The sequence below is a fragment of the Peromyscus leucopus genome, chromosome 2 (genome assembly GCF_004664715.2).
Source record: "Peromyscus leucopus breed LL Stock chromosome 2, UCI_PerLeu_2.1, whole genome shotgun sequence".
NCBI lineage: Eukaryota > Metazoa > Chordata > Mammalia > Rodentia > Cricetidae > Peromyscus > Peromyscus leucopus.
Genome location: NC_051064.1, coordinates 14626992 through 14699080, shown reverse-complemented (window position 1 = coordinate 14699080; position 72089 = coordinate 14626992).

The following is a 72089-nucleotide window of genomic DNA, read 5'->3' as shown; positions in this document are numbered from 1 at the left end:
TGATTTGCATTTCTCTGATGACTAATGATAGTGAGCCTTTTTCTACATACATGAAGGCAATTTGTACATCTTGTTTTGAGAAATCTGTTTAGTTCTCTTTTGTTAATTTAATAAATGATAGTTTTTTTCTCTTTATTTTTTGTGTTTCTTATGTATTTTGAAATTTAACCTCTTTTCAGATGCATAGTATTTTCTCTATAGGCTTGATATAATTCTGCTTATTTATTTTTGCTCTTGTTGTCTGTGTTTTTGAGTACTTAACTCAAACATCCTTGACTTGACGACCTTTCTCTAGTAGTATTAGCTCTCAGATCTTACACTTAAACTGGTAATCCAATTTTGTTGATTTTTATATATAGTGAGGAATAAGTTTCACTTGATTCTTCTATATGAATATACTCTTGTTTCTAAGCATCTTTTACTGGACAAATCTTTCCTTTAGTGTAGGTTTTAGGGACCTTTGTCTAAGATAAGTTGCTTGTTTATGGAATTATTTTTATTTTCTCTATTCTGTTTTTTAATGGCAGTTGTATATTCTTGTAGTTCCTATAGTTTTTATTGTATCATTTGAAGCTTGGTAGTGAGATACCTCTAGCTTTCATTTTATTGTTTTATCTAGTGTTTACAGTTGAGTTTAATCTACAATAGACAAAAATAATTCTCCTCTGTGGCATTCTCCCACATCCACTGTTTTAGTAATTTAAGACTTATGAAATACCTTCCAATTTATAGCCTTTTCTCTCTTTCCTGGAGAAAACTATTAAGGAAGTCAGATTGAATTGAATATTGTGAAAAAAATGGAGTCACTGACCTTGGACAAACTAGGTGCCCCACCAAATGGAGTGGGTGACTCTGGAAACTATGTTACACATGAGGTCTGTTATGCACCATTTAAAAAAAATAACTAAATAGGGGTTGGGGATGTAGCTCAGTGGTAGAGTGCTTGCCTAGCAAGCACAAGGCCCTGGGTTCGGTCCTCAGCTCCAGAAAAAAAAATTAACTAAATAATTATACATCCTGGCTGTAGTTGGGCTTTTCTTTGGCCCTCCATCTCTCTCTCTCTCTCTCTCTCTCTCTCTCTCTCTCTCTCTCTCTCTCTCTCTCTCACACACACACACACACACACACACACAAAACAATATTGAAATTTATTATTAATCATGAAAGCTTGGCTGATAGCTTAGGCGTGTTTCTAACTATCTCTTATAACTTAAATTAACCCAATTCTATATAATTTTCTTTCTTTCTGCCTTAAAGTTTTATTACCTCATCTCCGTACTGCCCATTCTGATTGCTCTGCACCTCCTGGCATCTCCACTGTTCTTCTTTCCATCATCCTCTGTGCCTGGAAATTCTGCCTAGCTATTGGCCATTCAGCTTTTTATTAAACCAATCAGAGTGACACATCTTCACAGTGTATAAAAAGATTACTGGACAGCTGGCCACCATTTCCCTCCCTCCTATCCTCCCAGTCTATCCCGGCCACCTTCCCTCTACCCCTCCCCCCATCAACTCCTCCTCATTTTTATTCAGAAAAAGACAAGCCTCCCATGGATATCAATAAAACATGGCAAACCAAGTTTCAGGAAGACTAAGAAACTCCCCTTGTATTAAATTTGGGCAAGGCAACCCTTTATGAGAAATAGGGTCCCAAAAGCCAGGAAAAGAATCAGAGACAGCCCCTGATTCCACCACTGTTAGTAGTCCCACAAGAAGACCAAGCTACACAACTGTCATATATAATATATGTAGAGTGACTAGGTCAATCCCATGCAGGTTCCCTAGTTGTTGGTTCAGTCCCTGTGAGCCCCTGTCAGCTAAGGTTAGTTGATTCTATGAGTTTTCTTGTGGTGTCCTTGACTCTTCTGGCTCCTACAATCCTTTCTCTTGCTCTTCTACATGATTCCCTAAACTCCACCTAATGTCTCACTTTGAGTCTGCATCTGTTTCCATCAGTTGGTGGATAAAGCCTCTCTGATGACATTTGGGCTAGCTACCAATCTAGTTACAGGAGTTGGCCAGTTCAGGCTATATATTCACTATTGCTAGGAGTCCTAGCTGGAGTCATCCTTGTAGATTCTTGGGAGATTCTCTAGGACCAGGTTTTTATCTGACCCCAAAATGCCCTCCCCCTTTCCAGTCATCTCTTTCAGTATTCTTCCCTTCAACCCCCCAACCTGGTACCTCATCTTCCCATCTCCACCCTTAGTCCACTCACAAAATCTCTTCTATTATTCCTTCCCAGGGTGATCCAGGCATCCCCGTATGAACCCTCCTTATTGTCTAGTCTCTCAGGGTCTGTGGATTGTAGCATAGTTAACCTTTATTTTACAGCTAATATCCACTTAAGAGTTTGTACATATTATATTTGTCTTCCTTGGTCTGGGTTACCTCACTTGAGATGAATTTTTCTAGTTCCATACATTTGCCTTTAAATTTCCTGGTGTCCTTGATTTTAACAGCTGAGTATTACTCCAGTGCATAAATGTACCACATTTTCTTTATCCATTCCTTTGTTGAGGGGCATCTAGGTTGTTTCCAGATTATATCTATTAGAAATAAAGCTGCTGTGAACATAGTTGAGCAAATGTCCTTGTGGTATAGTTGAGCATACTTTGGGTATGTGCCCAAGAGTGGTATAGCTGGGTCTTGTGGTAGATTGATTCCCATTATTTTGAGAAATCACCACACTGACTTTCAAAGTTATTGTACAAGTTTGCACTCCCACTATCAATGGAGCAGTGTTCTCCTTGCTCCATATTCTCTCCAGCATGAGTTGTTGCTTGTGCTTCTGACCTGTGCCATTCTGACAGGTGTAAGATGGAATTTCAGAGTCATTTTGATTTGCATTTCCTTGATGGCTAAGGATGGTGAACCTTTCTAGAAGTGTTTCTTGGCCATTTGAGAGTCTTCTGTTGAGAATTCTATGTTTAGATCTGTACTTCATTTGTTAATTGGATTATTTGATTTGTTGATATCTAATTTCTTGAGAAAATTACACCTACAAATGGGCTCCACTGTTGGGCAACATAGATCCACATAAAATCTGAGGAATCTTAAAAGAAGGTTCTAAACACACAAAAATAGAGTAAAAATGGCTTCTTGGTAACTGCCTTTTCTTGGGTAGGCTGAATGCTAGTGACAAACATGGGTGTGGCTCTTTTTAAGAGGCCCTGCTACCTAACACTTAAATGCCGTTTATGAGCAGCAGGTGGTATGCTACTGGATGGCAGTATGGACCCAAAAACTCCCCCTACTTGTGGCTCTCCAGTATCTCTGCCATGAGACTAAGCAGGGGAGGAGTCATCTGTCAGTAGGCCATGAGCTAAGTTGTACAGCAGTTCAAGTTTGGCTCATGCAGACAAAAAAGATTATAGATACACAGTAAAGACAGATCCAGATGAAAGCACCCCTAAATAGGTTATAGTGTGTTTAAAGATACACGTAGGCTTGGGAAAGAAAAGAGAAAAGATATATACAGTCATAGATTAAAAATAATTAAAAAATAATAAGGTAAATTACTTAAAAAAGAATAAAGTAAAATAAATAAGCCACAAAGATGAGAAATACACAGAAAGTCTACATCCTGTATGTTATTGTGTTATCTTTGAATTTTTTGACTATTGATGAAGGAGCAGCAGCTGCTAAGAGACATTGAATCATAAAATCTGCTAGATTAAACCAACCTATATATTTTAAAAGTATCTTGACTTCAAAACAGAAGTCAAAATGTATGTTACTTGGGGGAGAGGTTATGCTTTTATTTCCACTATGGATTCATTCCAGGTTGATATAGACCAGGTTTGATTGTGGATTGCTGGCAGGGTTTAAGAGTGTTAGTGGACAGTGGGAGGTGTCTTACCAGTTATGCACCATTTTTGAAGTCAATACATTGCAGCAGTAAATAGCAAAATGAGGCAGGGTGGGGATTCCTGGTAGAAAGTTAAACTAAGGTCCTGAAGCTGGAAGCATCCTGCAAAGGGGTTCCTGGGCAGCTTGTTTCCACAACTCCCCCCTTTTCTATCCCTCATCTCTGGCACCCACAAGTTCAGTAACACTGGCCCATTCATGAACGAGGAAAGGAAGACCTTTGTGTCTTTAGTGGAACACAGCTGGGCTTGAGAGCCTGTCCATTCTTTCAGACCTGCCCCCTGGTTTCTGCCCCCTTCTTTAGTCACTTGGTCTGGTAGGAGTGGGCACTGGGAAAGCCAGGCCTACTTCTGCCAGATCACCTTATGACTCATTAATTTATAATACTGTATATTCCTAGTTATAGCAAATGTTTCCATAGGTTGGGGAATGTGGGATGTGCTAATTTTACTAGAACTATAAGCCAAAATGTTATAAAACTTAGGGAATAATGTTTGAGATATATATATCCCTGTGAGATTCATGAACAAAAATGTCCATCTGATCAACAATAGTGTCCAAAGTGTTATACAAACAAGAACAAGGCTAGTCCATGAAAAAAAATGTATGAATTCTTTAATTTTCAATTCAGTTTTGTCTCCTGATAATCAGTTCTGGTAATTTAATGGAAGAATATTTTACTTTCAGGCTTGGATTTGATCTTCTTTGAGCAACTTTAGACTGACTTTTGCTTTAGATGTATATGTGGACTCCATTCTAGATGATAGTTGTAGGAGAAATAGAGCCATGTAATTACTTGCAGATACTTGGAAGAAAAATACAAAACTGAAGCATAGACTTAGAGAGTTGGCCTAATTAAAAAACATAATTATTGTTTCATAGATTTATCAAATATGCTCTATTTTTGAAAAACATATCTTTCTCTCATCTAAGTCAATATCAGTGTGACAGCTCAAGTCCTTTATGGTTTATCAGTGGTTTGGGTTTGACCTTACCTGTGGAATGTCATCTGTTCCCCTTTAATGTCTTGGGACATATTTCTTTTTAAATTGACACTAAGTTTCTCTGTGCTACTGTATTTTACTGGCTCAGACTCTAATGGATAAGGGAGAGATCTGCCATTCTACAGTAAATGTCTATTATATCTAACTTGTAGGGAAAATCTAAGATGCAATTATTCCTACTATCAAGGGAATAGATCAGTCCAGTCAAGCAGATAAAAGTTCCCTATGTATTCCAGAGATAGAGGTGCTAGTAGAGAATTTGGGATCTATTCAGTCTTTGGAAGGGTTGGAAAATGAAGGATATGAAGTTACCATTTAATTACTCAAAGAAGGGCTCATCTGGAAGTCACTGCAAACATAAGCTTCCGTAGAAAGCTCCCACCAACTGTTCCCTGAGCAGCACTGAAGTAAGAAATTTGCAAGGACTTCTCAGAAGCCACTGTCACTCAAAGATGTTCCAGTTCACATGCTGCCTCTGTAAGTTAAGACCTTAGCACAGTTATGGCAGTTATTTTATAAAAATGAGATGGCTCCCTTGCCTAAAATTTGATTTTAATATCAAGACGGATGATACCTTTGCACATATCATAAAGGCATAAAATGGTTTACTTCTATATTGGGGCATTCTTGGGTTATCAGACCAGCTTCCCGACCATATATGGAGATTGGAGAGATCATGGAACAGAACCTGGCTTTTACTGAGGTTAGGAGATAGGGGTGTCAAGATTTCTGTACATTTAGATGAGTGTTTGAAGAGCTACAATTTCCACTGATGTTAAAGGAAGGGCTATCCAGGCTGTCTTAGCTTCCCAATATGTGGGTAACAGGGGAAATGGAAGTAATTGGACTTGAAAATTATTCATTGTCAAATATTAAAACTGTGCTTAGATTCTTTATTACAACACTATCCTGAACCATGCAGAAAAGGGACTGGGGTGATCTTTAAAGGGATAGAACGATGTTGAGTTAAAAGTCAAAATGTTATAAACTACATATGATTGCAGACTTGCTTTATGTCATTCTATACAGGCAAACAGGGAGCCATGTTTCTCTTACCACTATTTTCTATAAATAAAACCATCATTTTGAAATATTGCCTATTTAAAGAATAAAGATAACAATTATAAAGTATTTAAATATATAATACAAAACAAACAGTGAGAGAAATCATAAATCAGTGAGTCATTAATCAAATAAATTTGAGAAAAGTTTTCCCACAGAAAAGACAATTGGCATGTAAATAAATTGTGTATGTGACCACTGTTTTTTAATTAAAATACATCACTTAATTTTTTCTTTGTGCATATTCACTATATACAGTACTGTATTACAAAGGCATGTTTTCAGAGAAGCATATATCATTGAACATATCTTCCCTCTACTTACTACATTCTTCTTTCTTATCTCTCCTGTCTCATCAATCCTTTTATTTATGTAGATAATTTTTCATCTACCCTCATGTTAAATATACAAAAATGATCTTACTTACCAGTGCTCTAATTCACTTACCTTACCTTGAATCCTTGATATTCTGTTCCATTGTCAATCCATTGTATTGAAGAATCTTTCAAACTTTTGATAATTTACTTACTTGACTTTTCTTTTCTAGTAGTGAGGTATTTTTTTTCTGTATTCTCTTTATTCAGTTCCACTTTGATATCCTGTGTTGACTTCTTTCTTTCAACTCTTTTGTTCTCTAGTAATTCATTTAATAGTTTATTGTGTCTATTTGCACATACTTATAATCATTTTTTGAATTCTTTGTCTAGGATGTTATCTATTTCACTCCTTTGTTATGGAGTCTGTAATATTTGGAGTAGTGTTGCCATGGGTTTTTCATATTTCTTATGTTTTACTATAGGAATTTACACTTTTGGGATAAATCATTGCTTGGATTTTTAAAAGTCGCTTTAATTTTTTTATATATATACATATATATTTATATATATACATTTATATTTTACATATGTTCACTTATTGTGTGTACCTGTGCTCATATGTGTGCTGTAACACACATGTGAAGGCTGAAAGACAATTTTTCTCAGTCAGTTCTTTTTTTCTATCTACCACGTGGATCCTGGGAGTTCAATTTGTTTGCCAGGCTTCATGGCAAACACCATTATCCACTGAGGAATATTACCAGTTTCCACCAATCTCCTTTTAGTGGAAATGTTTGCAGTGTTCAAAAGTGACTGGTTGTAGTAGGTTTGAGATGCCATTTTCCTCTGCTAGGCTGGTGTTTGGTGCACCAAACTTAGGTACAGTACTTCCCTAAGAGCAGAATACTGTCTGTAAAATAAATAACTATAAAGGGTAGGTCCACTATGAACACAAAAGTAGTAGTCAAATAAAAAACAGTTATTCTCTAAATACCATTTTAAGGAAAAATAAATACTGATAGTATTGTGTACATTATTGTGTTATTTACTGTGGGTATGAATGCAAAGGAAAAAAAGAAGAGTTAAACTAGAAATTAGTATTGGGTTAATGGAGAAAATGCTGATGGAAAAGCAATTAAAGGGAGTGAGCAATAGGGACTAAGGAGAGTAGATGAAGTTTTGGCTAGAGGTAGAATTAATGAGGTAAGAAATGAAGTGAGATAACTGAAAACAGTCTCAGTTGTCAAAAGACTGAGAAATGAAGAGCCCAACCACAAAGCAAGACAACAACTTATAAAAAATGAAAAAAGAAAGAATCAAGAAAAAGGAAGATAAAAAGAGAAACAGAGAGAAGACAGGAACAAAATAGGGTAGAGCTGGTTTGTTCAACTAACATTGCATATAAAGTGAAGAGGAAACATGTTAAGGGGAGAGGTGGATGGGTATAGCATCTGAATGCAGCCTTATGTACTTGCTGGTTCTGGTCTCTTGGCATTCCTTCTGGGGCTCCCAAGTGTCTGTCACATTTCCAGGCATTTTTTTTAGTGAAGTTGAATCAAATTCTTCAAGGATTTGTTTACAGATGATGGTCATACCTCTCAGTGGTCCTTAAGACCTGCCCCTTGGATTGCCCTTTGCAAGGCCAGTGCACGGATGCTGCTCATATATTCACTGTCTCTGCTGCAAACTGGCCCTGCTCCTGAGCAGTACATTGCAATGCTCAGTGCCCTTCATGGGACTCAAATATATTTTACCATGAAGACTCTGGCTCTGACTCAGTTTCCACCTCACAGAATACCGTGAGGTTCTGCCACACCCCACCCTAATGGTGTCAGACTTGACAGATTTGAATGTATACTCCCTATTCCCATGACAGTTGAGTTTCCCTTGAGTGCAGTTCACAGAGAGTCTCAGTCTCCAAGCCACTCACTCAATGGGAGTCTTTTTAGAATGTCTTTCAAGAGTACTCTGAGGGGAATGTTCCTTGGTATCACTCCTCTCTCTGCCCGTGCCCCTCCCATGCACCCCTTGTCCCCTTGTCTGGCTTCTCATTTTTTTTTTTTTTTTTTTTTTTTTTTTTACTGCTCTTTGAATGATTCTTATTTAATGTTCAGTATGGATCTTTCTAGCTCCTGTGCCTTTAGCTATGGTTTCTGCCCTTGGCTCCCGCTGTCTGCAAGGCTCTCTCTCACCCAAACAGAGCCTTCATCACTGGCAGGGACCCTGTACTTTGTCTCCTGCTTTGTAAATTTCCCTATTTTCCTTTGCTATTAAGATTGGAAGTGTTCAGGCATCATCCAAACCTTCTGGCAGTTGGTATGCAGCCTTCCATAGTTTAGGCCCTGGAGTTTCTGCCTGGCTTCATCTGGGCTTCTTCCATCATTTCAGATCTTGAAAATACATTGGTTTTAGTGAGAGATTGCACAACAGTGGAAAATCTAATTCTTGAAATACTTTGGTTCAAATATGAAAAAATAGCATATTCAAGAAAATCAGATTACTTGGGGGTAGGTTGTCTTAGTTATTAATGCCAAGGACTTCCTAAAAATCCCTGGTTATGCAAGGAAGTATCGGAGGAAACCTGTTGATGTGACATGTGCAGCATAGATGTTAGAAATGTAAAGTTGAATAAGCTGTGTTTTGTCTTTAAAGACTTTACAGTCTATCCATATAAGTCTTAGATTTAAGGATTTGAAGAATAATATTCTTCTGCTATTAAAGTCAATGACAATTCGTCTACTTGTCAGTCATGCCTATAAAACATAACTGCTCAGTGTTTAAAAAGCATCAATGAAAAACAAGTATAAACTCAGTATTGCTTCCTTAAATAATTCCTATAAAATAAAAAAAAAACACTACTAGGTAAGAACAAACTCTAATTTGGTCCTGATGTTGTGTAGGAAAGACTGATGACAACTGACAGTGTTGTCCACTGTTCTTAATGTAATACTGGTTTCCATTTGAAATAGAACACAGTGGCTTGCTGCTTGCTGAAGTAGGGCAACTCTGTAAGCTGCTTGACTGTGCATTCTGAGGCACATCTTTTCAGGTAATGCGGTGTGAGAATGACTGATAAGCACACTGGATGTGGAAGAGCACAAAATAATAAAACGAGCAGGTTTACCTAAGTAATGATTGCAAATAACAAATAAGCAAAACTTTACTAAAAACATCTGATATGGAGACTTGAAAAATTTTGAAGTCACCACTCTATAAAAAAACCCAAAAGTCTAGAATTACAAGTGAATTTAATTCTCTGACCATCCTGCTGTAATTATTGAACAACTTTTAACATGTATCATGAATATAAATGTGTAACTTGTATAATTTAATATGTAACTCATTGCTTTTGTATATGGACCTACGAAACTCTATGCATTTTCCTGTTCAACTTCTTCAGAGGGAGAGTTTTGTGAGGGCAGGAGGAAATTAGTTTAATGGGATAATACTACTTTAAAATAATCCTCTGATCTACATTATTTCGCTTGACACAAACAAAATATTTTTACATCTATTGTATAAATCGAAAAATTGAAATTTGGCCTGGGAAGATAATGGACTATTTGACTAGCATGAACAGAATATTGAGCTTGATTCCCCACATGGTATAAAATGGGTGTGGCTGGCAATGTATACCTGCAATCCCAGCATTTGAGAAGTGAAGATGGAAAGAGCAGAAGGTCAAGGTAATTCCAGCTACTCAGCAAGTCGGAGGCCAGCCTGAGTTATGTGAAACTCTGTCCATTATTCCTATCTTGGTCAACGTGCTTTTGCTGTGAAAAGGCACCATGACCATGGAAACTCTTACAAAGGAAAACATTTAATTGGGGCTGGCTTACAGTTTCGGGGTTCAGTCCATTATCAATATGGAGGGAAGCATGACAACTCGCAGGCAGACCTGGCATTGTAGAAGGATATGAGAGTTCCACATCCAGGTCCTCAGGCAGCAGGAAAAGAGAGACCCTAGGCTTGGAATGGTCTTTTTGAAACCTCAAAGCCCACTCCCAATGACATACTTCCTCCAACAAGGCCACACCTCCTAATCCTTTCAGATAGTGCCACTCCCTGGTGACCAAGTATTCAAATCTATGAGCCTATGGGGCCATTTTCATGAAAAAAGAAACAATTAATTCACTGGGTTGTTGTATAGACTAGCATGTGTTGACTCTTTGTCCTTCTGAGAACAACTTCTCACCCAAACTTAATTTAGAAGGAGGATGAAGAACTTTGTTACCTTTTCTGAAATACACATCTATTTTTGTCATTTTAAGTGTTTTCAAAATCACTAAAAAGTAAGAGAGAGAGAGAAAGAGAGAGAGAGAGAGAGAGAGAGAGAGAGAGAGAGAGAGAGAGAGAGAGAGAGAGGGAGAGAAGGGTATAGTGTATCCACTTGTGGGACATTTTCCTGTGGGTTTTGTGGAGCTCTTTAATTTCAGCAGTTTATGGGAGGGCTTTTGGACAATAGAATTTGACATGCTCTTAACTCACAGGTTAGCTTTATTTGGGCTTTGGATATTTTAATGACAACAATATGTGTATTAGTTATACATTTCAATAGACTTTACTTTTCAGAATTCTAGTTTTATAGTAAATACATTAGGCTTTTTACTTATGCATTCATTCTTGTATTACACAATGCAAATGAAAATAATTTCATAAAACATGGAAGGAAAATAACATAACTAAATATCAAATATATGTCTCACTGAGAGATGAATTATTTCTATGAAGAAGAGTTTGTCTTGATTGTAAATGCACATCTTTAGCTCTTGATTAGAATATGTGAAAACTTTTAAGGGTAATTTTTTAAAAATTAAGTTGAAGATAAGTAATTTATTATAGAAGTCTTAATGTGACTTTGTAAGTCAAATTTTAAAAGTTATCTTCTTTTTGGGATTATAATATAATTGCTCCATTTCTCTCTCCCCTTCCATTCCCCCATACCCTTCCATGTACCTCTCCTTGTTCTCTTTCAAATTCATGCCCCCCCCCCCCCGGCCCTTTTGGTTTTTTTTTTTGTGACAGGGTTTCTCTGTGTAGCTTTGCGCCTTTCCTGGAACTCACTCTGTAGACCAGGCTGGCCTCGACCTCTCAGAGATCCGCCTGCCTCTGCCTCCCGAGTGCTGGGATTAAAGACGTGTGCCACCACGGCCCAGCTTGGTCCCCCTTTTCATTGATTGTTGTTCTAGACATATATTAATCTGTATATGTATATGCGCATACATCCCTAAATCTCTAAACACAACCTGCTCACCCTATATAACGTTACTCGTCTGTATGTTTTGAGGGCTGACTATCCCCTACTGGATAACCAGCTGGTGTGCTTTTCCCTGGAGAGTTTCTCTAGCTTTTAGCATTCCACAGTTGCCTGTTGTTCTTTGTGTAGGTTGAGGGTTTGTGTCTCTTCTCCTGTCCAGTTTCATGTGCCATATGAAAAGGGGGTGTTTTACATGGAAAACACATGGTTTGAGCTTTATTTTCCATCCCTCTATTTTCTTTTTTCTTTTTTTTTTTTTTTTTTTGGTTTTTCGAGACAGGGTTTCTCTTGTGTAGCTTTGTGCCTTTCCTGGGACTCACTTGGTAGCCCAGGCTGGTCTCGAACTCACAGAGATCCGCCTGCCTCTGCCTCCCGAGTGCTGGGATTAAAGGCGTGCGCCACCACCGCCCGACCCATCCCTCTATTTTCTAATTGTGTGAATTTGCTATTCCTTCTCCACAGAATCCTCTTATCCAGGACTTTACATCCATGGTTCCTCATCACCTTCATGATACAGATCTCTGCTCAGGCATTATATCTTCAAAGACACCTTTCCTAACATGCACCTCTGCCCCATGGAGTCCTGCTCTCTGCCAAGTCCTTCTTCACACCGCCCTGTTTTCCTTTGTCCTGGAACTTTGTCCCAGTATTTCTTTTATTGTGTGTCCCCTTTTGTAAAGTACACTCTTGTGTCACTTATGCCATTTACTACCCAGAACACAGTAGGTCAGCTATGTTATCCCCACTTGTTGAATGAAAGAATGAATGGATTATTGGAGTAGGTAGTTTCCTGAACTATAACACAGACTATTTATATTTGGCCTGTAAGCCTGTGAGAATAAAAATACAGCATTTAAAAAATACTGTAATGCATTGGTAATTAATACTGTGTCCACAGTCAGATACATAGGTTGATATCTGCTTGGAGACTGATGGTCTTGAGAACTTTAAGTTTTTACTAGATGAATATCAATGAGGTCATCTTTGCATTTTTCTTGTTAGTTTCCATGGGCATTATAAAATAGTCATTTCTGAACTCAGCTATTTTACAATCTCATCTTGGTTTATACTTTTCTTTCTAGATAGCTATACCATAAAAACTATACATGATAAGAGACATTACCTAAAGCAATAACTAACATGGACCAATAAAATAAAAAATTTAAAGCAGGAAATGCCAGAGTCTTGACATCACACCTGTTTTAAAAATTAGAACATTTTATGTTCCTCTGAGGGCAGAAGTTTGGTAGGCTTTATTTCCCACTGGGGTCTCAGTAATTGACATTTTCCACTGGTTTGTATAGGTTTATTTAAGGTCTTATATACTGGTAGAGTTAAAAATCAAAGTTTACTTCCACATCACCTTTCAAAAAGTAAGTTATGAACTGATTGTGATGCCACACACCTGTAATTGCAGCATCTGGAAGGCTAGGGAAGAAGAATTTTGAGTTCAAGGTCAGCCTGGCCAAACCAAACAGATAAAAATAAAATAACTTATGTGGGGTCTGTAGGAACAATATAAAGGTGGACACCACAATTTTGGATAATAGCTACATGATCAAAAAGGAATTTTATGACTGCTGTAACCAGGGCTTGTTTCAAAGTCCTGAGAGATGGACAGGAGAGCTGTCTGCTCTGCTCATGTGAGGTCTTTCTTTCTTTTTTTACCTTTCTCCTATTGTACTTTGCCAAATACAATAATGTCCAAAATCCAGATGACAAGGTGTTGAAGTTTGCTTAATGTTTTGGCAGTGCATTGTATCATTTTGACTGGTTCACATCTCAGTGTTTCCCCAGCCATTTCCTTGACAGCGGACTGTGCCGTGACCTTATGCAGAGCCTGTTGTCGGCTGCAGTCCTGCCAGGATGGTTTCCACACGGAGTTTTGCAGAATTGTGGGTCAGCTTGACATGTGCACGTGTTTTACTCACTCTCTTCTGCAGGCAGTTAGAGGATAAACGTGTAATCTTACTCTTCGAGAGACTACAGACTGACATTATATGGTAGAAAAGGGAACAAAAGATTTCTCTCAGGATGTATTTTTTATGGTACATTTTCTGAGATGTAGTTGCTTTGTTCTGGCCAGATTTGGCTTAAATTCGGCTGTCAGAAATATTCAACACTGTGATCTCTCTAGTGGAAAGAGCCTAAGTATTGCAGAGGCATAAAGCTGATTGTACTATATCCTCCTTACATCATCTGGAAAGGAGCAGAGTCACATAAAATTTATGTGCCCACTGAGTTCTGATTTTCACTCCTAAGCGTTAACTGATATTATGGTCTTTGTTGAGTGACATGCTTGCAGATGTTTCCATTATTTTTCCTCATTCCTTTGCAAACTCAGCAACTACATATTTGCAAACTAAGCTCCTGTCTCAAATTTGCTTAAGGGGTGGCAGGAATGGAATTAGCTCTAGTCTCTGGACGGAATCATGGTGGAGACGTAGATAGTTTTTGCTAATCAGGTGGCATTTGGTTTATTTTCCCATCATTTTGGTGACTCCTGTTTTCTGATGACACTGCACACAACAGCCAAAGTTTGTTCTTACTCTTTCCTATCATCTCCTTATGACTTATTTAGGGCCGGGCATAGTCTCAGAAGGAGATTTGGTAACACCAGATGTGAACCTTGTAAGATATATGGGTGGTCCCTGGAGTGATCGGTTTACAGTTTTAGGCTGCCCCGAGTTCAGAGCCAAAACAAACCTTATGAAACAGAAGAAAAATCACTGCACATTATCCAGCTCACTTTTAGTTCATTTTGTGAATATCAGCAAAAACAATCTACTTCACAAAGATAAAAGCCTGCTGTCCTATAAATATTACCTTTATCAAGAAAATGGCAAAAAGATAAGTTATACCAAATGAAAACTTCAAATTTTAGGCACGGTACAGTGACACATAAGCCTTAGACTTGCTGCCAATGACACTCCATTCATTTTTTAACACAGATAATACCTGCTGTGTTAGTTTTCACTATCCCCAGGCACAACTGATCACCACCTCATTGGCATCAACAGCATTACAAAATTCCAGTGTTATTACACTTTCTGTGGTATCATTTTTCTTTATTTTCCGTTGGGATCATTGTACATTTATTCACTGGAGCAGAATAGTTAAGACACTGGAATCTGGAAGCTGCTGGAACTGTAGCCCTGGACTTGCCAATTTCAGGCTGTGTTCCTCTGGACAAATTGCTTAATATGTCTTGAGTTTCCTCATTCACAAAATGATCGGGGCTATAGCACATACTTCCTAGTATTATGAAGAATATGCAAATTAATATCTATTAAGGACTTAGAGGATTATGATTAGTATGCTTTATTTAGTGAGCACATACAAGACCTTTCTATATGACGGAATGTGTCCACAGATGTGGGAGAATTTCTTGGGAAATGGCTATACTGGCTATCTATGCTTAAGAGGCCCAGACACATTGCTAGTAAAAGATAACTAGTTATTTATCCTATGAGTATTTACTAAATACCATTTTTAATTTCAGGTATTGACCTACATGCTAGGATCATAATTGTGAATGAGAAAAAATATGTCTTATTCAGTTCCTGGGTCTGGTACCTGTAATGCCTCTCATGGACATTTGCAAAATCTGTCACAGAAGTTGAGTTAAACCTCTAATTTAGCCTGGGATGAGGTTAAGAATAAGAGAGAGCTTCCTGAACAAAAAGATGCTCAGACTAAATTGTCCATCACATACAAGATCTAGGCAGGCAGAGGAGAAAAGCGGCTGGGTCAGCACAGAAGCAAAGAAGCTACTGGGGAAACTGAGGGATTTAAAAAGTGTACTTGGCAGTCAGGGCCTTTGTCATGAAAATAGTGTTATGTTGCTTTAGGCACTGTTTCTGCCAAACCAGCTCCACTATTGTGATGAGGCACTGGAGGATGCTCAACTCAAGCAGATGCCTCTGTTACACAGCCCTCTGGTCTCCAGAGTGCTGAGTGCCCACAATCACCATACAAGCAATCCATTAGAAAATCTTCCAAAGGCTCATCCATTTCCTAATTCACTTAGTCCTTTATTTTCTGAAAATACCAATCCATGAAATAGAACAATATACTGTCCTCCCTCCTTCCACCCCCAGTCCTCTCCCCCAACCCACCCTATTGGAGAAATTATTTTGGCCACTCCACGTAGTTAAAAGGATATTTATTTAATGGCGCAACTCACAAATTAAGTAATGGGTAGGTCGCAGGGTCTGGGGAAGGTGTAATGAGTCCAGCGGTGTTCTCCGGAGCTCTGCACAGTCAATCTGCACCGGTCAGCGTTCCGGCACCGAGCGAGCGCCCAGCGCGAGCGCTGGCCCATCCAGCTCTCCCTGTCCCCAGGCGCCTCCCCTCGCCCCGCCTCGTAGGCGTGACAGTTGCCAGAGTCTCAATGGGGGTTGGAACTTCCAGAACCAAGTTGGAATGGCTACCCACTACATCTCCCCTTTTTGTCTAAATAAGAAGGTTCTAAACTAATACAAGACTATATACAAAGGAATGGTTATCAAATATTGTCCAGAAATAATGAGAGATAATGACCTAGATAAGATGTAACTACAACCAATGCAAACAATATCAAGCAAGAAACACATACTAAAATCCAGAGAAGTATAGAGCATAGGTAAACAGCATGTTATAAAGATCATTCAAAGGTGTCCTATCCTAAAGAACCTGAACCTAATACTTAATATGTTCTATCTAAGATATTATATATACTAAGTTGTAACTATAACTGCTAGTCTTCAATCCCATCAAAGACCTGAGAAGGAACATAATGGTCCCTAAGAAATGGTAGATGGATGCAAGCAACTTTCGGGAATCTTGCAAGAGTAGACCAAGACAGCTGGCAGCCTGGACAGTCACCTAATATTTCTCAGCATTGTTGGTGCATTCAAATTGGCTACAGGCCTAGAGTATCTGACAGACCATTTTCAGAAGCAGGATTTCTGAAAGACCATCTTACCCTGTCTTGGCAGAGTACAGTGGTCGCTTTCCTTGTGTCCCGCTTGTCCAGAAAGGAGAGCATTGCATTTGTACTGTCAGCCATCAAGGCAAGGGCAGTTCTTTGCCCAGTAGGCCATTTTGTGCCAAAAGACAAACTTCCAAATGGAAATGTCTTAGAAGCCCAACATTCTCTCGGGATCAATTGGTGCAGCCAGGAGCAATTGTGTCTCACGTCAACAGAATTCTAAGTTATTTAAATGCCATATTCTCCAGGTCTATGAAGTGTTTGAAGATTACCTGCCCATCTGACCTATGTATCTGTAAATCTGGATAACCTAACTAACGTAACTATAGAGATGACAGGCATAGGCGACTATAAATCTATAAATCTTATCTATCGAAATAATCTAAGGACTAAGACTTCACATAAATAAGGTAAACAGTCTATAAGAAAATGTATGGTGAAGAACGATGACTTCAAAATTGTGACAATACACAAGATATTTATAACAGAGGTAGGAATATATAGTGCGATATGCAATATGACAATAATATTAAATATATACCAATATACCGAATATCCTAAACAGAAGTAGAGCATAAATAAAGTATGACAGATATAAATTTACATTTGTATCAATATAAAAATGTTTCAAATAAGAGTAGAAATATATGTACATTATAACAAATATAGTTCTGCATTTGTATCAATATACAAATTATCTTAAACAGGAGTATAAAAATAGTTTACATTTGTATCAATATATAAGAATCTATAACAGTACAAATTACAGTGCAAATTATCTAAGGTTGCTATTTTACTAAGTTTGTTTACTAGTATATACAATGATTTACCATCATATCTTATACCTATCTGTTCCATTTCTTCTCCCCCACCCCCGTTTTTTTTTTTTTTTTTTTTTTTTTTTTTTTTTTTTTTTTTTACAATCCCAAGTTAATATTTTCTTCCACCCCCAACCCTATAACCGTCATCCATAACCCTGAGAATTATGAAACCTAAGGGAGAAGGGGCGTCGTTTTCTTAGAATTGCTTCCTGCCGTTTAGGGGGTGATGTTATCTCTGTTGGGTACTGTGAGAAAGCTCAGATAGTTAAATCTCAGTTAGACTAACTGTAGGTTCTGCAGCAAGTTTTAGAGTAATGGGTAAGATTGTCTGAAATTCTGGCAAGAAGTGTAGTATGATGATGATTACCATGGCATCATTCTGGATTGGGTAGAGTTGTTGTTGTTGGGGCCCCATCTTCCTTCTGGTGACTTCTGAGATTGCTATTGGAAGAACTTATTTGTTATCAAAAATGGGAGGTTTGGATTTAAAGAGGACATAGCATGTAAGAAAGGATTCTGAGAAATCAAGAGTAAGCATGGAGAGAATTAGAATTTAGAAGACAATGGTCCCTTTTTATTGGTTTCCTTCTGTCTCACACCAGAGGGCTCTTCTGATATGGGACTGAAGAATCTCTTAAACTTTTCTTTTAGCAATATGCTTGGGTTTAGAGAAGGAGTGAGCCAATTCCATCTCCAAAGCCAGCTTGGCTATAATTGAATTGGAACCACAACTTTTCTAGATTGATAGAGAGGAAGATGTTAGACAGTGAGATTTTACCATGTGTAGATTGGTACCAATAGATTCTTCCTTTCTGCTGTAAACATCCGGATATCCAAGGTCTTATGAGTTTTGGAAGATGGGTATTTCCATTATCCTGGAAAGACAAAAACAGAACCCTACCCACCCTTTGATTGTTAAATTTTTCTTACAACTTGTAGAGATGTCACATTGGTGGATGATCTTTTACTTCTCTTCATCAAGGGGTTTTTCCTGTTCGAATCGAATTTTTATTAATTTTGTTGGTATCCATAGCTTTTCTTCTCCTGCAGAAACAAAGGCAAAACCCCTTCCCCAATGTAGAACATATCCAGGTTTCCATTCTGAGGTCAGCACATCCTTAAAATAAACTGGTTGGTTTAGCTCAGGAGTTTTGTCTGTTGTCCAATGTCTCTCCGCAGCTGTTGTTCCTTTCTCATTAGCATTGAGAAAATTCAAGGTTAATAAAGCACTATGCAGTCTATTTCTAGGAGTCATTGTTACCTGTTGCTGTTTATTTAGCATATCCTTTAAAGTTCGATTGGATCTCTCTATGACTGCTTGGCCTGTGGGATTGTGTGGTATACCTGTAACATGCTTTATATTATAATAAGCAAAGAACTGTCTCATTTTATTGGAGACATATGCTGGGGCATTGTCTGTCTTAATTTGTACAGGTATTCCCATGATGGCCATAACTTCTAATAGGTGTGTAATCACAGAATCAGCCTTTTCAGAACTCATAGGAGTTGCCCATTGAAATCCTGAATAGGTGTCAATGGTATGATGTACATACTTTAATCTTCCAAATTCTGCAAAATGAAACACATCCATCTGCCAAATTTCATTTCTTTGTATACCTTTTGGATTACACCCTGCAGGTAATGGAGTTTGGTTATAGATGGAACAAGTAGGACATTTTTTCACAATATCCCTAGCCTGTTGCCAAGTGATGGAGAAATCCTTCTTCAAACCTTTGCTATTTATATGGTGTTTCTTATGATATTCTGAAGCTTCTAGCACATTACCTATTAGTAACTGATCAATCTCATCATTACCTTGTGCTAAAGGTCCTGGCAGACCTGTATGGGATCTGATATGTGTTATATATATAGGATGTTCCCTTTTTCTGATGATTTCCTGCAATTGTATGAATAATGAAGTTAATTCTGTATTATCAGGAATAAATTCAGCAGTTTCAATATGTAAAACAACTCTCTCTGCATATTGAGAGTCAGTGACTATATTGAGGGGTTCTGTGAAGTCCATCAGTACCATAAGAATGGCATACAGTTCTGCCTTTTGTACCGAGCTATATGGACTTTGCACCACTTTACTTAAGTCTCCTGATTTATATCCTGCTTTCCCTGATTTATTTGCATCAGTATAGAATGTGAGGACTCCAGAAATTGGCTTTTGTCGTACAATGTGAGGAAGGACCCATTCAGTCTTCTGTATGAATTCTATTCTCTTGCTTTTGGGATAGTGGTTGTTAATCTCTCCCAAAAAGTTACTGCAGGCTCTTTGCCAGTATTCATTATCTTTCCATAGTGATGAAATTTCCTCATTAGTTAATGGTACTACAATTTCTGCTGGGTCCATTCCTGTCAACTGGCGAAGTCTTAATTTACCCTTTTGAATCAAATCAGAGATCTTTTCTATATAAGTCTTTAATTTCTTATTTGGTTTACGTGGTAGGAATATCCATTCCAATATAATATCTTCCCTCTGCATCAAGATACCTGTTGGGGAATGTCTGGAGGGGAATATGACAAGAATGCATTTAAGTTCTGGATCCACACGATCCACATGTGCTTCTCGAATTGTCTTTTCTACTAGAGCCAATTCCTTCTCAGCTTCGACTGATAATTCTCTTGGACTATTTAATTCTTTGTCCCCTTCTAGAGTATTAGCCAAATTTTGTAGTCCATCTTTGGGTATTCCCATGATACCCAGTAAGTTGGAAATGCTTCCTAATAACTTTTGAAAATCATTAAGAGTCTTCAATCTATCTCTTCTTAGTTGTACCTTTTGGGGTCTAATTTTTTGTAGCTCTATCTTATATCCTAAGTAATTAATAGAATCTCCTCTTTGTATTTTTTCAGGAGCAATTTGCAGTCCCCAGCGAGGCAAAACTTTTTTTACTTCTTCAAACATGCTTTCCAATGTATCTAACTTTGGATCAGCTAATAGGATATCATCCATATAGTGATAAATTATGGATTGTGGAAACTTTACACGAATTATCTCTAATGGTTTCTGCACAAAGTATTGACACAAAGTAGGGCTGTTTAACATTCCCTGTGGGAGGACCTTCCATTGATATCTCTTGACTGGCTGAGAATTATTATAATTAGGTACTGTGAAGGCAAATTTTTCTCTATCATTTTCCTGTAAGGGTATGGTAAAGAAACAGTCTTTTAAGTCAATAACTATTATAGGCCATTCTTTTGGTAGCATAGAGGGCAAGGGCATCCCAGTCTGTAGGGAGCCCATTGGCTGAATTACTTTATTAATAGCTCTCAGATCTGTCAGCATTCTCCAATTACCAGATTTTTTTTAATAACAAATACAGGAGAATTCCAAGGACTGGTAGATTCTTCAATGTGTTGAGCATTTAACTGCTCTTGAACCAGCTGTTCTAAAGCTTGTAGCTTCTCTTTTGTCAAAGGCCATTGTCCAACCCAAACAGGTTTATTAGTTAGCCATTTTAAAGGTAAGGCAGTTGGTACTTCTGAGAGTTCAACAACAGTCGTGCTCTGTTTGTGAACAGCCTGAATGGTTGGTGACTGATTTTTATAGCATGTTATGATATTATTCCTAGAAACATGCATTGGTCTGTATTCCTTTTCTGAAAGTGTAGGAATTTTAATCTGGGTATTCCACTGTTGTAACAGATCTCGGCCCCAAAGATTTACTGCTACATTTGCTACATAAGGCGTCAGCCTTCCTCTCTGTCCTTCTGGCCCTATGCATTCAACCCATCTCGAACTCTGTTTTATCTGAGATAGGGTGCCAATCCCTAACAGTTGGACATCTACCTCTTGAAGAGGCCAATTCGGATGCCATGATTTTGGTGTAATTATAGTCACATCTGCACCTGTGTCCACCAGGCCCTCCAGAACCAGGCCATTAATTCGAATTCTAAGCTTTGGTCTTTGTTCATTTATGGAAGTCTGCCAAAATATTTGTTTTATAGTGTTCTTTGTAAACTGTGATCCAGCTATCAAAGCTGTTTTATCATCCATTGCAGTATCAGTTTTTACATTAGGCATTGGTTTATTCAGTTGTCCTGGAGAGGACTTTCTTCCACAGTGGCAGGGAATGTTCGTACTACGTTTGGTTTGGGGGCCTGCAAGAGGCCCCTGAGGCGTTTCCCGCCAGTAAAGGGTTGCCTTGTATATCTATTTTTGATCTGCACTCACTGGTCCAATGTCGGCCTTTGCCACATCTTCTACATAATCCAGGAGGTGGTTGGGGTCTCCTGTTTAGGCTATTCCTAGAAGGAGTATTGCTTCTAGGAGTACCCATGTACAGTTTTTACTTATATGACCTGGTGTACCACACTTAAAACATTTGGTAACACGGGGCCTTCTTTCACCTCTGGGATTTGTCTCTCCTATCCAAGCCTCATTACTGTAATTAAGAGACTGAACACCATTAGTATATTGAATCCATTCTTCCAAAGGAGCTGATCTGATCTTTAATGGTGTAAGTATTCTTCTGCATTCTGCATTAGCATTGTCGAACGCCAAGGACTCAGTTAATACTTTTCTTAATTCTTTGTCTGACACAGCTCTTGTTATAGCTCTGTTCAGTCTTTGTAAAAAATCAGTGAAGGGTTCATGCGGTCCCTGAAATATCTTTTTGTATACCTCAGTTGGTTTTCCAGGTTCTGGAATTTTTTCCCAAGCATTTAGAGCTGCTGTACGGCATAGGGATATTGTATGCTCATCATAAGTGGCTTGTACATTCCTGTCAGCGAAACATCCCTCACCAAGTATTTGATCTTGGGAGATCACAAAACCTCTGATTTTACCTTGTTGTTCTAAATTTTTTGCCTCTTCTCTCAACCAGCTTTTCCACTGTAACTGCTGACTATATTCTAGAACAGCTGAAATTAACTGATGCCAGTCATCTGGAATGATTCTATGTGAGGTAGACCACGAATTTAACATCTGTTTTACATATGTGGATTGTATCCCATACGTAACTACTGCTTCCTTTATATTTTTAAAGTCCCTTGTTGAAATTGGTTGTAATGTATATGTCATATATGGCTCGGGGTGTGTGTCATCTGCTGGCTTCTCATGGACAATAACAGGATAAGCCATTGTATGAGAGCCATTTGGAGATGTTACAACCTCTATGGTCTTGACCTTCTGCTTATTAGTTCCCTTGTCATGTTTACTGAGAGTTTCTTCTAGGGCTTGCAAACGAGCACCTAGGGTCTGTTCTAGGGAGTGAACCTCCTCTCTTGCAAGGGACTCCATATTTCTCATGGAATCATAGAAGTTTTTATGTTCCTCAGAAACACATGATTCCATGGACCTTATCCTATCAATTAACGATAATCTTTCTTCCTTATATACTGTCTGAGTAGCCACAACTTCACTCTGGAGAGTTAGTGTTCTATCCATTAAATATTCATATTTATTATCAATAAAATCAATTTTGGGTACAAGCCTGTTTTGTAAATCCTGATTAGTAGATTCTAGAGAAAGAATCCTTTTCTCTAAGCCTTCATTGCTATCTTTGAAAGCAGATTCCAGAGAGAGAATCTTTTTCTCTAAGCCTTCATTGCTATCTTTGAAAGCAGATTCCAGAGAGAGAATCTTTTTCTCTAAGCCTTCATTGTTATCTTTGAAAGCAGATTCCAGAGAGAGAATCTTTTTCTGTAAGCCTTCATTGCTATCTTTTAAAGCCTGTATCAGTCCCAATAATGACTCATCTTTGTTCTTAAACCAGTGTTTGAACACTGTGTGAATTATTATGATGAATGCCAAAATGGTATAGCCCAGATATGCCTTAGGAATGTCGTATATTTCCAGGAAGATGTCATTCATCATACAGGCAAAAAGGCTTTTAAACTCTTGTGAGGTAATGTTGTCGGCCATATTACACGAATTACTCAAAATTTGTTAGTCAATTTTAAGGTGTAAAATTATCAAGTACCTTTACTTGAAACAATATGCTTACCTTTCGTGTAGTAGCACTTTTCAGCCAGCAGGTGGCGTTGGTACAGCTCCGAAACAGGGCCTGCTGGCGATCTTGGCTGGAGTCGGAGGGAGATGGCGGAAATGGCGGAGATGGCGGAAATCGGAGCTAGCACTCTCCTGCCTCTTTCGCTGGTCTGGGGCTAAGCTAGGGAATTGAGATCGGACTAGCTGCTCCCTTTTTCGGGAATGGAACCGTGTAGGTGTTCCCTGGTTATATGGAACTTTGCAGGCGGGTTTAGGTACCCGCCAGCTAGGGAGGAGACGGCGGGAGCCGCCCAGGCCTTTGGAGTTTGCCCCACGTGAGCGCCAGATATTGGAGAAATTATTTTGGCCACTCCACGTAGTTAAAAGGATATTTATTTAATGGCGCAACTCACAAATTAAGTAATGGGTAGGTCGCAGGGTCTGGGGAAGGTGTAATGAGTCCAGCGGTGTTCTCCGGAGCTCTGCACAGTCAATCTGCACCGGTCAGCGTTCCGGCACCGAGCGAGCGCCCAGCGCGAGCGCTGGCCCATCCAGCTCTCCCTGTCCCCAGGCGCCTCCCCTCGCCCCGCCTCGTAGGCGTGACAGTTGCCAGAGTCTCAATGGGGGTTGGAACTTCCAGAACCAAGTTGGAATGGCTACCCACGACACCACCCCCTATTCCCACCTCCTCCAAGGCAAGGTCTCCCCTGGGGAGTCAGCCCAGCTTGGTAGATTCAGCTGAGGCAGGTCCAGTCCCCTCCTCCCTAGACCAAGGCTGAGCAAAATGTCTCAGCACTATGTTTATTATGTGTATGTAACAGCTATTAATTTTAAAAAATAGGTCATGAATTTGAAAGAAAGCAAGGAGAGGTATATGGGAGGGTTTAGAGGGAGGAAAAGGAAGAGGGAAATGGTGTAATTATAATCTCAAAAAAAAAGAGCTAATTAAAAAAGAGGACCCTTTTTGTTTTTTAGTACAAAGCTTATGGGTGTCATCTTCATAGTTTTAGGATAGATATATTCAAACTAAATACTGCACCAAGTGATTTGACAACCATCTGAGTAACTCAGAGAAGATCTGGGATGTTCAGATACAACTGCAAACAAAACCCTTAGAAGGATAGAAGTGTGTTGTTTTCAGAAGAGCAATGTCAGACTTGAGAAAAAGTTCCTAAGTTTCAACTGTGTTTCAAAAGAAAGTTCTGAAAGAGAGCACTTGGCTGGCTGTCAGTGAGTCAAGCTTCCGGGACACTTTGTTTTCAACACCCCATTATATCTGCATGCCTCTTGGACAAACCATATAGAAGAGGAAAAATAATTATAGTCTAAAATACACAAAGTTATTTGCAATCATCTTGTAAAATGCTGTTGTGGAAATGAAATTATAGAGATATTATTCAGAAAATAAGATGTTTAGACAGTGTGCCTTAACTCTTTAACAGAAAGAATGAAAATGTTCAAGAATGAAATTATATCTTCAGTGTGGGTCATTAGACTCATCTGAGTGTAAGAATCCCAGGATAGACTTAGTTTTCATGGCATTGGCACTGTGTCTCTCCTACACTATTTGTAATCTCAAAAGAGAATAGACAAAAAGAAAAGATCATTAAATATATAAAATAATAGATATACATAAAATGAAACAAAACATCTAGGCCATAGATGATTATGACAGTAAGAATGCTGTTGATTTTATGATGAGGGAAGGGTGAGGGTCAGCTTCCTTGGGAACAAATGATATTTGTTGAACTAAGTTTGAGTGTACTTTTAAAATTCAACATCACTTGATGACTTTAAAGTCCCTACTCTGATTATGTATAAGCTCTTTCTTTTTGTGAATTTAAGTATAATGAACTATATGATAGACTTTCTACATATTATATTATTTGGAAGGTAGTTAGGTTTAGAGTGGGCCCTGAACATCACAACTCAAAGGCACAATGTAAAAGTAAAGTGTTATTTTATTATCTATTGCTACCTTTTGGTACAACTTTTGTCATTGTGTCTTCTTCTGAGAAACTTCATTTTTTCACCTATTTCCAAAGGTTGGGGAATGGCTGTCTCTAGGCTTGTGACTATTTTTTCAGATTACATTCCAAATTTAACAACATAAAAACACCTTTTTAAAAAAACGAATTCTGTAGATCAGTAATTGTGATAGGTCACATAGGAACAGCTTATCTCTGATCCATGCTGACTGGTCTCTGTTAAAAGGGCACAAAGGTTGGTAGGAACTCAGTCACGGAGGACTGTAGTTGCTGTGGGATGGTCTGTATGTCAAATCTGTTGCTCTGATTGGTCAATAAATAAAACACTGATTGGCCAGTGTCCAGGCAGGAAGTATAGGTGGGACTAACAGAGAGGAGAACAGAGAAAACAGGAAGGAGGAGGGAGACACTGCCAGCTGCCACCATGACAAGCAGCATGTGAAGATGCCGGTAAGCCATGAGCCACGTGGCAAGGTATAGATTTATAGAAATGGATTAATTTAAGATATAAGAACAGTTAGCAAGAAGCCTGCCACGGCCATACAGTTTGTAAGCAATATAAGTTTACTTGGTTGTGTCTGAGTGGCTGTGGGACTGGCAGGTGATAGAGATTTGTCCTGACTGTGGGCAAGGCAGGAAAACTCTAGCTACAAGTAGTCTTATTTCCTTCCATGTTTGGTTCAGAGACTTGAAGAATTTGAGCACTAGGATTCCTTAAAGAGTCCTTTAGATGTGGCTTTCTGGTAGGATGGTTGCTACAGAACAGTTGTATTTCTAACTGAGCAACTCAGAACTCTTACTTAAATGTCCAGACATGCAAGGCAGCATTGACCTCATTGGGTATAGGTTTGGAGACTACAGTCACTTGTACCAATGTGACAGACTTCTCAGATTCAAAAGGGAAGGGACAGAGACCATAACCTGAATTAACTATTTATTAAGAAATATCAAGTGAAACATGGTATGTAATCACTCATAAGTGGATATTAGCTATAAAATAAAGGTTAACTATACTACAATCCACAGAACCAGAGAGACTAGGTAACAAGAAGAATTCGAGGGGGGACTCCTGGATCTCCCTGGGAAGGGGAAATAGAAGAGATTTTATGAGTGGACTGTGGGCAGGTGGGAGTGGGGACACTGCAATCAGGATGTGTGTGGGGGGACAAAGAAAGAGTACTGAAAGAGACTACTGGAAAGAGGCAGGGCATTTCATGGTCAGGTAAAAACCTGGTGCAGAGTAATCTCCCAGAAATCTACAAGGATGACCTAGCTAAGACTCCTAATAATAGAGGATACATAGCCTGAACTGGCCATCTCCTGCGATCAGGTAAGACTTCCAGTGGAGAGATTGGGAAACCAACCCAGCCATATAACCTTCGACCTACAGTCTATTCTGCCTAGGGGATGTGCTGGAGTAAGGGTGTCCTAGAGATTGAGTAACCAATAACTGGTCTAGCCTAAAACATATGCCAGGAGAGTAAGCCCACCCTTGACACTGCCTACAATACCAGGACCCACAGGCTGGATGACCCAGAGACCTAGGATAGAACCAAATGGGACAGGAGGAAAAAAAGTCAGTGTAATGATGCCTAATAATATTCTGGTATACTTATAAATTGGTGCCTAGCCCAATTGTCATCAGAGAGTCTTCATCCACCAACTGATGGAAACAGATGCAGACCCACAGAAAAACATTAGGTGGAGGTCAGGAATCCTGTAGAAGAGGGTGAGGAAGGATTATAGGAGCCAGAGGGTTCAAGGATACCACAAGAAAACCCACAGAATCAACTAACCTGGGCTCATAGGGGCTCATAGAGACTAAACTGACAACCAGGGAGTCTGCATGGGACTGTCCTAGGCACACTACATATGTGTTATGGTTGTGTAGCTTGGTCCTCTTGTGGGACTCTTCATAGTAGGAGCAGGGTGGTTTCTGACTGTTATACTGGCTTTGGGAACCTACTCATTATACTGGGTTGCCTTGCCCAGCCTTAATACATGGGGAGGTACTAAGTCTTACTACAACTTGATATGCCATGTTTTGTTGATGCTTATGGGAGATCTGTCCTTTCCTAAATAGAAATGGAGAGGGGTTAATTGAGGGGTTGGAACAGAGGGGTGTTGGGGGAAGGGATGGGAGAAGAGGAGGGAGGTGAAACAGAGGTCAGGATGTAAAATAAATAAAGAAAATAAAAAGAAATACCAAGTGATATTTTTATATTATATAATATTTAAATAGTTGCTTAGTTAATTCCAAAACAAACCCACACAGCAAATAAAGAAACATGAAAAACTTAACAAGCAATAAGACAACTAAAATTTGAACAATTTGTATACATTACAATATTTTGAATGTTCATTTTTCTTTTATTTCTAAAATCTTTGTTGATAGATGATAAAGAAATTGTAGTGTAGATATTCTATGTAACTCATGTAAAGAAAGATGCACTTATTTCCTGTTTATATTGACTATTACATTTATTCTACATAAAAGAAATTGTTTACACTGACTTGAGCATATGGTATTTCTCTCCAGAAGTGTCAGGAAGTCTACAGACAGGTTAGAATTCTCATAGTCCATTAAGAAAGTTGTCAACTTCCGAAGTTTCATCTGCTACTTATTCCATTATCCTTGGTACTTAACTTTGATTCTTATATTCAACTAATGTGACCATTTGACCTTTATACACTAAGTCCAGATTCTAGATAGTAAGAAAATATGGAGATAGAAAAGCAAGAAGTTGCTTTCAGTATTTTCATCAAAGCAAAATTCTTGTTAAACCTAGCCTATTAACTTTAGCTAGTATGCCTTAGTGACTTCAAAGACCAGAAGTAGTTCAAGCAATGAAATTCCATTTTCAACATGGGTCATTATACTCTAGGTAAGTGCAAGATTTATGTATTTTTCAACATTTAACCTTTCAGAACTGAGTCATATATTCACAGGGTACTGGGAACTGGGTATGTATAAGTTAACATATCACATGTACATTGAATACCAAAACCAATGCTAGGAGAAAATGAATAGTGCATGTTCACTAGCAGGATCTGCCATGTGAGAAAGGCAGGAGGACATGAATAAGATATGATGGGGAGGAAGTATTCTTTAAAGTTTAGAAAAAACTGAATTGAGTGCATATAGAAATATTGTTGGATGACATTATTCTTCTCATGTGAAAGCAGTAAGTGCATCTTATGTAAATGATGTACAATCTAAAGATGCAGTAACCACAGTACTTTATATTTTATATATGCAGCAATTTCCTTTTTGAGGATGTATATGCAGCATCTTAAGCAATATAATGTAATAATTAAATAGTTCTTGTCCTATTGACTTGAATTATGTTAAATCTCTAGGAATTTATAGTGGCATTTCCAAACATTTTGGTGAAGGATGTTTCTCTAGTAAGAAAATTAATTTTTTTTTTGTGGGTATGTGTGTGCCTAATATACCATATGATTTAATTTCTGTGTTTTAAAAGACCAGGTCTTTTCTTTTTTCCTGTTACCAAAATCTAGTTACAACATTTAGGACAAGCGGCATGTGAAATGGGATTATACAACTAATGTGCTGACTCATAATTAGAATTTTATATATGATTCCTCAGACATTGAACATAGAGCATTTCTGTCAACTCTTTAAGACAAATTAGATTGAATTATAATGAAATCAGTGCTTATAAATAACATGTGCCAGTTTTTTTATATTGTCATATCTTCAATTCAGTCTGTTAAACCATACCAAGCACAAAATTCAGAAAAGTACAAAAAGGAAAACTAAGAAAATAATTTTAAGGATTTTTTTGGTAATGCAACATGATGAAGGTAAAGATATTTGGAAAAGTAAGTGGTTCTTAGAAAAGCTTCTAGGAAGTTGGCCTCAGCATAATCAATTTTCATGAGTTAATTCCCAATTCCCAGGCTCTAACTCAGGTTTCTACTAGTTACATCTTCTTCAGGTTCTGCACACACTGTTTTTCCTTTCCAACCATTGGATTAGATGCACTACCTTATTTTCTTTTCTAGACTAGACTGATACCAAGTTTTAGCTTTAATCTGACCCCCTTTTCTCTAGTTCAACATGATGCCTATGATACGGTTAACATTAATTACTATGCCAGTGGCTGAATTTGGCAAGCTAGTGCAATTAATGAAAGTGGGAAGAAATTCCAAGAACATGTATTCAGCAATTTTGTGACCCACTTATTTAAAAAGTTTTGTTGAATATTCTGTAAAAATCTTAGTCCAGAACTCACCAGATCCTGTAAATGCTTATGAATGAATATATTACCTGAAGTCAAAACAAAGAAGCATATTTCAGAAATATTTTTGTAATATTGATTATAATTGTGAACTCAGAGTTGAGAAGCTAATTGTTCTTTGAAATACTTACACAGCTGTAATAAGAAATGGACTCAAAGTTATCTCAAATACTCCTATTGTGTTGACATTTTAAAAATGATCTTTAAAAATTATAGCAGTTATTACTCTGAACACTCATGCATCCCAGCAGAGAATTAAATATATTCATCTAACAAGGATAATGAGAATTACACTCAACTAACCTAAGAGTCCTCTTTTCTCCCTTAAAAATGATGAGTTAGAGCTGGAGAGATGTTCAGTGTAAAGGTGCTTGTTCCTCAAGTATGAGGACCTGAGTGCAACTCCCAGAGTCCATGGTAGAAAGGTGAAAAATTTCATGGGGTCCTACCTCTAGACAAAAGGTTCTCTAATTGTTTTAGATATCCAAAATATCTATAAAATAGAAAATTTGAAAATAATTATGGAGAGCAAACAAAAAAAATAAAATAAAATTGTACCATACTATAGAAATGTATATATGAAGGGTTTAACATTAATTGCAGCAGACAGGGGAAATAATTGCATGCATAATCAGTATTTAGAAAACTATGGTTGGGTTGTATTGTATGAGTAAAGAACTTATTTCAATTAAAAACCAACAAATAAACAGACAAGAAAAGAATTTATTTTGAACTCTGTGGGATTAGGTGTTGCTGGGGATGCTGTGAATGTGTTACTCTGATTGACTGATAAATAAAACCCTGACTGGCCAGTAGCCAGGCAGGAAGTATAGTGTAGGCAGGGTAAGGAGAGAGGAGAATTCTGGGAAGTGGAAGCCTCAGTCAGGAGATGCTGCCAGCCATCACCATGAGAAGCAGATGTTAAGATACTGGTAAGCCATGAGCCACATGGCAACTTATAGATCAATAGAAATGGGTTAATTTAAGATACAAGAACTAGATAGCAAGAAGTCTGAGCCACATAGCCATATAGTTTATAAATAATATAAGCATCTGTGTGTTTATTTGGGTCCAAGCAGCTGCAGGATTGGCAGGTGAGAGAGATTTGTCCTGACCGTGGGCTAGGCAGGACCAGGAGATAACACCAGCTACAAGGTGTTGTTAATTCACCAGAATAGTCAATAGGTATTGTTGGGGAATATTATTTTAAGGTGTGTTACTTTTTTTTAACTTTCTTTTTTATTTATTCTTTTTGTCTTTCACATCATGCATCCTAATCCCACCCATCCCTTGCATCCACCCTCTGCCCCTGCAACCTACCCCCCCCAAATAAAACAAAATAAAATTTAAGATATAAAAAAGAAAGAAAAACAAAAGGAAGGAAAAATCTCATCATGGAAGGTGCACTGTGACATAGTAAGTCACACAGTAAACCCCTTTATCCATACATCTTAATATGCAGGCATTCATTACAAAGAATCATTGGTTTGATTCCAGGAACCCTGGTCTCTGCTATACTGGCCCTTCACTGGAACTCTTCTTTTTTTTTAATTAAAATTTTTTTACCAAAGATCCCCCTCTTCCTTCCTCCTGTCCCTCCAGTCTCTCCCTCCCAAGCTCCCCCCACCATTCCCTTCTACAAGAAGGTAAGGCCTCCCATGGGGAGATACATTTAGTAGAGGAAGGTTCTCCCCCTGCTTCAAGTCTGTGCGAGGTGTCCCATCATAGAGGTGGGCTCCAAAAGGCCTGCTCATGCACCAGGGATGGATTCTGATCTTACTACCGGGGGGCCCCTTAAGCAGATCAAACTACACAACTGTTTCACTATGAAGAGGGCCTAGTCCAGTCTCATGCAGGCTTGACAGTTGTTGATCTAAATTTCATGAGTTCCCACTTATTTGGTTTGGTTGTCTCTGTAGGTTTCCCCATCATGATCTTGAACCCCCTTGCTCATAGAATCCCTCTTCTCTCTCTTGGACTGGACTCCTGGAGCTCAGCCTGGTGTTTGGCTGTGGATCTCTACATCAGCTTCCACTAGTTACTGGAGAAAGACTCTGTGATGAGAGTTAGGGTATTCACTGATCTGATTACTGGGGTAAGCCAGTTCAGGGACCCTCTCCACTATTGCTAGTGGTCTAAGCTGGCGTCATCCTTGTGGATTCCTGGGAACTTCCCTAGTACCCAGTTTCTCCTTATCTCCATGATGTCTCCCTCTATCATGGTATCTCTTTCATTGTGATTCTATCTCTGTTCAAGCTCAACCATCACATTCCCTTACGTTCTAATTCCCCATCCCCTACCTTCCATTGCTCACCCCTCATTCCCAGTTTACTAATGGAGATCTCATCCATTTACCCTTCCAAGGGTGATTCATCCATCCCTCTTTGGGTCCTCTTTGCTATCTAGCTTCTTTAGAGCTATAGGTTGAAGTCTGGTTATCCTTTGCTTTACATCTAGTATCCACTTATGAGTGAGTACATACCATGTTTGTCCTTTTGAGTTTGAGTTATCTCACTCAGGATAATGTTTTCTAGTTCCATCCATTTTTCTGCAAATTTCATAATGCCATTGTTTTTTACTGCTGAGTAGTACTCCGTTGTGTATATGTACCACACTTGTTTTATCCATTCTTTGGCTGAGTGACATCTAGGTTGTTTCCAGGTTTTGGCTATTACCAACAATGCTGCTATGAACATAGTTGTGCATGTGTTCTTGTGGTATGGTTGTCTCCACTTCATGTATCAGCTGAACAAAACTGTACACTCTTAGGCTCACTGAATGAACTAGAGCCCAGGGCCTGCCTTTTTTAGTAAGTACTCAGGATATTATTAGACATACCATGGAGCATGGGAAGTACCACTGTTTGACGGCCAGTAGAATGAAGTCCCAATGCTAACTTCACTGAAACTAGTTACAGGTGAAGACTACCTGGTTCTTCTCTGAGACTGACCCTAGGAATTGCAAACACCAGGAGTGTGGCTCTCCTCACTGTCAGTTATCCCCAAGAAGTTCCCTATTCTCTGACTTCCATACAGAGGTAGGTTTTCTCCTGATCTGTTTGGCTTCCTCATCAAGCTGCTCTATTCCACCCTCATTGACTCTGCTTATGACTGCTTCATGGCAGGCAAGGACTCTTCTTCATCTTTATTATCATCCTTCAGTAATTCTCAGGTCTCAATGAACAATACAGAAAACTTCCCACTCTTTGATTCTCATCCACCTCCTCTTCCTTAGTAATACTCAACCTTTCCAAGGTCTAGAAGAAAAGAATTTATTTCCTTTACCCAAATATCTGCAGAAACAGTCTTGTCCTCTCCATTCAAAGCAACAAAATCTACAGACTTGGGTCTTAGAACTTTGATCCATTGTGATTTATATTACTAAAGAGGGCATTTTAGCTTTACTTCCTCAAATACATGTTTTCATTCTTTGGGTTGTTTTAATTTTTACTAAGGTAAAGAAAGAGCAGTTGTTTACTTCTATTTTTGGTTACTTAGAAGGTTGATAATCATTTTTTCAGGATAAAAATTTGCTTGCTGTAAAGAAATAGACATTTTACCTTTAAGGAAACCTGTAGCAGCATTTAAATGTCAATGATTTTTATAGTCCACCATACATGGCTTCAATCTTGGGTCAAAATTCAGAAATGACAGGTTGATATACATAACAAATAATACATTAAAGGTTTTTCTATTGTTTTAAGTAATATAAAAATTACTATAATAAAATAAATTACAGGCTTAACATTTTATTTTGTGTTTCTACAGAATGATAAATAATTAAAGAATAGCTGATTGCTTATAGTGCATAAAGAGCTACATCTGACTTATTCATTTAGTTATCATACTAAACAATAGCATTTAAATAATCTTATATCTAGATTTATGTGATCATTGAATTTTTTGAAGTCTAGTCATGTTAGTGACGTTAGCTCTCTCTCTATAAGAGGTACATTGCTAGTTATAAGTCTAGTATGGGTTATCATTTCAATATGTTCCACTTAACACTCAATTCATATATCAACAGTATTAATAGTTTTTGGGAGGCAATGAGGATTAGCAAAGTGGAGCCTTCATGATGACACTGGTGAATTCGTGGATTTAAGAAGAGGAAGTGTGACTACACAGCATGCTTGCTTGGTCTTACCATATGATGCCCTCTGTAACATGAAGCCCTTCATCATTTGCTGAGAGAATGCTGTTACCACACTCTCTTTTCCAGAAGCATGAGTAAAGTCAGTTTCTATTACTTAAAATGATAAACTCTCAGGTATTTTGTCAATGACAACAGAATCAAGACTAACACACTAGTTTTAATTAGAGTTCAGGGATATTCTCCTTACAAGACTACTGAATTGACAACCAGTCCTAGACTCTTTTTCTTCTTGACCCTTTGCCTTTTGCATTTTGTACCTTATCCTCCTCTGACTCTCCACATAGGAACTGGCATGTGGTTTCTGCATGAGGAAGTTTTCACTGCATTAAGTTACAATACCACCCCTAAAATGACCCTCAATTCTAGCTGTCTCTTCCTACAATTCCTGGCTCAACCCTATCTTGCCTCCCCCGCCCCACCTGTCACCCTGCTCCTGTCACCCCTTCCCTTGTCCACCTGTAAAATCTATTCTACTTTCCCCTTCTGGGGAGATGCATGTGTCTTCCTTAGTCTCCTCCTATATAACTGACCTCTCTAGGACTACAGACTGCACCTTTATTATAATTTATTTAATGGCTAATATTCATTTATAAATGAATACATACCAAATTTATCTTTCCAGGTCTGGGTTACCTCTCTCAGGATGATTTTTTTTTTTACTTTCATTCATTTGCCTGAAAATTTCATGATGTCATATTTTTAACATTTGAGTAATACTCCCTAATTCTACTGAGAATTCTGTGTAGATCTGTACCTCATTCTTTAATTGGATTTTTTGATACCTAGTTTCTTGAGTTCTGTATATATTTTGGATATTGGTTCTCTTTCAAATGTGAAGTTGGAAAAAACAAAAAACAAAAAACATAACAAAAAAACCTTGTCGGGCGGTGGTGGCTCATGCCTTTAATCCCAGCACTCGGGAGGCAGAGGCAGGCAGATCTCTGTGAGTTCGAGGTCAGCCTGGTCTACAAAGTGAGTTCCAGGAAAGGCGCAAAGCTACACAAAGAAACCCTGTCTCAAAAAACCAAACCAAACCAAAACAAATAAACAAACAAACAAAAACCAAAAATCTTTTCCCATTCTATAGGCTGTCACCACTTTGCTCCAATGACAGTGACCTTTGCCTTCTAGAAGATTTCAGGAGTCTTTCCTAGGGTTACTCTTGTAGATTCCATGGAGTTTCCATTGTATTAGGCTTCTACCTTACCCCTGAAATGTCCCCCCATAAGTCATTTTTTCCACTATTTTTCCCTCCCTCCCCCAACCTGACCCTTCCTGTTTCCAACCCCCCTTCTAGTCCACTCTCAACAAAATGGGAAAAGATTTTCATTAACTCCATATCTGACAGAGGGCTAATATTCAACACATATAACTATCAAGAAGCTAGACATCAACAAACTAAATAATGTAATTAAAAATGGGGTACAGATCTAAACAGAGAATTCTCAACAGAGGAATCTCAAATGGCTGAGAAACATCCTTAGCCATTAGAGAAATACAAATTAAAATGACTCTTAGAGTCTACCTTACACCCATTAGAATGGCTAAGATTGAAAAACAAAAACAAAAACAAGTGAGAGCTTATGCTGGAGAGGATGTGGAGCAAGGGGGACACTCCTCCATTGTTGGTGGGAGTGCAAACTTGTATAGCCACTTTGGAAATCAATTTGGTGATTCCTCAGAGAATTGGGAATAGATCTACCTCAAGACCCAGCTATGCCACTCTTAGGCATGTAGCCAAAGGATGCTACATTCTATCACAAGGACACTTGCTCAACTATGTTCATAGCAGCTTTATTCACATTAGCCAGGAATTAGAAACAGCCTAGATGTCCCTCAGCCAAAGAATGGATAACAAAAATGTGGTACATTCACAAAAGGAAGTATTATTCTCAGCTATTTAAAAAATGTCATCATGAAATTTGCAGACAAATAGATGAGATTAGAAAATAAATCATCCTGAGTAATATAACCCAGGTCCAGAAAGACAAACATAGTATGTATTCATTTATAAGTGGATATTAGCTATAAAGTAAAAGATAATCATGGTATTATCTACAGACACAGAAAACCTGAGTAACATGGAGGGTTTAAAGAGAGATACAAGCATCTCCCTGGAAAGGGGAAATAGAATATATTTCCCTTTTTGTTTATGATTTTATTAATTTGAATATCTTACCTTCCTGTCTACTTAGTTAATTTGTGTAAGGGTTTGTCTATTTTGTTGATTTTCACAGAAAACCAAACAACCAACTCTTGTTTTCATTGATCATTTGTATTGTTTTCTTTGTTTCTATTTTATTTATTTTAGCCCTGAGTTTGATTATTTCTTGTCATCTACTCCCTTTTGCATGTAATTTCTTCTTTTTGTTCTCAAGCTTTCAAGTGTCCTTTTAAGTTGTTGGCATGAGATATCTCCAGTTATTATTATTTTTTTTAATGTAGGCACTTAGTGCTGTGAACTTGCCTCTTAACATGGCTTTGATTGTGTCCCATAAGTATGGGAATGTTGTGTATTCATTTCATTGTACTCTAGAAAGTCTTTAATTTCTTTTGTTATTTCTGTCCTGACTTTATTTTTCATTCAGCAGTGAGTTGTTCAGTTTCCATGAGTTTATAATCTTTATACTGTTTTTGTTGTTGATATTAAGCTTTAATCCATGGTATATAGTAATTTTGAATAAGAAATATTGTATATAATTATATGCATTAGACATTATAAAGGCAATAATTATCCATTCTCTTATGAAAATCAACTTACTGAGATGATGAAGTTCCATACCAAGCTAATTATACCAACATTCTTTAGAAAGACTTTCAAAGTGTAAGGGTTAAAAGTGGAACAGTTTAATCTAGTATTTTTTTTCTCATTTAACTAAACATCATACTTGCCTTTTATTACCTGATAAAATGCTCTGACAAGAGAAACCCAAGTCTGTCAAGTAGACAAGTAACACTTATCTTTGTTTGTTTGTTTGTTTTTTCAAGACAGGGTTTCTGTGTAACAGTCCTGGCTGTCCTGGAACTCACTTTGTAGACCTAACCTTGAACTCATTGAGATCCCTCTGCCTCTGCCTCCCAAGTGCTGGGATTAAAGGCGTGTGTCACCACTGCCTGGTGACAATTTAAATATTACAAAACACAGTGTGGAGGACTCTGAAAGAGTACTGACTGAGTCACTAAATTATCTTAAAGATCTTTTGTGAAAATGTGAGCTGAACAAGGATGACATCAACAGACATAACTAACTGGATTTTGAAAAGCCCATGATGCCTCAACCTTACACAAAGAACTAGAGGCAACTGAGGAAACCTGGGAAAGGGTGAGATGGCCTTCTCCAGGGAAAAGGTCCCCAATTGGTTGTTTGTTCAGTGCCAATGGTCAGCCCTGAAAACATACATAAAAGTAACATTACATGGACTGAGCATATTTAGGAATATGTATGTGTATACTCACATGCACTCTCTCACACACATACATATGCATGCAATAACAATATAAAAAAGAGTAGGAAGGGCTATATGAGAGAGTTTGGAGGCAGGAAAGGTAAGGGAGAAGTGCTGCAATTAAGTTAAAATCTAAAATAACGAGCTTTTTAAAGGATGTTTTAAGATATGTTGGCATTATATCTAGAATAATTGATTACAGTCATAGGATAGCTTTTCAAGAGCAATGGTTTCATATTAAAATCTTGGGTAAAGATGAGGGAAGCTGTCTTAGACAAGTAGGTAATCAGGACATGTAAACTGGAGTTTGATTTTGGAAATATTTTGTTTCAAATTCATATTTACCAGGTAATAACTACTTAAAAGGCAAATATAAAGAATTCAGATTTTTTTTTGGTCAAAATCTCCATGTTTTATCATGTTATCCGAGGAAGCCATTTAGGAATTTCTTCTTTAACTTTTCTTAATTCAGTTGCTGAAACTATTTGGACTGTTTATTCTGTTTCAAATAAACCTTGAAAATCTATAAGCAAAATCTAATTTAAAACATTTAATGTTGTTGTTTTCAACTTTTTTGGGGCATTCACATCATCCTCAAATGACTGACTTCTTTGACTATTAATTTAATTCATTACAGTTTCATGCACAGAAAAGTTGAAAGTGGCTTTGGAGTCTTTCTTTCTATTTTAGATTTATTTCATTAGCATCTTTATGCACAGCAGTCATTGTTTATTGTAATGTTTTTATGCCTAAATGGGAATGTTTTCATTGAAAATTAATTTTAAAAAATGAAGTAGATTCAATAATCTATATGAAATGAACTATTACAGTGTTTATCTTCATAGCTAAGTCATTCATGTGCTTTTTCATTTGTAATGATAGATAATGTAACTCAAGAATTTATCATGAATTTTTAAAAAAATTTACACTCTTTGTATAAACACATTGATCATACTTCACCTATATGGACAAAGAATGAGTCACTTTTTATGCATATTTGAAAGTGGATATAGTCTAGAAGCAGTATAGTTAGAGAAGGTCAAATTGTGATTGACGTCCTGCCCAAAATATGATTCAGTCATTCAGAGTGATTTTATTTAGAAAATTCTTTTTCTGCTTACTTCTCTAATCAGTATTCATTACTACATAATCACTAAGGTAATAGGGAGGGATGAAGATGACCTCTGTCAGCAGGTGTCCTAGGAGTAAAGACTTCAGGTCTATGGCATCCAAAGGAACTGGTCATATTTCAATGTTACCTCTTAGAAAGCTTATTGTTATTGATACTTTTCTCAAAAGCACTTGAACATTACCAATGGCTTGCGCCACGCAGCTGATGCAATTATAAGATGAATTGCTTTGGGAATTTTTTTTCCTAGTGATAAAGTAGGATGACCCACTTTTGCATCAAAAGTGAGTATTGAGGAATAGGTCTAATGATTTATTTGAGCATCTCAGCCTATGGAGTACTGAATGTTTCCAGCTTTCCCAAGGAAAGCTATTATCTACAAATTTCTAAGATAAGAATATGACTTTGAAAAATTTCAATGAATCTGCACAATGGAAGAAAAATACGGAGCCACTGTATTATTTAATTGGGCAATTAGTGCTCCTATCTTAAGTCAGTTATCTTAGAATCAGCTTAGATTCAACATAATAGATTTGAGGCATTAAAGTGTTCACTAGAATCAAATGAAACTTAAATGCACATGAAAACCGCAATACTTATAATCAAGACATGATTATCTCAACACTGCTTTGTATTAAGATTTCTATTATTGTCATTTTTAACTTAAGATCAGGAAACAGAGGTAGCTGAAAGGTGATATGTCCCAGCTTTACAATACAAGTCCTACGGGTAGTAAGGTAATAAATAAACTATATCAGCTAATTCTATATGCCTGCTTGAAATGTTAACAGAGTTGTCATTAAAAATAATGAAACTAAAGCCGGGCGTTGGTGGCGCACGCCTTTAATCCCAGCACTCGGGAGGCAGAGCCAGGCGGATCTCTGTGAGTTCGAGGCCAGCCTGGGCTACCAAGTGAGCTCCAGGAAAGGCGCAAAGCTACACAGAGAAACCCTGTCTCGAAAAACCAAAAAAAAAAAAAAAAAAAAAAAGAAAGAAACTGTGGCATTTCAAGCTGTTGGTATTGTCATGGGAGATGAAACACCAGTATTTTCTGAAGGCACAGATTCTTTGGGTTTGCTATGGAGAAAGCATATGGTACTTCTGGCATACTAGAAGTATCAAAAATTTTTAGAAGTACTTACGTTCTCATTTGACTGTTATGTGACTGACAGAGCCTCTTGTCCATAGGCACCATTTTGCTGAACATTGGAATTCATTGCTTTCATATTCTTCCCAAAGAAACCAGTAAGGGTTCCAGTTTTGATTGGCACTCAGAACTAATGTAGGCTTTCAGCTAGTGTGGGCAGTACAGCTGTCTACCACCCCAATAAAATGTGTGAGAGAGCTATGATAGGAAGGGATGGATATCGGGACATCTGGAGATTTTAGAGGAATTATAGTGACTATAAACAGGGTTTTGGAAAAAATGCAGCTATTTACTCGTGAAATATGAACTCAAGCTTAATGGTTGATTGTATAATTGACCTTGTACCTCTGACCTAAGAGACAACTTTTTATTTATATTTTTCATCTTTGTAACCTTTCCTTCAAGCCTATACCATCACAAGGAGTAGATAGTTTACCAAATGTAGGATATCATTCTAACCCACTTAGAGATGGCCCTGATGAATAAAGTATAAAGAAAATTCCTTCTGGGAAATAGAAGTTGAAGTCCATGTCTGGATTTTCTGTCATTGACAGTAGTTGAGGTTTTGGACAAATGATTAGGGACTTGGAAAAATTAGAGAACTGCTGATTAGAAGTTCTCAGGAAGAGGTAGGTGAGGCTAACTGTTAAGAATGTCTATTGAATATAGATTTTTGTATCTTAAGACCATAAGGATCTACTGCATAGGAGATTGTAAAATATTAGTTTGACACCAACAGCTTGTTTATAGACTTCATTCAGTTAGCTTTTCTCTGTACTTCAAGCTTACTTAGAAATTGTATGTAAAACCAGCACCACTACCACCACCACCACCACAACAACAACAAAAACAAAAACCAAACAAAAAACCCATTGTTCCAGGGAATCAGGAATAGAAAGACTCAACAGTATAAAATTCTGCACATCAGATATGATATTGCTGCTTCCTCTGGTGAGTGATTTGCTTTCCAATAGAAAAAAATACCAGTATTGAGCTTCTGTATGACACTATTGTCTAGTGGCACGAACTTATTACCCATTTACCCCCTAAAATTTGTTTTGTATTTGTATTTATTTTTTAAATTAACAATACTTTTGCCATTGGCATCATTATTACCTTATTTTAAACAATTTTTTATGTGTGTATGTGAGTGTGGTTTTTGTGTCTGGTATATTCACATGTCTATGCATAAGCATGCACTATACCTACAGGATGATGTCTTGTGTCCTCTATCCCTTTCTGCCTTATTACCTGAGCTAGCATCTCTCATTGATCTTGAAACTTTGTTGATGGCCAAAAAGCCTCTGATCATGTTTCTGCTCCCTGTGCTACCTGGGTTAAAGGTGTGCACTGCCACACCTAGCTTTTTATGTGAGCTCTGTCATCTGGAATAAAGTTCTCATGCTTTTGCAGCAAGCAGTATTACTCACTGAGCCACCTCTCTAGCCTCCATCTCATGTTTTATTTGCCATTTTGCTAATGCAAGAATATGAAAAGAGGTGATTAAATAGACTTATACTCAAGATGTTCACTAATGTTTTCATGTATTCATTCACCCATGAACAACTTGCCTAATAGGATGATGGAATGATTGACTGAAGACTGGTATAATGGAACAGTCTATGCAAGGTTGCTGCATAGGTAACGATGCATATATGTACCTGAGGTACTGTATTGTATAAAGCTATATATGTACATTACATATATATGTGTATATGCATGTACAATATGTGTGAGCCCATTTAGTGTTGCTTCTAAATACATGTGTATAAAGGTGACCAATTATAATTGGACAGCCTAAAAGTAGCCTTGTTCCTAACAAAAACCAATTCTTCGTCCCTCAGCAGTCATCAGTTGCCTGTAGCTCTTCATCTGTGGGTGGGGCCTTGTGAAATTTTCCCCACATCTATGTCAGCATGTTCACTGGTGTGGTTTTGTGAAGGCAGCCATATTGTTGAGAGTTTATTAGTGAAACATTCAAGTAATGTTCATAAGATACTATATAGCATCAGTCATCCTGATCCTCTGATTCCAAAAATGTTTCTTCTCTTCTCCTATGTTGGGTTGTATTGTAGATGTCCCATTTGGAGCTGGGTACCCTGTGGGCACTGGTTCTCTGTATTTTAACAATTTATGGAACTTTGCGTTAGCCTCTGAATACTGCAAAAAGCAGTTTTTTTAATAAGAGGCCAGAGCTACATTTATCTGCAGTAGAAAGATAAATATTTATAATATAATCAGAAATTATATTGGTTTAGGAAAATGGCACTAGTAGGTTCTCATCTAGGATGTGCTAATAGAAAAGCAGTTGCCTGGATTTACAGTACCAGGCTTGAATCTTCTCCTATCGAGTGGGACTTAAGTCCAACTAGAAACTGTTGGTACTGCCAAAATGGAAGTACAGCTCTTGTATCACTATAAATATTTTGCCAGGCTAATCATTTTTGTGCTTTGTAGGCTTTACATTGGTTAGAAACATTCATTGTCTTTCTTCCTTGGTGTCACATAGCACCATTAGATACTGTGAGAGATGGTTCTCATGGAGAAGGCTTCCAGATCAGTATCGGCTAGAATTTTCCAAGTCCTGTGATTGCAGTGCGGTATCTTCAACAATAGGATTTTATCTAGAAGTTCTGGTAGGCGATCATGAGCAATGGCAATAGACCATTATTTTTAGTGGGGGAGACTCTCGGAGTCTCTTGACCAACAACTTAATGGGAGGTGTCCTTTGCTTGTCACTGGAGTATTTATTAGATAGTCTGTGACTCCTGCGGGAGAATCATTATTCTGTGTGGGGTAACACCATTTAAACTACATATACATGAATGCACATATACATTATATATATTTAAGTAATCTTATAAATTAATAGGCTTCAATATTTTTGAACATCCTTAATGTTATTTATACTCCCCATCTTCTCTATTATCTTCCCTTACTCCTCCCCAGTTAAGCATCCTCTTTGGTTTTCTTCTTTCCTCTTTCACAGCACCTGTGTCCTACTAACCCTGTCTCTAGACCTGCTCTTCTCTTTCCATCCTCCTTCCCTCAAAATTCCAGCAAAATGATGCTTTAACAAAGGAACTTAGTAGCAGCTCCAGTGAACTAGAAGTGGAGCTTACCACTGACCCCTTGCCCTCCTTTATGCCATTGAACCAAGAAACAAAAACTTCAATGAAGCAGTTACTGTCTTTTGATCTTGCATCTTAAAGGAAAGTGTGTGGTATTTCTTAACAGATGGAGAGGAATAGATTGAGAATATAAAAGTATTTTGGGTAGTCTCTTAATATTTGCACAACCTGTAATAAAAGTTAGTGGAAGACTAACTGCAGCAGCCCAGAGAAGTAGGAGCACACATAGCCTAGGTCCTTTAGTAATAAAAGGCAGTTCACTCAGTGAAGAGTTGCCAGAAGCTCATAGTTTGCTGAAAGCCCACAGGTTTGTCAGCCACCATAAATGCTGAAAAAAGACACGAGACTTATTCAGGCTAAAAGGACTTTTATCACTTATTATAACAATAACAGACAGGATCTCAGTGCTTCTATTGGTTCTCAAGCAGCAAACTCCATATAGTGATGAAAATGGCCAGGTGACCTGTGCACACATAGTAGTTGTGTTACAGGAGAAGCTCAACTTGGACAACAGTAATGCTTGATAATAGGCTATAAGCCTGCTCGACCTTTATTCCCCTGGAAGATGCTGTCTTTATTAAACCAGCCAGTAAAAAAATCCACACCACTTCCCTGACCATACACAGTATCTCTTTCTTTAATAATATGCACTATGGAAGTTTTGTTGAAAAGACAGTCCTGAACAAATACTATCAGCATTTATTTACAAGACTTGTGAAAAAGTAAAGCCATAGACAGCAAAATTCTAGCAATGACTCGTATAGGTATTGGGTTGAAATAAAGAAAAAAATAGAATTTAGTATAAGAAAGTTTAATTTGCGCAATTTAAGAATCAAGGAATATATATATTTACTTGTCCCTATTTCCACAGATAAGTATAGTCCTCTCCCTTCATCAAGGAAACTTCCAAGACAGAGATCATTACAGGAAATCACAACTGAACAAAATTCATAAAACAAAGCATCATGTGTTGGTGACACACGCCTTTAATCCCAGAAAGCCAGCCTTTAATCCCAGGGAGTGGTGGTAGAAAACAGAAAGATATATAAGGCGTGAGGACCAGAAACTAGAAGCATTCGGCTGGTTAGGCATTTGGCTGGTTAAGATTTTGGCTGGTTAAGCATTCAGGCTTTTGAGCAGTAATTCAGCTGAGACCCATTCCGGATGAGGATTCAGAGGCCTCCAATCTGAGGAGACAAGACCAGCTGAGAATCCGGCGAGGTAAGATAGCTGTGGCTTGTTCTGTCTCTCTGATCTACCAGCATGGACCCCAATAACTCGTCTCGGGTTTGATTTTATTAATAAGAACTTTTAAGATTCCTGCAACATCTGGCGCCCAACGTTCCTGTTACGAATTCATGAAAAAGCTGTTTGCCTGTGGCCTTGTGAGCCCCAGCTCAGGCCCAAGCTACACTCAGCTGGTTGTGGTGGTGCACACCGGTTGGATTTGCTGAAGGAGGCAGAGGCAGGAGGATCCCAAGTTTGAGGCCAGCCTAGGAGGTTTGGGAGAAGCTTTGGCCCAGACTGAGCCACAAACAGTGGTGGGACCATGGAAGCAGTGGCTACTGCTCCACGTTGCCAGCTCCTTCTCATCATGTTGGTGACTGTGGTGATGCTGCTACCTGGGATGAAGGGTTTGCCGCTGCTGGTTCAGAGAAGAATTGCCAGGACCATCGTGTTACAAGAAAGCATTGGCAAAGGTCAGTTTGGAAAAGTTTGGCAAGACAAATGGTGGGGAGAAATTGTTGTCAAGATTTTCTGTTCTAGGGAAGAATATTCATGGTTCCGAGAGACAGACATTTATCAGACTGTGATTGCTCCAAACCACAGAGGAGGCAAAAAAAAAAAAAAAAAAAAAAAAAAAAAAAAATCCGCAGGAAACCATGACCATGCCTAACAGTGACTTTGAAATCTTCAAAAAGATGACAGGATCCTACAACGATGATTCCACATGGACTATGATAAAGCCATTAAGCTGATTAACACCATGGAAAAATCGACTTTGGACTACAAACTGCTTAGGACAATTTCGAGAGGACTAGCTGAGATGATCCAGCCTGACAGACTACTTGAACAAGGACTTGAAACAAGCCCTGAACTTTCCTTTTATGCAGAGAATGGACAAATGATACAGGACTTGACGATTAACCCAAAAATTTTCTTTTCAAGATTCCCTAAAGATATCTTCACCCCTAGAAAGCAAAAAGAAAAAGAGAATATAGATATGAGATAGATCATTGAATCTACTCTGAGAAAAAAGATAAAGAAATAATAGGATAAATAGGTAGATCATTGAATCTACACTGAAGAAAAAGGGGAAGATATAAAAATGACAAAAGGTAGACTACTGAATGTATTATGAAAGAAAAAAGAATATGGATATGATAAGATAAAAAGGGAGATTATGGAATCTACTTTTAAAAAGGAACTACTTGTTTTAAATAAGATAAGTAATGAAAATTTTTTGGTCTGAGTTTATCAGATGTTACTGGACTGGACATTGTTAATATATATAAGGGAGTTTTTTGTCTGGATCTGTCAAATGTTAATGGACTAGACATTGTTAATGTAATCTTGACTATATATTGTATATACTTATTGGATAGTTTTTCTTGTATTAGTTATAAGCTTTTTTAATTTTAGACAAAAAGAGAGGAAATGTGGTGGTATTGTGTTTCCCAAAATATTGTGTATTTTAATAAATTTATCTGGGGTCAGAGAACAGACAGCCACTAGATACAAAGGCTAGAAAATGGTGGCACTCACACCTTTAATCCTAGCATTCCAGAGATAGAAATCCCTCTGGATCTCTGTGAGTTCAAGGCCACATTGGAAATAGCCAAGCATGGTGACACACGCCTTTAATCCCAGAAAGCCAGCCTTTAATCCCAGGGAGTGGTGGTAGAAAACAGAAAGATATATAAGGCGTGAGGACCAGAAACTAGAAGCATTCGGCTGGTTAGGCATTTGGCTGGTTAAGATTTTGGCTGGTTAAGCATTCAGGCTTTTGAGCAGTAATTCAGCTGAGACCCACTCCGGATGAGGACTCAGAGGCCTCCAATCTGAGGAGACAAGACCAGCTGAGAATCCGGCGAGGTGAGATAGCTGTGGCTTGTTCTGTCTCTCTGATCTACCAGCATGGACCCCAATAACTCGTCTCGGGTTTGATTTTATTAATAAGAACTTTTAAGATTCCTGCAACAATGTGTTGCTCTGTCCCAGCTGATAGATCTCTAACACAATTCCTGAACCTAAGGCTCAGAGATCCTTTTGGAAGAGGGACTGACAAGTTTAAAGAGCCAGAGGAACAGTAAATGTGCTGTGAGATTGAGTCTCCTGAGAATGTTAGAAGCTATACCTATAAAGTCCTACCAAGATGACTGCCTAAGCACAAGATGAATAAAACATGATGAACAAGAATAGTAAGAATAGACATGGTGAGAGTACAGGGTAAAGCCCATGAGTCCTCAGCCCTTCACAAAGAACTATAGTCATCTAAGACTGCTGAGAGTGGGAGAAATTACCTCTCCCAGGGAGAACACACCTGTAGCTAAAGTTTTCCTGGTTCTGTTCGGTTCCTGTGGTCCTGCGGCTGGCCACTTAAACCCAAGTAAATGCACAGAGATTTATATTACTTATAAACTGTATGGCCATGGCAGGCTTCTTGCTATCTGTTCTAATATCTTTTTTAAAAATTTAATTTAATTTAATTTTACAATACAATTCAGTTCTACATATCAGCCATGGATTCCCTTGTTCTTCCCCCTCCTGCTCCCTCCCCTTCCCCCCATTCCACCCCCCATTCTTATATCTTAAATTAACCCATCTATTAATCTATAAGTTGCCATGTGGCTTGTGGCTTACCAATATTTTACATCTTCTAATGGTGGCAGTGTCTGGCAGCTTCTGGCAGAATCTGGCAGCATCTGGCAGCATCTCCTGACTCAGTCTTCCACTTCACAGAATGCTCCTCTCTCTTTATCCTGCCTACACTATACTTACTGCCTGGCTACTGGCTAATCAGCATTTTATTTATCAATCAATCAGAGCAACACCTTCACAGCATACAGAAAGACATCCCATAGCACACACCAGTGGTTACCCTATATCTAATGGTCAACTCTGAAAACATATAAATACAATACTACTTATTTTTTCATTTGTTTCTTTTATTGAAAATAGATTCTTTTTTTCAAGCAATATAACCCAATTACAGTTTTCCCTCCCTCTACTTCCCCCAGTTTCTCCCCACCTCCCTTTCCTCTGGATATACTCCCTTTTGTCTCTCATTAGAAAAGAACAGGCTTCTAAGAGATAACAACCAAACATGACAAAATAAAATATAATAAGATGAAGCAAAAAACTGTCATATAGAAGTTAGAGATGGCAATCCAACAGGCGGAAAGATGTCCCAAGAGCAGGTACAAGTGTCAGAGACCTACTCTTCTCAGTCATGAGTACCATAAAAACACTATGCTAATAGCTATTTTATATATATTTATATACTGAGAGCCTGGTGCAGACCACTGTAGGCCCTGTGCTCACTGCTTCAGTCTCTGTTCTCTCATATGCACCCTGCTTAGTTGGTTCAGAGGGCCTTGTTCTCCTGGTGCTTTTCATCCTCTGTAACTCTTACACTCTTTCTGTCTCCTCTTCCTCAGGATTTCCTGAGCTCTGAGCGGAGGGATTTAATGGAGACCTCAAATTTAGACTCTCTCCACATAATGTCTGGCTGTGGGTCTCTGCATCTGTTCTCATCTGCTGTGGGTGGAAGTCTCTCTGATGATGACTAGATAAGGCACTGATCTTTGAGAACAGGAGAATACCATTAAGAATTATTTTGTTGATTTTTTTAAAGACCAGTAGGGTTTGGTTTTACTCCAGGTCTCTGGGTTTTCTATTTGCTGGTTCTTGGTTATCAAACAAGTTTCATGTATTCGTATGTTTTGTTGAGTGGGCCTTACATCAAATCAGACATTGGTTGGTGTGGTTGTTTAAAAGAAAATGTTCCCCCAAAGAAAGTGGCACTATTGGGAGGTGTGGCTTTATTGGAGTAGGTATGGCGTTGTTGGAGGAAGTGTGTCACTGTAGCGGTGGGCTTTGAGGTCTCCTGTGCTCAAGCTACTCCCAGTGAGACAGAAGACCACTTCCTGTTACCCGCAAATCATGAGGAATCTCCAGCAGCATGTCTGCATGCCACCATGTTGCACCATGATGATAGTGGACTAAAATTCTGAAATTGTAAGCCACACCAATTAAATGTTTTTCCATTATAAGAGTTTCAGTGGTGATAGTCTCTTTACAACAATAGAAATCCTAACTAAGAGAGAAGCTGGTACCAGGGACTGGGGTATTGTTTTGATAGGCCTAACCATGTTTTTATTTGAAGGAATTTGAACCTTAGTACTTTGGGTTAGGAAAGCAGTGGAATGCTTTAAGCACTGCTCAATAGGTCATGCTAATAGGAACATGGGAGACAATAGTGCTGAGAATGATTTGAACTGTGGGGGTCTGGCTCAAGGGGTTTCAGAGGAGAAGAATTTTAGTATGTTGCCTAGAGATCATTCTTACTGTATTTTGGTGAAGAAAGAGACTGCCTTTTGTCCTTGCCTAAAGAGTCTGCTTGAGGCTAAAGTGAAGAGTTTCTGATCAATTCCATTGGCAGAGGAAATCTCAAAACAACCTAGTATAGACTCTGTCATGTGATTATTAGTATTAACTCTGATGAAGATTTATAATGAAAAGGAGCCGGTTGAGCAGGGTAAATTATAAACTGTAAAAAAAGGGGAAAGGAATGGAACTAAGCCCTGTGTTCAAGGAGATAAACTGAGTAAGAAATGGAATAAAAAGAGTGGGCACCTCAGGACAAGAACCCATCTAAGTTTCCATCTTGTGAAGAGTAATTAAAGAAAAGCTTAGAGCCAAGTGTGGTGGTGCATGCCTTTAATCCCAGCAGAGTCTGGGGCATCTCTGAGCTTGAAGTAAGCCTGGTCTACAGAGAAAATTCCATAACAGCCATGAAGGAAATCATGGAAAAAAGAAAGCTAGTAAAGATGTAGTTGAACAAGGGGGCCATGTTCTAGCCCTGGCAAACAGCACAACTTGGTAGATTCAGCCATGTGATCTTGGCTTTAGAGTCAAAGAGAAAGGGGCTATGGAATCTCCCTCTGTGACTAAGGAAAACACTGATGACAGGCTTGTGTCAGGGGGTGTCCCAGAATGGAGGCTTTGAGAGGCTATTGTGTGAAGCTGTGAAGTTGAAGCCTGGATTGCCTTGGACACCCCAGGTGTCAGAAATGCCAGAGCTATGGCATATCTGCTGAGGAAAGCTGCTAACAGGGAGTGGAACCAGCCCAAGCGAAAAAGTATGCTTCAGTCAACCAAAGCTGAAAGGAGTTGAAGAACTGAAGAGCATTTTGAAATCAGATATGGAGATGCAGAGTTTAGAAATTGCTCAGCTGGTTTTAAGTCTTGCTTTGGTCCAGTATTTCCTCACTATGCTCTCTTTCCTGTGTTTTGGAATGATAATGTATATCCTGAGTCATTTTATGTTGGAAGTATGTGATCTGTTTCTTATTTTAATTTTATAGGGGATTACAGGTAAGAGACTGTATGAGTCTCAGAAGAGACTTTGAACTTTAGACTTCTAAATAAGTTTGAGACTGTTATAGACTATGGGGACTTTTGAAGTTGGACTGAATGCATTTTTGCATTATGATATGGCTTCAAGTCTTTGGGGGTTAGGGAGGGAAATGTGGTGGTTTGAAAGAAAATGGCCCCTAAAGGAAGAGTTACTATTAGGAGGTTTTTCTGTTTATAAGAGTTGCTTTGGTCATGGTGTCTCTTTGCAGCAATAGAAACCCTAAGTAAGACAGTAGGCTACTCCTACAAGTTCTATTCCACCATTATCCTAGCATATTTTGCAGTAAGTTTCCACTGCACTAGGTTTTCATGTCCCCCAAAGTCCTGTACAGTTCCAGCCATCTTCATTCTCTTCCCCCATTCCATCTCACCCACCCATGTGATACCCCTGACCCCATCCCTATCTGTCTGCCATAAAATCTGTTCTATTTTCCCCACCCAGGAAGATCCCTGAGTTCCCTGAGAGTCCTCCTCTTTACCTAGCCTCTCTGCATCTGTGGATTGTAGCTTGGTTATCATTATTTTGATGACTAATATCCATTTATAAGTGAATACATACTACATTTGTCTTTCTGGGTCTTGATTACCTTGCTGGAGATGATTTTTCTCTAGTTGCATCCATTTGTTGGCAAATTTCATGGTGTCATTTAAAAGAAGAGCTGAGTATAACCCCATTGTTTGAATGTACCACGTTTTCTCTATCCATTCTTCAGTTGAGGAACATCTAGGTTATTTCTAGTTTCTGACTATTATGAATAAATTCTCAATGACCATAGTTGAGCAGCTGTTCTTGTGATAGGATGCAGTGTCCTTTGGTACATACCCAAGAGTTGTATAGCTAGATCTTGAGGTAGATCAATTCCCACATTGCTGAGGAACTACTATATTGATTTACATAGTGGCTGTACAAGTTTGCACTTCCATGAGCAATGGAGGAGTGTGTCTCTTGCTCTACATCCTTGCCATCTTAAGCTGTCACTTCTGTTATTGATCTTAGCTATTCTGAGAGGTATAAGAGAGAATCTCAGAGTTGTTTTGGTTTGCATTTCCCTGATGGCTAAGGATGTTGAACATTTCTTTAAGTGTTTCTCAACCATTTGAGATTCCTCTATTGAGAATTCTCTGTTTAGATCTGTTCCTCAATTTTAAAATTAAATTATTGTTTTTTTTGATATTTAGTTTCTTGAATTCTATATATAGTTTTGGTATTAGTCCTCTCTCAGATGTGGAGTTGATAAAAAAAATTCATTCTGTAGGCTTCCACTTTGTCCAATTGACAGTATCCTTTGCCTTCCAGAAGCTTTTTAGTCTTATGAGGTCCCATTTATTAATTGTTGATCTTGGTGCCTGCTCTATTGGTATTCTGTTAGCAAAGTTGTTTCCTGTTCCATTAAGTTCAATGCTATCTTCCACTTTCTTGTCTATCATGTTCAGTGTATCTGTATTTATGTTGAAGTCTTTGATCTACTTGGACTTGGATTTTGTGCAGATGATAAATGTGAATGGATATATTTGCATTCTTCTACATGGAGACATCCAGTTTCACCAGGATCATTTGTTGAAGATACTGTCTGTTTTTCTGGCTTCTTGATTAAAAAAAAAACTCAACAACAATAACCCAGGTGTTCATAGGTGTGCAAATTTATGTCTGTGTCTTCAATTTGATTTTGTTGATCAACATGTTTGCTCTTATGCCAATATCATACTATTTCTATTACTATAGCTCTGTAGTAATTGAAATTGGGAATGGTAGGACTTTTTTATTTTTATTTATTTTATTTTATTTTATTTTACAATATAATTTAATTCTACATATCAGCCACAGATTCCCTTGTTCTCCCCCCTCCCACAACCCCCCCAGTCCACCCCCCATTTTCATCTCCTCCAGTGCAAAGACTCCCCCAAGGATTGAGATCAACCTGGTAGACTCAGTCCAGGCAGGGCCAGGGACTTTTTTTTTATTGTTCAGGATTGATTTATCTGTCCTGGGTTTTTTGGTTTTCCACATGAAGTTGAAAATTGTCTTTTCATGGTTTGTAAAGAATTTTGTTGGAATTGTGATGCAGATTGCATTGAATCTGCAGATTGCTTTTGGTTAGATGGCCATTTTTACTATGTTAAATCTACCAATTCATGAGCATGGGAGATCTTTATGTATTCTGACATCTTTTTCAATTTCTTTCTTCAAAGACTTGAAGATATTATTATACAGGTCTTTCACTTGCTTGGTTAGAGTTACCAAGATATTTTATATTGTTTGTGGCTATTGGGAAAGGTGTTGTTTCTGTGATTTCTTTCTTAGCCCTTTTATCATTTTTATATAAAAGGGCTACTGATTTTTGTAAGTTAATTTTGTAACCAGCTACTTTGCTGAAAATATTTATCAAATGTAGGAATTCCCTGGTGGAAATTTTAGGGTCATTTATGTATAGTATTATATAATCTGGAAGTAAAGATACTCTGACTTCTTCCTTTCCAATTTGTATCCCCTTGATCTCCTTCAGTTGTCTTATTGCTCCAGCTAAGACTTCAAGTAGCATATTGAATAGGTATGGAGAGAATAGACAACCTTGTCTTGTTCTAGATTTTAGTAGAATTGCTTTGACTTTCTCTCCATTTCAGTTTATGTTAGCTATGGGCTTGCTGTGAATTGCTTAGATATCAAAGGCAATTATTTGTTGAGGAATGTCTCTTGTATCCCTATTCTCTCTAGGACTTTTATCATGAAGGGATGTTGCATTTTGTTGAAGGCCTTTTTCTGCTTCTACTGAGATGATCATGTGGTTTTGTACTTTTCAGTTTGTTTATATGATGGATTACATTTTTTCAGTATTGAATCATCTCTGCTGGATCATGGTAGATATTCTTTTGATGTGTTCTTGGATTTGGTTTGCAAGTAACTATTTGTGGAGTATTTTTACATATATGTTCACGAGGAAAATTGGTCTTAATTGTCTTTATGAATCGTTATGTAGTTTTTGTGTCATGGTAGCTATGGCCTAATAAAATGAAGTGAGCGTTGTTCCTTCTGTTTCTATTTTGTGGATTAATCTGAGAAGTATTGGTGTTATCTCTTTTTTGAAAGTCTGGTAGAATTCTGTGCTAAAGCCATCTGGCTGTGGGCCTTCTTTGGTTGGGAGGCTTTTAATGATTTCACTAGGGTTTATAGGCCTTTTAAATTGTCTCTCTGATCTTGATTTAATTTTTTTTTTTGAGAGAGAGTTTCCTTGTGTAGCCTTTTCTGTTTGATCTAACTTTTGTAAGTGATACCTATGGAGAAATTACTATTTCTTCCTCTCTTTTTTTTTAGATTTTCCAATTTGGGGGACTATAGGGCTTTAAAGTATGTCCTTATGATTGTCAGAGCTTCCTTGGTATTCTGTCCTTATAGCACCCCTTTCCTTTCTTATTTTGTTAATTTGAATGTTCTCTTTGAGTTTTTTTTTAGTCAAATATCCAATTCTTTGTTTCATTGATTCTTTATATTTTTCTCTTTGTTTTTATTTCCTTAATTTCTACCCTAAGTTTGCTTAGTTCTTGCCTACTCCTTTGGGGTTTATTACTTCTTTTTGTTCTAGAACTTCAGGTTTTTCTGTTAAGTTGCTAATTTTATTTTATGTAGGCATTTCATCCTATGAACTTTTCTCTTATCATCACCTTCATTGTATCCCATAAGTTTGGGTTGTTGTGTGCTTCATTGAATTCTAGAAAGTCTTAAATTTCTTTTATTATTTTGGTCATGACTTATGTTTTATTCAATAGGAAGTTGTTAAGTTTCTATGAGTTCATAAACTTTTTTGTTGTTGTTGTTTTTTATACCCAGCTTTAATAAGTGGTGATCTGATAGGGTGCAGGGAGCCATTTTGATTTTCTTGTATTTGTTGAGCCTTGCTTTGTGTCCATGTATATGGTCAATTTTGGAGAAATTTTCATGAGATGCAAAGTAGAAGGTATATTCTTTTGTGTTTGGGGAAATGGTCTGAAAATGTGTTATGTCCATTTGATTTATAACATCTGTTAGCTGTACTGTTTCTTTAGTTTTTGTCCAGATGACCTGTCCTTGGTGAGAGTTGGTTATTAAGTCTCTCATTATCAGTGTATGAGGGTCTATATGTGATTTATGCTGTAGTGGTGTTTCTTTTACAAACTCGAGTTTTCTTGTGTTTTGGACATAAATGTTAAGAACTGCAATGTCCCTTTGGTAGATTTTTCCTATGACGAGTATGTAGTGTCCTTCCCTGTCTTGTTTGAATAGTTTTTATTTGAAGTCCATTTTTTTCAATGCCAAAATCTCTACACCAGCTTGCTTCTTTGAGCAATTTGTGTGGAATATCTTTTTCCAACCCTTTACCATGAGGTAATATCTATCCTTGATGTTAAGGTGTGTTTCTTGGATGCAGTGGAAGGATGCATCCTGTTTTCAAATCCATTGTGTCAATCTGTGTCTTTTTATTGAGGAATCAAGGCCATTGATATTGACAGATATCAATGAACAATGACTGTTAATTCCTGCTATTTTGTTGTTGTTGCTTTTGTGTGTTTCTCTTCTTTTGGTTTTTCTGGCATGAGATTATTTACTTCCTGTGCCTTCCTGGGTATAGTTAATCTCTTTCAGTTGGAGTTTTCCTCCTATCACCTTCTAGAGTTCTATTTGTAGATAGATATTGATTAAATTTGACTGTATCATGGAATATCCTACTTTGCCATGTATGGTGATTGAAAATTTTGCTGGGTATAGTAGTCTGGCCTAGCATCTGTGGTCTTTTAGAGTCTGCAGTACATCTTCCCAGGCCTTTCTGGCTTTTAAAGTCTCCATTAAGAAGTCTGGTGTAATTCTAGTAGGTCTGTCTTTATATGTTTGTTGGTCTTTTTCCCTTTTGGCTTTTAATATTCTCTCTTTGTTCTGTTTGTTTAGTGTTTTGATTACTATGTGGTTAGGGGACTTTCTTTCCTGGTTCAATCTATTTGGTGTTCTGTGTCTTGGACCTTTATAGGCATCTCCTTTAGATTAGGAAGGATTTCTTACATGGTTTTGTTGAAGACATTTCCTAGAATCTTGAGCTGGTTTCCTCTTCTTTTATAGCTATTGTTCTTAGGTTTAATAGGTTCACCATGCCCCATAGTTTCTGGATGTTTGTGTCAAGAGTTATTTAGATTTAATATTTACTTTGACCAAAATATCCATTTCTTCTATCATTTCTTCAATGCCTGGGGTTCTCTCTTCCATCTCTTGTATTCTGTTAGTAAATCTTGACTCAGTACTTCCTGTTTAAATTGCTAAAATTTTCATTTCCAGAATTCCCCAAGTTTGGGTTTTCTTTATAAATCTTTCTCCATTTTCAGACCTTGAATGATTTATATTTATTTCCTTATACTTTTTTGGTCTGTTTTCCCAGATTTCTTTAAGGAATTTATTAATTTCCTCTTAAATGACTTCTATCATATTCATAAAGGCTGTTTTAATATCTTTTTGTTGTGCTTCAGCTATGTTGGAGTATTCAGGACCTGCTGTGGTAGAATAGCTGAACCCTATTGGAGATTGATTCCTCTGGCTGTTACTGATTTAATTTTTATACTGACTTCTTGGCATCTGAGTTTGGAATGGTTATAGGTCTAGGTGATGATTTCTGGATTTGTCTTTGTTGGGTGGATATTTTTTTCTTAGTTTCTGTTTCCTCTCTGGATTTTTAGAGTGTGATGGCCGTGTTTTGCCTGTTTTCCTGTGCTGTTCAGTTGGTGTGCCTGCTGGTGTTGGGTGAAGGAATGTTGGAGGAGAAGATCTTTGCAATCAGTTGGGGATGGGGTCAGAGAGGAAAGGAAGACCACAACAGGTTTCCTATTACAGAGATGGGCAAGAAATTGGGGGATTATATCTCAGGAGCAGTGGAAAAGGGGTGGGTCTGCCCTCAGCCTACTAGTTGCCCTGGGAAGAGTGACCCTATTGGGTTAGCAGGGGCTGCCTGTTTAGGTGGGGAGGAAGGTTGTGAAGGGATGGTTTGTGGATTCCATAGGAGCTATGGGCAGGTGTGAGGGAAGACTAGAGCTGGCGTGCTGTTGTAGTACTGGGGATGAGAGTGGGGGCTTGGGCCTGGGAAACAATGAGAGAGAGAGAGAGAGAGAGAGAGAGAGAGAGAGAGAGAGAGAGAGAGAGAGAGAGAGAGAAGGTCTGTAGGCAGCCTACCTGGATTTCTGGCAGATGAGGCTATGGGTTATATGGGTTAGCAGGGGGTGCCTACTGGAGTTTGGGTTGAGATATGACAATAAGCAGGGGAGGGAGGTCAGGAGGGGAACAAGACTACTTATTTTTTTAATCCTTGATTTTCCATAATTCTTGAATATGTGAACTCTCTATTTCATGTATTAGTTATATAATAGCATTATTCATTGTTCATAATACAGAATTACTATATCTGAGCTAGAGAGCAGATGAATATTGTCCAGATATTGATACAGTCCAGGGACTTTTTGAGCTTTCTTTTTTGTGGAGAGATATTCAGTGTGTCTTTGTTGGTATCACACAGTTGCTTTACATCAACTGGAAATATATTTTGGATATTATTGTTATTATTTTGAAGGCTAAATATGGGTCAAAGTTGTGAGTGGATGCTGCATATCTGAGAAGTAGCATTTAACAGACATAGCTTCCAGTGCTATTCCTGAGGGATCACATGCAAGTCGGAAATTGCTCTGTTACTGCTGGTAGAGTGTCAGTGAGAGACTTAATCTCCAGGTTTAGAAAGGAGAGGAGGAGTGTCCATTGTTCATTGCAGTTGTGAGAAGTCTATGGCATCACTGGCCTTAAAGCATAGGCTTTGCCTGTAGATAATTTGGTCATGGTGAGAATCTGTCACACCACAGCTGCCTAGGCTATTGGTGGAAAATCCACTTTTCTTCTGATCTTGTCACTCTGAGTGTCCTGAAAATATTTCCTGTTCTTTGACCCATCCACTTTCCAATATTGTGTAATTATTTCTTTCTTTTTTTTTTTTTTTGGTTTTTTTTGAGACAGGGTTTCTCTGTGTAGCTTTGCGCCTTTCCTAGAGCTCACTTGGTAGCCCAGGTTGGCCTCGAACTCTCAGAGATCCGCCTGCCTCTGCCTCCCGAGTGCTGGGATTAAAGGCGTGCGCCACCACCGCCCGGCTATAATTTCTTATACTAAATCTATTCCTGTGTAAAATACCTGTACTGTTTTTTATTTCCTGACCAAACCCTGATTCATATAGGAAAAACATTCTGCAGAAATGGAAACTAGCTTTCTTTGGAGAGCAAAATTGACAAGATTAAAACAAATAATATAGCTAATACGTTTTAACCTTAAGGGGTATTTATTTGCTTCCATTATTTGAGACAAACACATGGCCATTATAATCTTAAGCAAGAACTAATATTGCTTTTGAGCTATGAGAGGAAGTCAGGACACCCTTTTGCAACATTTTTTTTAAACTTCTAGAATGGTTGTATTTTCACTGAATTTCAGCTTTTCACAATTGTTTCGAGAAAGTTTTTATTTCACCTTACAGGTTCCAGTCCATCATCAAGGAAAGCCAAGGCAGGAGCTTGAAGTAGAAACAATGGACAATCATTGTTTACTGGTTTTCTCCCTGTTCTAGTTAGGATTACTATTGCTGTGCTGAAACACTGTGATCAAAGCAACTTGCAACCATTTATGTTAGAGTATTAACTTAAAAAGTACCTTAGTTTTTCTTTAGGTTCTATATCTAAGGAAACATTGCCTAATGTAAGGTCATGAAAATTTACATTACAGGGTTTTAGAATATAGTAGGTTTTGTTTTTCTCTCTTTTCATCCCTCTCTCCTGTTTTATGCCTCTAAGCTTCGTGGTTTTGTGAACCTGGGAGAATTACTTAAAGTGTCTAAACTGTATTCTCCTCAACTCTAAAACTGATATTTGTTAAAAGAACAGATATGTTTTATTGAAAAATTTGCAGGTGCATAGTAGAATCATTCTCTTCCTGGGCACACATGAGGATAAATATTTAATTACAACAAAATATGGGAAACACTAAATTATAGTATATAATATACGGTAAAATATATAATTTAGTATAGTGATTCTCAATGTATAAGTTTGTTAGACCTAATTCATTTAATGGACTCCTTCATAACTGCATATTCAGAATCTTTGGAGATGTGGCCCAGGAAGTCTTTAAGCAAGGCCTCCAAGCAAGTCTAGTCATCAGAGAAAGACAGCCTGGTAATGCCTCCAGTAACTGCAGGAAATTTTACCCACCCCTTTGGGAACTTCCACTCAAGCAAAGATGGATCCTTGCTTATGCTAAGAGAAGAGCTCCAAGATGAACATAGTAAAACAAAGTTATCAAGTTGATTAGGTAGAGGTAAGAGAGTTGGGTTAATCAAGTTCTCTAGGGGAACAGAACTGACTAAATGAATCTAAATACCTTAAAACTAAATACCTTTATTAGAGTGCCTACAGGCTGTGGTCCAGCTAGTCCAACAGTGACCTGTCCCATGATGGAGAACAAGGCCAATAATCTGATAGTTGTTCAGTCTTAGATGGTCTTTAGTATGTGTCAGAATTGTGAAAAAGTAGGCTGTAATGCCAGTGAAGGAATGCCTCAGCAGCAGAATAGACGAACTTGCCAGTGAGAGTGAGAACAAACAGGCAAAAATCAAAAGCTTCCTTCTCCCATGTCCTTTATTATAGTCTTCCACCAGAAGGTGTGATCCAGATTCAGAGTGTGTCTTCCCACTTCAAATGATTCAATAAATAAAAATTCCACACTGGTGTGCCTAGTTGCTTGGGTTTTAGTTTATTCCAGATGGGTTCAAGTTGACAACCAGGATTATCCATCACAATAGTATAAGCTTTAGATTTAAGCATGCATGTTAAGAGAAAGAGACACTTAAGGACAGTAGAGCTCTAAGACATGGTGTTGGCTCTTGAGGGGCACATTTCAGTGTCTTTACAATGGCTGAATATGGGATTCTATGTTTTTCCAACTTCAGTGTTTAAAGGATATAAATTACAACAAGGTTTCAAAATTAAGCAAAAACTTAAAGTTTAAAACTTAGGTGAAAATAGATGATCTAGCTTTTCTTATTTTACCTAAAGAATTTTTTTCTAAGTGGATTGTGAGGTAGTTTGGTGATGTATTATCCAGGTTTAGGAAAGAAAAAGGAGTGCTGGTATATCAAAACTCAACGTTACAAATTTTCTGACCCTAAGTGAGCATCTTTGTTATTTTTCATATCCATGTTTGGTGTATCTTTAGGAAAATGAATATGATCTCTGTGGGCAGTCTTGACTTTATCAGCTATGTTGAAGTTTCTTGACTCTCAGACAGCAGGGACATGAACTAAACAGTAGTCCAAAGGACTTCCTTTTCTTCCAACTTTCACTTAATCTTTCATGTCTTTTTATTCTGCTACATTTCCAGATATAAGTTGTTGAAACACTATACAGGAGTCTTATCCCAAGTTAAGAGTCAAAGAAAGTTGTAGGGGGTATTTTTTGAAGTGAGATGTGAGGCTGAGGTGGGGCCATGAGACAAGGCTAGGAGATTGTCAGGTAAAAGGAATAGTCAAGGTGTAACAGACCCCCAGATCTTAGCACAATTGACCCCAAGATAGAAGTACCATTGAGGCCATAAAACTCAGCATATAGACAATACCACCTGCCAAAATGAAAGGAAAGACCTAATCCATCAAAGTCCATAGTTCTACAAATGTCTTTGAATGTACTAACTTTGCTTTTTGACTTCTGTAGTTCTACTTCTGGGTAATTATTCTTGTTAACTGAAGTAAGTCAACCCAGGATGTGGTTTTTGTGCTTAAAGCTTATCTTGACAAAGGCTTGGTGCTACACTGGCATCCTGAACATACTATGCAGTTGTCAGCCAACTAATAAAGACGTCCTCCTGGCTTACACCCATGTCTGAGTAGTCTTCTCTGGTGGATACCCCATAATAAATGCAGAAGACTGAAGAGTTTGTAAGTTGAGGGGGCTGGGGAGCCAGATCAGAGCCATGACAGGTTTCTAACAGCCCTGCTAGGGACCAAGCCTTAGTTTCAGTTTACTGGAACTGGCTGGAACTGAGCAAGCAGTTCTCAGGAACACCACAACTCAGGGACAACCAATCAGCAGGTTGTCTGGATCAGTAGGTACCCGAAGCCCCTTCTGCTGCTCAGCAGAGAGCCCCCAGCCTTCTGCTAACTAAAGGTAGCTTTTCCTACCCTCCTGTCAACCAGCCCCTAACCACTACAGCCTCCAACCAATCAGCTCCCAGAGTAATCTTTCCTCTACCAATCAGCACCAGATTAATCCCTCTTCCCTGGAATTCTCCTAACTCCTCTTAAAAGGAGCTTTCGACCTCCCTTTGGAGTCACTATTTGCCACCCCAACTGTTAGAAAAAAATGCTCTTACTAAATTGCATACGTGACTGTTGGTCTTTCTTGGGGGCTTCTCTCGGACCCTAACATAAGTCAGTGTTCATGTTCTGGGAGTAGTTTGCAGGTACGTTTTATGGAAACCAGCTCTGTATCTCATTTGTAAGGAAGCTAGTCTTGGACTTTATCTAATTAGTGCCTCGGAGGATAATGGAATATGTGAGGAAACCTAAGACCAAAGTAGGTCCCCTGAGGCCAGGCTGGATCATCCATTAAATGGTTCCTTATTTGGAGGTAGGAGTTTATTGACCACTTATACTGTGCTTACTGTTTTAGATGCTGGGAATGCAAGAGGGAAAAGAGACAACAGGAAGAACAATGAAAACATATGCAAGTGATAAATGCTCATGAGAAAAATAAAGCCGAATAAGAAGAATAAGAGAGGCAGACTCATTAGAAGACCATTTCTGATAAGCTCTTTAAACAGATATCTGAAAGCTCTTGATTGGCAACATTTCATCTCTCTATAATAATAAGATGGCATATTTATTTATTTATTTATTTATTTATTTATTTATTTATTTAAAGTCTCAGTATGTAGACCTAGCTGTCTGAGAACACACACACACACACACACACACACACACACACACACACACACACATTTGTGGCTTCAAATTTAGGGAGACTGCCTGCCTTTGCCTCTTGAGTGCTTGACCCTATGATTAGTATATCAACCTTATTTTTCCTTTTTCTGTGGAGCCAGAGTGTCACTGTGCAGCCCTGAATGTCCTAGAACTTGCTATATAGACTTGGCTGCCTCAAACTCACAGAAATCTGCCTCTCTCACAAATGCTGGGGTGAAAGTTGTGTGCCTCCACGTTCTATCCCGTAAATCAGCCTTGAAGAACCTTTCACATAGCTGTGGCACCGTTCTGAGAACATCACACAAACCAAGCAAAACAGGATTATGATGGTTAGGGCTGTAGCAGTGGGGATGAATTATTAACACTCTCTAGTAGAAAAAGTGGGTGTCACAGGGCCATCACCAGGGATTGCAGTCATCACTGCCCCCTCACTCTAAGTTGTACACCATCGTTGGAGGTGCTAGAGAACACAGGAGATGGAAGATTAACTGAAGGCACAGCTCACCATGCAGATTCATGCCCATCTCTGAAATGCAGGGGTGTGGTGTTGATGCGGCTGTTTTGGAATCTCCTACACTCCTATAGTTTTTAAGGTGATATGATATAAGTAATTTAGTGTTTGCAGTGGCTGCAAGATGTACTTACTAGAATAATGACAGAATTTACATTCAATAAAAAGAACGCTAATGGTTTGCAATAGGTTGTAACGAAAAAAAAGGACTTTAAGATTTTAGGACCAGCTTGGCGTTGGTAGCTCATGCACTCTGAAGGCAGAGCCAGGCGGATCTCTGTGGGTTTGAGGCCAACCTAGTCTACAGAGTGAGTTCTAGGAAATGTGCAAAGCTACACAGAGAAACTCTGTCTCAAAAAAAAAAAAATAGATTTAGGACCAAACAACCAACAAAAGAGAGCCACATTTTCTTACAGGGGAAGCTACTTTCTTATTTAAGAGGTGTGCATCCAGTGGGTGAGAGGAAACCACAGTTGATCTTAGACTGACTGAGATGTGTAAATAGGGATATTAAATAATCATTAAGACACATGGATTTCTACAAGAGGGTGTTTACTCTTTCAGTAGAATCAATATTTTCACAGTGTGCTCTTTCCTCACTAACCCCTGGGATGTTACCAGGAATGAAATATAACAATGGGCAAAGCAGGCAAGTTCTGTCTCTGCCTTGGGTCTGTCTGTACTGGGACAGTACAAGTTTTGATCATTGTATTGGGTTTGCCAATTAAAACCAATGATTTTTTTGAGAGAATGTAGCAGCATGCACAGGGTCTGCATGGGTCTGCATCAAGTCCTCTGTGCCTAATTTGGGGCTTCCAGTTTAGTGTTTTTAGGGGATTTCTGAGCATGTGAACAAGTGGGTCTCTGATTCTTGTGCCTTCTCTTGAGTTCTTTTTCTTCTGTTGCCTTGTCTTGTGCACCTTCGATGTGATAGCTTTGTTTCATTTTATATTTTATTTTGTTATATTTAAAGAAAATGAATGAATGAGTGAATGAATGAATGAAAACATAGCCACTAGGTTAAAGGCTTCACAACTAAACTGTCATTTATACCTGCTGGAAGAGGGAAAATTAATTTTCTCCAGTGGAGTGACACTGGGTATATCAACCACTCCAGGGTAGATCTCATGTTCAGGACCAACATACAATGGACTCCACAGTTTTCTTGTATGCTTTTATTTGGTTAAAGTTTGTTTTCCTTCCTTTCTTTTTTCTCTCTCTCTCTTTCTTTCTTCTTTTTGAGTGGTGTTTTATTTTTTATTATTTGTTTTTTGGAGATTTTGTTGTATTAGGTTTTTGTCTGTTTTTGCCAAAAAACTTAAAGTTGGGTGGGTAGGAAGAAGGAGAGAATCTGAAAGGACTTGGGGGAGGGGGAGAATAGGATCAAAATATATTTAAAATTTAAAATTGTTTTAAATAATACATATTTATATATGCATAACTAATGATTTTTTATTATACAGAATTGACAGGAAAGTTCGGGATCTGCCTGAATTTTCAGGACAGAAGTGATGATAGATGAACCTCTGTGTAATTTCACAGGCTGTGGAAATAATGACATGCTCTAATAAGGACATCCATGCCTTGGCCATTGTATCCCATGTGCGGATGCTGTACATGCTGACATCTTCAAGTATCCAACATCCCTTGTAAGAACTCCCCCTGACTCCACTCTCCTACCTGATATTCTATTTGGTATTTCAAATTTCCCCAAATCAAACATGTAGCTGGAGGGCTTCTCTCCAGGTTCCCCAAGCCCCGCAGTCCCACAATCTACTTATAAAATAATCACTCAGACGCTTATATCACTTATAAACTGTATGGCCGTGGCAGGCTTCTTGCTAACTGCTCTTTTATCTTAAATTAACCCATTTCTATAAATCTATACCTTGCCACGTGGCTGGTGGCTTACCAGAGTCTCTACATGCTGCTTCTCCTGGCGGTGGCTGCAGTCTCTCCCCCAGCCTTCCGCTTCCCAGAATTCTCCTCTCTCCTTGTCCCACCTACCTCCTGCCTGGTCATTGGCCATCAGTGTTTTATTTACATAGAGTGATATCCACAGCACTTCCCCTTTCTTCTTTTTTTAAAAAGGAAGGTTTTAACTTTAACATGGTAAAATTACATATAACAAAACAATTACCGAGCAAGAATTATAGTTACAATATTAAAGAAGATGTCCTATCTATCTTATATTTGTGAGTTTAAGGTTTTATAGCTAACTTATCTTTTATCATAACTGAGGAAATTATGACTATCTAGCCTTCAACCACATCAAAGACCTGAGAAGGAACATAATGGTACCTGAGAAATGGTAGACGGATGCAAGCAACTTCGGGAATCTTGCAAGAGTAGACCAAGACAGCTGGCAGCCTGGACAGTCACCTGATGTTTCTCAGCATTGTTGGTGCATTTAAATTGGCTACAGGCCTAGAGTATCTGACAGACCATTTTTAGAAGCAGGAATTCTGAGAGACCATCTTACCCTGTCTTGGCAGAGTACAGTGGTCGCTTTCCTTGTGTCCCGCTTGTCCAGAAAGGACAGCATTGCATTTGTACTGTCAGCCGTCAAGGCAAGGGCAGTTCTTTGCCCAGTAGGCCATTTTGTGCCAAAAAGACAAACTTCCAAATGGAAATGTCTTAGAAGCCCAACATTCTCTCGGGATCAATTGGTGCAGCCAGGAGCAATTATGTCTCACATCAACAGAATTCTAAGTTATTTAAATGCCATATTCTCCAGGTCTATGAAGTGTTTGAAGATTACCTATCTATCTGAAATATATCTATGTATACCTAGAAGACTTAACTAACATGGCTACAGATATGATTATCATAGATGACTAATTATTAATCTATTTCTTAATTATCCATTACAATTTTAAATGAGTTATATAAACACAACACCTCAAACAAGAATAAGAATATATACATATATAGAGAGAGTATAACAAAATTAACTTCAAGTTTGTATCAATGAACCAAAATTTATACCAATGTAAAACATTTTAAACATAAACTAAAATCTATACCAATGTAAAACATTTTAAACAAGTTGTTCTTTAAAAGTAGGTTCATTAATCTACCCTTTTATCTTATCATCTCCATATCCTCCTATATATCATATCCCCTTTTCTTTTTTAGAAAGAGATCACATTTATAATCAACCTGTTTTAAATAAAAATATTGGTTTTTCTCTGTCCCACACCAGAGGGCTCTTCTGATTTGGGACACAAGAATCACTTAACCATTTTTTTTTTTTAAAGCAATATGTCTGGGTTTAGAGGGGGAGTGAGCCAATTCCACCTCTAAAGCCAGCTTGGTATATTTGGGAATTTGGGCGTAGTATCTCTTACTACTTCCTGCTGGAGGGGGGCGCTGTATCTTATGGGGACGCAAAGAAAATTTTAGACCTATGGGGTAGTCCGTGAGGCTGTATTGTGTGAACCAGTTGCCTTGAAACCGATCTGGATGTTGGATCATCTGGGCCATGGTGTCATCGGAGTCCTTTCAGGGGGTCTTGGCTGGTGAAACCTGATGTATCTTAACCTGGAACAAGTCCACAGCCTCTGGCTTTCTGTGGAAACAAAAGCAGAACCTCTTTTCCAAAGTAACATATCCTTATATCCAAATTTTGAAGTCAAGGTACCTTTAAAATATACATTTTGGCATAACTCAACAGCTTTTGTAATCAAATATTTTTGTTTAGTTATGAATATCAAAGAGAACATAATCCAGATTTTCTGTATGGTAGCCATCTTTATGTGGCTTATGTTTTATATTACCTTGAGCCTTGAGCCTATTGTTTTAAACTGCACCATTGTAAGCCTGAAACGGCGCTGTGGCTGCTGGCTCCGCCCACTTCAGCTTCCCAACATGGCAGTGGTACGTTTTCCGCCAGCTCTGGGAGTCATCAAGTCTCAGAAATAGTGGGTCTAAGCTTTTATCAAAGCAGCGTGTAGCCCAGAAACCTTTTTTTTAAAAAAAATACTAGTAAAGACTAAATCTACTACACAGCATGATGTGCCTCTGGCAGACCCCTCATTCCCGCCATACTGCCGGTCAAACGCACTCGCCAGGAACCCGCCAGTGTTCAAACCTGCGTTTTGCGGCGTCTAGCTGCTCATATGAGACAAGAAGCAGGAACCTGGTTTTGGCTCTGTTTAGAATTGGTTATTAAATATTCTCAGGTTTAAGGTGGAAACTCGAGCCGTTGGGCGCCATTTGTTGCTGGAGGACTTCTCTCCAGGTTCCCCAAGCCCCGCAGTCCCACAATCTACTTATAAAATAATCACTCAGACGCTTATATCACTTATAAACTGTATGGCCGTGGCAGGCTTCTTGCTAACTGCTCTTTTATCTTAAATTAACCCATTTCTATAAATCTATACCTTGCCACGTGGCTGGTGGCTTACCAGAGTCTCTACATGCTGCTTCTCCTGGCGGTGGCTGCAGTCTCTCCCCCAGCCTTCCGCTTCCCAGAATTCTCCTCTCTCCTTGTCCCACCTACCTCCTGCCTGGTCATTGGCCATCAGTGTTTTATTTACATAGAGTGATATCCACAGCACAAACATGTTAATATCAATCTCATAAACCTCTTGCAAACTCCATCTCCTGTGTCCCCTCGAAAACATGACTCATTTTCCATGTTTGTATTTCAGTGAATGGTGCCACCAATTCATTCACTCATGTGAGTCAAACTCAGACAATGTCCTTGATGTTTCCTTTGCACTCTCATGATATCATCTCACTGCCTGCACTGGACCAATCATTATTGTGCTATGTGTTTTTGACTCTAGATGTATCTGAATCCTGTGCTTCTCTTCGGCTCTACAGGTGTCCAATTGGGGGCAGCCAAGAAGAATATTGGATCCAAGTACCAGACTTATTGCTAGGCTCCTTGAATTCCTCTCTATTGCTTACTATCCTCATGAACATCCACTGGAAACTTACTCGGTGGCTCCCACCTCACTTTCCTTTTATTCAACATTTACTTTTGTTTTTGATATGATAATCACATAATTTTCTCTTCCCTTTCCTCCCTCCTTATACTCCTCCTTGTTCTTTTTCAAACTCATAACCTTTTTTCATTAGTTATTATTGCATATAATATATATATATATATATATATATATATATATATATATATATATATATTTATATGTATTCCTAAATATATCTTTACAACTTACTTAGCTGTATAAATCTACAATATTAAACCTTTACCTGAGGCTCAGGGAACATTGTGGATTTTAAGAGCCAGGAAGTTTGCTGAGAGATTGTGTATCCTGGAAATGTAAACCCTTAAAATCTCACCAACATGACTGCCTAAACATGAGCTGAATAGGGTCAACAACAACAGATGTGGTAATGTGAACTGAGGCAAGCCCAGGAGTCCTTACTCCTACAAAAAGTATTTTAATGCTCAGAGTGGGAGAAATAGTCTTCCTTAGGGAAGGGCACATCAACTGGTTATTAAAAAGCCAAATGGTCAGCCCTGAAAACGTACACACAAGCAGCATTAAACATGCTTTCCACTTCTTTAAAGATACTGCAAACTTTAATACACTTTATTGTTGTGAGGATTGTGGGAGCCCGTTTTCAGATTCCTCGTGGATTTACCCAGCAGGTTAGAATAGAGAGGATGATTAGGACACAGGCCTGAGTGCAGGTGTCTGAAATGGTCTGCACTTGGCTGTGCTGGGGGGAGGTCTTTTGCTCCACCCCTTGGCATCTCTATAAATACCCCAGGGCAGAGACAGTCAGGACTCGTTGGAATAGGTTCCAGGCCCTCTCGAGGTTATCCTTTATTTTCTATCTGTTTATCTCTACAATCTAAATCCTTCTATCTAATATTTCCTGCTGCTCGCACTCAAGAAAACTTTGGGGAACTGTGGGGTTGGTGGGTAAATGCCCCGCAGAGGATTATGAAAGATAAGTTAGGTACATGATTCCTTTGAGTGAGCTACTGTTAGATCAATAAATATTTGTCTGGACCACTAGAATCTCATTTCTAGTCTTTCTGCATCTGTGCTGATCACTGCCAGACTTGTAATACTAACCTAAAGGGGATTTCCATTTAGAGTTTAGAAGCAATTACTTCTTAAAGCAATCAATCAATCAATCAATCAATCGATCAATCAAACAAACAAACCAAACAACTGTGATGGCTTTAACTGCTATGAAAATAAAAGCTTAGCATGGCTTAAAAAGTGTTCCTTCAGCTGACACATACCTCTCTAGCATTTGCTTTATGCACTGTTGACAGATCTGCCTCCAGTAGATTATCAAGAGGTTCATGCAGTTTTGCCCATCCCACATCTCTTGGCTCTGTGGTTCTAGTTTCTCAGAATATGTTGTTTAATCTTTCTGGAATATTTGTTTAATGCACCTCATTCATTCTCTCCATCTTTTCTACTCCAGTCTGAACACTGCTTTCTTGGGTAAACTTATTCTTAAGTTTTTTTTTTTTTTTTGGTTTTTCGAGGCAGGGTTTCTCTGTGCAGCTTTGCGCCTTTCCTGGAACTCACTTGGTAGCCCAGGCTGGCCTCGAAATTCTTAAGTTTTAAAAAAAGCTGGTTGAAATAATCCCCTGACACACTCTTAAAAACTGTTTCTTTATTTTGGATTCTATACTTGTTTATATTCATATATTCCTTACTCTGTAGAGTACATGTCTGATTCCTAGGAGGTTCAGTGGAGCAAGGATTTTGTCCGGATCAAAGGACTATTTTTTTTTAACCACTTGCCTGGTAGCAGAGGCTGGCAGATAGTAGACACATTATATATGTATATCCATGTCAGTTTTGTAGGGTGCCAAGAAGCATTGTCAAAAGTTTCCAATGATTTGGGGGTTCTATGGGAGCTTGCTTGCCGATAACACTCAAACAGACAACCTATTCCTGAACTGGGTCTGCACTGGACATGTTTTTATTAACCTATGGTGTTCAGTAAGGATATTGTTGCTTTATTCCAGGGTGACTACATTTAAACTCTTGTCATATATGTATTTGTATGTATTTTAGAAAGTTTTGATAGCATATTTCAATATGATGTTTCCAAATGTCTTTACTGCAAGTTATCCCATACAAGATGGTTACAGCAAAATGGAACCAAGAGGAAAAAATGAGGCTGAGTTTTTCAGCTTATATTTACATTTTTTTCTGGTTTTTTTTTTCAGAAGCATGCATGTGACTACTGTTTAGTTTATAGCTATCTGTTTCACATTTGAGTAGCAAAACTGCAAACCTGAATATTTTCTCTAATAGGCACATACAGGGTTAGAATAGCTGACTCACATTGTTTGAATACATTACTTATAATATCACTATGTAGTTATTATTCACAAAAATGCAACAGGGCCAAAAATTAAGAATGTACTCTTCAGTTTTCTTTCATGCTTATTATTTGTTCTTTAGGAAAGCTGTGCATGGGTGTAAGCAATAGGCTTTCTATTTTTATTTTACTTTTTATATTTAAAAATGATCTTTTCTGTTTTTGAGATATAATTGCATCACTTCCTCCTTCCCGTGCCCCCATTTACCTCCTTCTCCTTGATCCTTTTCAAATGTATAACTACTTTCTTAATTGTTTTGACCAATTCTTCCAATTAATTATTTCAGAAACAAACATTTGAAGGTTGTCTCACTTTGATGCAAATAATTCAGTTTTTTCCTTAGTAGGAATTACTCATTTTTTCTATGTAAACTTTTGTTCTGTTGTTAATCAGCTGCACTAGTGACTTAGAGTAATGATACTGAGTTTCAACTTTTTTAGGGTAGAAGATTGGATACTTTCTAAAATCTCAAAGATTTGGAAAAGCATTAAGAGTCAAATTAACACCAAATAAGACCTTTTAAAAAATCTTCCCATTCTACTTAAGCAGTCATATAAATATAATGAGGTGTTTATACCCACTGGGCATGGTTTCACAAGTAATCTTATATATTAATAATTTATTTCATAAGTGGTGAGCTATTACATATAAAGCTATTTGAAACTTTGTCACTTGTGAAGCATGTACAGCAGATTATTCATGGTATGTTAATTTATCAAATAAATTTGTGTTTTATTCTCTCTCCATCAGTAAGATTCAGATTGATACAGAACATCAAACTCACCAACAATGGAAGCTGTAGCTATCATTGTCATGAGGTTAGCATAATACTTTTTGTGACTGTTCTTCAGGTTAAGGCCTGAAATTTCTGGTAACAGGAGCAAAAAGAGAAATGAGCCTCATTATTGAACCAGAAGAAGCATTCAGTTCATTAGGGGATATTTTCTCCAATTTAAAATTCTGAAATAAATCACCCAAGAAGGGCTTTGTGTTCAGGCCATGAATTATTTAATGGACAATATCTTCTAAATGTTGAATGAAATTATATGACAAGCAGAATGAATCCTGATTTCTGGATCGGCACTTTATACAGTATAGTGATTTCATTTGGAATCAGAGGCCTTGTATTTTTGCTGCATGAGAGACAGTTCATGTGAACATTTTTACAAATGTATCATCAAAAAAATTAACAATGTGTGTGTGTGTGTGTGTTTGTGTGTGTGTGTGTGTGTGTGTGTGTGTGTGTGTGTGTGTTCAAGTGCCTGTGGAGGCTAGAGGAGAGTGTCAGATTTCCTAGAGCTGTAGTTACAGGTGGTTGTGAGCCATCTGATGTGCAAGGAGGCGAACTCTCCCTCCCCAAGGTTCTGTTCTTAATCCATGTATAATGATCCTACATGATTGTGTGGCACAGTATGAAACTTTGATGAATGTTTACAACATGCAATGACCATATCAGGGTTTAGCATATGCATTACCTGAAGTATTTATTATTTCACTGTAGTTAAAATAACAACACAATCTTGTGTAGTTAGGTTGCAGTGTACACATAGCATTGATAACCATACTCATCATACTTTTCAACAGAACACCCACTATTTATTCTTATATAACCATAATTTTATACTGATTGACCCTGCTTTCCTGCTGCTTGGAATAAATTTTATACTCTTCTATTAATTTACCTTGTATAGTTCCAAAAATGAGGTGCATGCTCCAATAGATGGGCCCACACACAAAAAAACACCAATACAAACAATACATCAATCATATCTCTATCCATTTATCAGTTGATGGACATCTAGGCCTTTTCTAAATTCTGGATATTATGAACTGAGCAGCAATAAACATTAATGAGCAAGTATCTCTGAAGGAAGGTGTAGAATCCTTTGGGTATACTATTTTTCATCTTTTGAATGACTTCCACATTGTGTTCCATAAATGCTATATATATTAACCTATTCATCTATCAGTTAGACATGATAATTTCCCCACATCCACACCAACATTTGATATATTTGCCTTTCTCAGAGTAGGCCTTCTAATTGGGGTAATTAACATGTCATTATGATTTTGATTAACAGTTTCCTGTTTAATAGTTATATTTAACATTTTTCATAAACCTGTTGATCATTTATATGTTTCCTTCTAAAAAATTTTATATATTTACCATTTTTTTGTTTTCACTATTACTGTTTGAGATCCCTAGACTCTAGACTCTGAACACTAACCACTGATTCAACATCTACTTCCCTAGTACTTTCTCCATTCTGTATTCTTCTTCACTCTTGTTTCCTTTACTGTCTAATGAACGCATTTTCATTTCAATATGTTCACCTAATTTTATTTTACTTTTTGCCTGTGCCTTAAAATTCTTATAAAAATATCCTTGCTCATACCAAAGTCATAGAATATGTTGATCACACATTTTCTTCAAAGTGGTGTGAAATAGGTGTCTAGTATGTTTTTGCATATGGGCATTCATGTTTCCCATCATCATTTTTGAAGTGACTATTCTTTCCCTAATATATGTTCTTTATTCTCTTGTTCATATCACTTATGCTATTGCCCTATTATTTTCTATATGACTATTTTGCACCATAACTATACGCTATTTTAAGCAATACAGTTTTGAGTGTGTTATAATTTTAGCTTTGTTCTTCTGGTTACGATTGCTTTGGCTACTGAAGGTCGTTTGTGGTTCTATATGACTTTAGAAGTATTTTTTTTTTCTGGTTCTGTGATGAATGTCTTGCTGTTTGTTAGGGGTTATATTGAAGCGATAGATCACTTTAGGTATTGTGGTTATTTTAGAGATATTAGTTCTTCTAGTCTGTGAGCATGGAATCTTTATATTTTCTGTCACCTTCAATTTTCTTCATTAATGCTTTATAGCTTTTCCAGAAAGCTCTCATTTTTTTGATTAAATTAATTTCAAATTAAAAAGAATTCAATTTGTTCATTTGCTTTTTTGTAGCTATTAAACATGAGGTTGTTTTATTTCTCGGGTTATTTTTGGAGTTTAGAAATGTTACTGGTTTTCTATGTTGATTTTTGTATCCTTTAAATTTATTGATTTATTGGTCTCATTAAAATTTTTGGTAGAAAGATGCAGGGAGATTGCATTTTTAAAAGGATTTATTTTTATAATTTTATCTCTTTTCCCATGTGTGTAGGTGTCCAAGGTGGCCAGAGGTGTCAGTCAGATATCCCCGGAGCAGCAGGTACAGGTGACTTTGAGCCTTGTGACATGAGTGATAGCAACCCAACTCAGTCCTCTGCATGGCCATTACCAGATCTTAGCTGAGCCATCTTTCCAGCCCCATGGGGGAGAGGGGCTTAGGGGAGAAGGGATGTGGGATCATAGCATTGCGGAGGAGGTGGGAGAAAGAATAACTAACTCTAAAGATATTTGAAAAAGGCTTATAGAAACCTACTATTTTACACCCCCCATACATGCTTCTCTCAGAAGCATTGGGTGGCCAAATAAAAATCTCAGTGGGATACCTTCCCTTGAGTCCTTGATCAGGGATGTCCCAGACACATTGAAAACAATATAGGCTACTATCATCACCCTTGGTTACAAACCAGAGGTGGATGGTAAGAGCCTATTGCTGAACACCTTACTGTTTGGTCACTGGACATTGAAAATTCAAGTTGGTACTGATTAGGATATGTCTCCCTGCTAGATAACTCTTATGATACCAGAAAGTGATATTCCGACTGATGAAGGAAAAACTTCATCCACAGTCTTTGCTGGTTGTAAATCCTATGATCTGTAGTAATGGAAAGACAAGACATGCTCATGAGTGCAGTAGTGGCATGACTGTCAGGAGGTTAGTGAAAGGACTGCATTTAAGGCTTGCTCCTCAGGACAGGACATGCCTGGCTCCATAAGTCTGCCTAAGAACACATGGTTGCAGATCTCATTGGCTCCAAGGGTAGCCTACTACTATTATTTTGCTAAGTGGGCATAGTATGAAACTGCCCTCTAATTTTGTATCTCCATACTCAGGGATTAGTGCAGCTTTTACATCTCATCAGAGAGATTTCCATGTGCAGTGGATGTCAGTTAACTTAGAAGCTCACA